At 39.3% G+C, this 71963-nt stretch overlaps 1 protein-coding gene across 1 annotated transcript; it reads right to left on the bottom strand.

The window, feature by feature from the left end:
- Nucleotides 1-1519: 1519 nt before the first annotated feature.
- Nucleotides 1520-28464, bottom strand: LOC128643968 (ras-related protein Rab-25-like). Its single transcript, XM_053696734.1, has 2 exons — nt 28214-28464; nt 1520-1740 (listed from the first exon to the last, which is right to left on the bottom strand). Exons 1-2 carry the CDS (start codon nt 28251-28253, stop codon nt 1541-1543), a joined length of 240 nt encoding a protein of 79 aa, XP_053552709.1. The 5' UTR covers nt 28254-28464; the 3' UTR covers nt 1520-1540.
- Between the last annotated feature and the right edge of the window lie 43499 nt (nt 28465-71963).

The following is a 71963-nucleotide window of genomic DNA, read 5'->3' on the forward strand; positions in this document are numbered from 1 at the left end:
ACTTGTTACAAAAAAGTCTGTTCTAGGCCACTGCATCTTGATCATTTGAATGCACGTATATTACTGGAATTAGCTTTTTATTTATAGATGCAAAGTTTAAATGTTTGTTCTTTGTTTATTTGCTTTTTCACTTATGTTTTTCTCATCTTTGTTTCAACCATAACCCCCTGGACTTGCTCTCGTACAACCTTACAGGTCCAAGAGTGACCTAATATTCTGTAATAAGGGGGATAAGAAAGTAAAAAAAAAAAAGAGGACTACAACTTCTTTAGAGTATATAATTATTTGATCCATTGTTTATCATTTGAAAAGTGAGTATGTATACTGTTTATTTCTACTTTGTCCTCAATAAAAATTAAAAAACTCTAAAAAAAAAAAAAAAAAAAAAAAAAGAGAAGGGATTGTGGGCTTCTCTATCCAATTTATCACTTAATGAAAAAAATGTTCTCTTTAATGCTTTAAATTACTGAAAACTATACACTTCTAAAATATAAGAAAGTTAGAAAACAAACTTTCAGCCCAATTAAAAGTCAGGGACAAATTGTTTTTCAGCTCTGAGCAAAATCCTAACAGTTGTAATTTTTACCGAGATATACAGTGTTCTCCCCAGGGCCTATTTAATGGGCACACCAACTGGTTGATTTTACTGACCACCCAGGTAAAAATTTAAGGCGATATTAAGATAATATTAAGGGTCAGATTACAAGTGGTGCGCTATTTAGCTCTTGTGCAAACACTGCCAGAATTAAACTTTTAAAGCTAGTGAAAGACGGAATTTACTAACTTCAGGACTCTGGATATTGTGACCATGTTAACTTCTCCCCATAGACTTCAATGGAGCGCGCTAACTAAAAAAAAAAAAAAAAACCTATTGCTCACATTAACCCGTCATTAGACCAACTGCACTAATCCGAAGGTAGTTGTAAATATTTTACATTCCAAGGTTCTTCGCATAGAAGAAAATGTTCTATTTATTTTTTAAATAGATATATATATATATATATATATATATATATATATATATATATATATATATATATATATATAGATATATATAATTTTCATTAGATAGTGTACAAAGTACACTTCGTTTTTATTTTAATGTATTTATTTTGTGTTTGGTGCAACTTTTAATTTAGCCCTAACCCTTTACGCTAGGTCTTCAGTAGCGCTAACACGGCAAATGCAAATTTAGTTTGCGCTCCTGCAGTTGCATTTACTTTCAACTTATAATATGAGCGCAAGTTAGCGCAGGCGCAATATTTCAATATCGCGTGATAACATCAGAGCGCCACTTGTAATCTAGTCCTAAATTATTTAAATGTGTGTTGCTCAAATTATCATTAAATCAATTTATGTTAAATTATGCAAGTAATTTGTGCTTTGGATAGTTTAACTAACGTTTAGAAATAACAGAATTTTCTGTGGAGAGCACTATTATATGTTGGGTATTAGTTGAGCAAATATGATGGAAAAACATGTCTTACTTATCATTTTCCATATGATAAAAGAGTAGCAGAAAATAGTGGCCCCTATTTACTTACGCAGATGTGATGGCTCTATAACGTTCTAGTCCAGCTGTGTCCCATATCTGTGCTTTGACCAGATGCCCATCTACAGTCAAGGTGCGGGTAGAGAATTCCACTCCAATTGTAGTACGACTGTCATGGTTAAACTCATTCCGAGTAAACCTTGAAAGAAGGTTGGTCTTGCCCACTCCAGATTCTCCAATTAGGACCACTTGGGAAATAATTAAGCGATAATGATTAATGTAGAAACAATAACATGAGTAAACAGAGCTGATAAACATTTTACATAACTATAATCGAACTGATGATCAAGGAGTCGATTTATTAAGCAGCGAATGCTGCTTATTCTGTGCTCGCCTTCTGGCTCGCCAAAAACAGGAGTTAAGAAGCAGCCAAGGCCGGATTGGCCTACCAGGATACCAGGAGATTTCCCGGTGGGCTGCAGCAGCTGGGGCTGGAAAGCAATAATTTAAAGGGGGGATTAATGGATGTAATTGGGTTGCAGGTTGCCTATAAAACAATAATCTGGCACTTTTTTTTAATACCAAATAATGTAATTTAATTCTAAAAATAAATATTGGGGGAAGGAGTATCCCAGTAATCTCCTTTGAGAAAAATGGGGAGGGCACATTATACTGAGTCAATGGAAAATAGGGCTGGTCCCCAAATTTTCCAGGGCTGCTTTTAATTCCCAATCCGGCCCTGGAAGCAGCACCTCTGAGGTGGCGAACTGCAATCATCCCGATCAGATACATTCCGGATGATTGACACCCCCTGCTAGCAGCCGATTGGCCGTGAATGTGCAGGGGGCGGCATTGCACAAGCAATTCACCAGAAATGCTTGTGCAATGATAAATGACGACAGCGTATGTTGTCGGCATTTAGCGATGTTGGGCGGACATGATTCGCTACAGTGAATCATGTCCGCCCAACATTTGATAAATTGGCCCCAAATAATGAAGAATATCAATATGGGTTCTATTTATCAAGCACTGGAGCCCTTGCAGACAGACTTGATGATGTCATGCTGCTGTCAAGCCTTAAAATGTATCATTAAAACATCATCTGGAAAACCAGTTTGTTTTTAGCATTTGTTACTATCAAAATATATGTGCAGTAGCAAGTGGTATTAAAAACATGTCATATAGTTATACCATCAGAATACACTGTTTACAAACATATTAACAACTATTGATGTCTTTTTGTAACTTTCGGACAGTATTATCTTCACCTAATATATCCAGCAATGTTTAACATGTCTAACTCGTTCTGTGCCTATTCCAGTCTTGTAAATCATTTTTATTTAGTTTAGTGCGGCCTGATAAACCTTTACAATCCATATGATAAACTTTAGAATCAGCAAATGCACTGTGTAAAAAGTGCAAGCAGTTATGGCTAAATTTAAATATTTTGAATGAAAACAATTTTTAAAACTTTATTTTTATGTTTTATATTCAGCCCCTGCAAGTTTCTTTATTCCATATACCTCAGTGCTGCTTTTTTCTTTCTTTTTTTAAATATATATCAGTGCACTTTTGAACTGCTGCTATTAAAGGGCGATTATTGTGATGCTGCAACTATGTGTTTATAACCTTCAATAGGGTTAAACACATAGTTAAAGTAGCAGTTGGGACCTGCAGAGTCATGTAGTCAATAACAAGCGTGACTCACTCCCTATTAAAATGTATAACAGTGCAGTCTTGCATACTGCTTTTAAAGGGCCATTATAGTGAAAAAAATTCCATGCTCTAAATTGTTATGTTAAACACATAGTTGAAGTACCACATAACACCCACAGAGCACTGCTGGTCCGCAGTGGAAACTGCCCCTGATTCAATCAGCAGTGGTAGTAAGTTGCACAGCTCCGGGGGTTATATAGCATGGCATTGTCGCTAATGATAAAATTACATGTTCTATAATAGCCCTTTAAGCTCAAGTGCAGTTTACAGTCAAAGCCCTTGAGCTGAATAGAAGCAGCGCAACAGCACACTGATATAGGCCTCCATTTAACAATGGTCGGATGGACTCAAAGGTGCTGCAAAGCAGTATTTGCAACTTCTTAAATGGAGCCCATAGACTTCAATAGGACATGCAGTACACTTTTCTTTAGCTGATTCACCTCTTTATCAAAAAGCTACACTATGTGCAGTGTATTTACTATAATACTAAAATTCAATTTAAGCTCAACTACCAGCTCATCGTCCCTATTACAGTGCATCCATAAAGATTAAATGGAATATTTTATGTGTCCACAACCTACATTCTTGGGCCGCGAATCGATATAAATCGTCGCCCGCAAAGCCAAATTTTGCACATGGTTTGGTATCATATATACGGCGTAACATAGAAGTTACGCTCGTATATTTCTGCCTTCGGCCGTAGTTTTTGGGCCCATAGACAGGTATACCAAACCCGCGTAGTTTGGTATCCAATATACAGCGTAAGGACTTACGTGGCGAAAATGGAGAAATCTTACTCCATTTTCACCTCGCCACAAATTGCAGGCGTAGTAAGCCTTACGCTGAGTATTGGAGCCCCGTAACTCCCTAAACTGCCTGCAAAACAAAACCTAACACCTAACGCATGCGCAATGTCTATCTACCTGTCAACCGTGATCCCCCGCCGCAATCCCTAATAAAGTGTTTAACCCCTAAACCGCCACTCCCGGACCCCGCCGCCACCTACATCGGACCCCGACGCGACCTACATTAAATGTCTAACCTCCTAATGTGATCCCCCTACACCACCGCCACCTACATTAAAATTATTAACCCCTAATGTAATCCCCCTACACCGCCGCCATCTATATTAAAATTATTACCCCCTAATGTGAGCCCCCTACCCCACCGCCACCTATTTTAACTATATTACCCCCTAATCTAATCCCCCTACACCGCCGCAACCTATATTAAATGTATTAACCCCTAATCTAATCCCCCTACACCGCCGCGGTTATATTAAATGTATTAACCCTTAAACTAGTCCCCCTACACCGCCGCCACCTATAATAAATGTATTACCCCCTAAAATACTAAAATGTCCCTACCCTAAACTAAATTACAAATAGCCCTGAAAAGGGCTTTTTGCGTGGCATTGCCCCAAAGTAACCAGCTCTATTACCAGCCCTTAAAAGGGCCTTTTGCGGGGCATTGCCCCAAAGTAATTAGCTCTATTACCTGTAATCGGATCCCCCTACACCGCCGCCACCTATAATAAATGTATTACCCCCTAATCTAATCCCCCTACACCGCCGCCACCTATATTAAATTTATTAACCCCTAAAATACCAACATTTCCCTACCACTAAACCTAAGTCTAACCCTACAAATAGCCCTGAAAAGGGCCTTTTGCGTGGCATGATTTGAATAGCCAATAGAATAAGAGCTACTGTAATTCTATTGGCTGATTAGAATAGCCAAGAAGGCGAAGAAGAGGTCGCCGCCTGGAAGAAGACTTCTCCGCCTGGAACAGGACCTTCTCCGCCGGTCTTCATGACAGGTAAGGAGTTTTTTAAGGGGGGATTGGGTGGGTTAGAGTAGGGGTATGTGGGTGGTGGGTTGTAATGGGGGGGGGGTTGTTCTTTTTTTTTTACCGGTAAAAGAGCGGGGTCCGGGAGCGGCGGTTTAGGGGTTAATATATTTATTATTAGGAGTGAGAGGGGGGATTGTGGATAGAGGGGCACGTGTCGGGCTATGTTTGGGAGGCGTGTTAGACAGTTACGGGTGATTTTATAACTTAGTCAGTTTTTTTATGCGGCGGCAGTTTCTAAAGTGCCGTAAGTCACTGGCGACTCCAGAAATTTATACTTACGCAGGTTTCTGGACATCGCTAGTTTGTCAGACTTACGGCACTTTAGCATCTGACGGTGCCGTATATAAGATAGCTCGAGTTGCCCCAGATCAATATCAATTTAAAGGCATGTATTGTTTTAATCAAAATTATCAAACATATTATCGATATGTTTGATTGTTTACCACATTTGGTTTTTCCACTTTGATGTTTTGAATGGCCATTTTGAAAATGAATTGGTTAAATATTACAACTTATTGTTATGTGCTGTAAACATCAATATGTAAGTCTATAGCACAACTTTAAAACAAGGTAGTGAAATGGGGATAAACGCTGTTTAAAATGGTGATAGCATTTCACTAAGCTATCTTTTTATTGATAATTGTACAAAACATGTACATTGCTGAAAACAAGCACAAAAAAAGTTATTCCTGATCCTTTAATGCCCTTATTCCATATTAGAAACAGAAATATTACTATACTTATAAATGAATTGTATCACTGGGAAGAGTTCTGTAAGGATTAGTACACTGGGCAATCACAGACGATCAGGAAAAACATTTTTCAATTTAGTTTAGAGACAAGAATGGGATTACAAAAATCTTCTTAATGAATGAATGATGAAATGGATACAAATGTATCTTTAATCAGTTGGTGCTTTAAATTCTTTATAAAGGATTACATTTATAATGCTTCAGTACTATGCCATTACATCTCATATCCTCCTGTTAAAGGGACATAAATAAAAAAGAATCTAATGGGTCAGAGCAAGCTATTACTATATTGCTTACCTATGTGTTTAACCACAGCAAAGGGATCAAATGTGTAGTTAAAGTCAGCTCCAGTGCTTCACTACTGAGACCTAGCTGACTACATCTGGTTGGCCAAGTAGAAGTGGCATATGTGTGTAGCCACCAAGTGTCGGCTTACACCAAGTAGTGCATTGCTGCTGCTGAACCTACCTACATATGCTGTTCAACAAAGAATACTAATAGAATACAAAGTAAATCTAATAACAGAAGTAAACTGGAAAGTCTCTGTCTAAACCATAGAAGTTTCATGTCCCTATAAGCCACTTTCATACATAGCAATATATAAACAATAATCAAAACTGTTGCAGGGTGAGAGTTTTACTTTTCTATGTTACATTCACTAAGCACCTACTATCTTCAACCTCACATCTTTGCCACCTAACATTTTAAAACCACATTTTGTTTTCACGATAGCTTGTTGTCTATATAATGACCTGCTTTTTCCTATCTTGCAGTCTAAATACCAATAACAGTTTTTATTATGAACTCATTGCAGTAACATAAATCAGTAATCCGCTTATAAAGCAAGGCAGGAATTAAACTATATATATAACACATTACTTATCTTCAGGTTTTGAATAAGGCATTAAAGGACCAGTAAACACAGCAGATTTGCATAATCAACAAATGCAAGATAACAAGACAATACAAAAGCATTTACTCTGAATTTCAAATGAGTAATAGATTATTTTCTAACACATTTTAAAGTTATGTATATTTCCACTCCCCCTGTACCATGTGATAGCAATCAGCCAATCACAAATGCATATACGTATAGTCTGAGTTCTTGCACATGCTCAGTAGGAACTGGTGACTCAAAAAAAGTGTAAATATAAAAGACTGTGCACATTTTTTTTAATGGAAGTAAATTGGAAAGTTGTTTAAAATTACATGCTGTATCTGAATAATGAAAATTTAATAAAACCTGAGTGTCCCTTTAATATCAGCATACAAGGGTGGACAGGAACATCACAGCTACATGCAGCGTCATCACAAAACCACACTGCAGATTTCACAGGTGCCCACTAGTGATGTCCCGAACTGTTCGCCCGCGAACGGTTCACAGCGAACATAGCTTGTTCACGTTCGCGTTTGTGGGCGAACACATGGCGATGTTCGATCCGCCCCTATGTGTCATCATTGTGGAAACTTTGACCCTTTATGTCACAGCCGCCTGACACATTAGAGCCAATCAACATCAGACACTCCCTCACAGACACTCCCAGCTACTCGGAATCCACCATTTTAGACTCATAACGACCTTGCTTTTTTAATGATAGGACGTGTTATGTTTTTGCTCCTGACATTAATAGGAAAAACATAGCTAGGCTAGTGTATTTACAGTCCAGAAGGACTCCACTCATCTCTGCTGCAAGCACAGCACCCCAAAAAGCTCTTTTTAGGGCTATATTTCGTGCCGTTTTTTTTTTTTTTTATTAGCATTTGCCTGGCTTTCAGCTGTGTGTTTAAGGCTCACAGCATATGCTGTGACTACTGCCACCACTGATATCTCCCTAACAACATTAGTTTAAATTTAACTAACCCAAAAATATAATTATTTTTCTAGTGTAATTTTTTTTCATTTTCTATCAGGCCAGTGTCACACAGCATATACTCTGGTTCATTGCTCTGTGCCAGCCAGCAGCCAGCAGTGTTAATATCCGTTTATAACATTATTTTTAATTTAAAAAAAAACACACAAAAATATTTTTCTAGTGTAATCTAATTACATTTACTATCATGCCTGTGTCTGTCAGGCTCACTCAGCATTAATATACCTCTTTTTTTTTCAGTCTTTTGGTTAATTGGTCTGTGCCAGGCAGCCACCCAGCACTCATATCTATTTTTCTTTCACCTTAATTTTAATATAAAAAAAAACCAGTTTAAATTTGTTTGCTAGTGTAATCAAATCTAATTTTCTATCCGGCCTGTGTGTTTTGCTGACATAGAGAGCCTACTGTGTTTACTTGCTGCCCTCCCTAGTCTATGAGCCACGACTCATATGTGTTTAACCTTTTTTTAATTCCCCCCCCCAAAAAATAATTTCAATCATTTTTCTAGTGTAATCTAATAGTATTTTCTATCAGGCGTGTGTGTATCCGACATACATAGCCTACTGTTTTTAATAGCTGCCCTTCCAAGGCTATCAGCCACGACTCATATGTATGTGCTTAACCTTTTTCTTAAAATTTCCAAAAAAAAGTCTTTAAATCATTATGCTAGTGTAATCTAATTGTATTTTCTATCAGGCCTGTGTCTAACTGTCTATCTGACTTACACAGCATACTGTTGTTATAATTGCTGCCCTACGTAGCAGCCAGCCAGTGCGACCACTCATAGAGTCATATGTGCATTGCACTTCTTAACATAATTTTAATATTAAAATCTAAAATTTTAAAATATTTTGCTAGTGTAATGTAACTTAATTTTCTATCAGTCCTGTGTTTTTGTCACTTACACAGCATACTGTGTTAAATTACTGCCCTACCTACCATCCACGACTCATATCTGCCAGCCTGTCTGCCAGGCCCAAGTAGCCAATTAGTGGCACCAATCACAATTCTTGTAACAGTAATAAAAAAAAAAAAACATAATTTTTTGGACTGCAAATATTCAGTCTCCTAGGGCCATTGAATTTCATTTACCTCCTGCCTGCCACTGCCAGACTTTTGTGCCAGGCCGTCTAGCCAACTATTTACACCAATCATAATTGTTGTCACAGTCAGACAGTATTAATTTAAATAAAAAAAATTTTTAGTGTTGATCTTAACCCTCAGTTTGCTCGTGCCTTTGAATTGCACTTTTCTACAGCCTTCCAAGCCTGTATGCCAGGCCTACTTCAAAAATATTTACACCAATCATATTTGTTGTGACAGTATTCTAATAACTAAAAATTAAAATTTTTGGTAATAGTTGCTGTGATTTGAATCGTCAGTTTGCTGGTGCCATTGAAACGCACTTTCCTCCTGCCTTGCAGCCTGCTGTGAGCCAGGCCCCTACCTAGCCAATTGTTGTCAGCAATCATATTTCTGTTAACAGTATTGCAAAAATTGTCAGTCATCACTGTTTAGACTGTCAGTAATCAGTCTCCTAGTGTCCTTGAATTGCATCTCCCTCCTGCCTGCCATCCTTTTGTGCCAGGCCGTCTTGCCAACTATTTACACCAATCCTAATTTTTTGTCACAGTATAGTTACTAATTAAAATTAAAAAAATCTTTATTGTTGATGATCTTAACCCTCAGTTTGCTCGTGCCTTTGAATTGCACTTTCTACAGCCTTCCAAGCCTGTGTGCCAGGCCTACTTAAAAAATATTTACACCAATCATATTTGTTGTGACAGTATTCTAATAATTAAAAATTAAAATGTTCCTTTCCTGTAATCTTTTATTCAAAAGGATGACATATCTCCTCTTTCATGCTGTTGTTTCGGTTGAGGCTCCGGGACCCTCGTATTAAAAAGGCCTGAGCATAAATAAGTGTGACGGGTGTGTAATCAATTTTTTTTTCTAAATTCACGGTTCCAAATAATGATCTGTGGCTTTCTAAAATCAATGCCTTTCCTGTACTCTTTTATTCAAAAGGATGACATATCTCCTCTTTCATGCTGTTGTTTCGGTTGAGGCTCCGGGACCCTCGTATTAAAAAGGCCTGAGCATAAATAAGTGTCACGGCTGTGTAATCAATTTTTTTTTCTAAATTCACGGTTGCAAATAATGATCTGTGGGTTTCTAAAATCAATGCCTTTCCTGTAATCTTTTATTCAAAAGGATGACATATCTCCTCTTTCATGCTGTTGTTTCGGTTGAGGCTCCGGGACCCTCGTATTAAAAAGGCCTGAGCATAAATAAGTGTCACGGTGTAAGGGTTACTGCCTGCTATGGTTACTGATACTATACCTTTAAGCTACACCATATAAAAGGCACCTCCTACTAACACACCTTGCTGGTTAATTGAGTGTTACCTAGCCTCAAGCACCTCAAAGCTAATTGCTCCTACCAAGGAATAGTGAATTTCATATTTCCTCTACAACTGAGTTCCAGAGAATCCTAGTAATCCAAGCAGCTTCTTGTATGCTTACATCTACCTCTTAATGCAGACCTCCTTCCACAGCAACCTCCAAGAGGATATCACTTTGCTGACTACCATCCGCTCTCAGTCCGGTCTCACCTCTCCTCCAGCTTTCCTGCAGCCAGCAGCGTGTGTATCACAACACAGAGATTTCCTGCACACAGCCTGAGAGTGAAGCGCTGACGTCATCAGCTACAGCCAGGACCGCTCTCACTCTCAGAGACACAGCAGCACTCAGCGTGTGAATGAAATCTTTCCTCTGCTCTCTGGATTTCAGGTCAGACTACCGTTTACATACTTTACTGTACATTCTTACAGAGGGGTTAAAGTTGCAACTAACTTATTACGCTGCTCATTGCTACCTTATATTAACTGCTGTAAAACTAAACTTTCTAACTGCCATTAATTGTGAATAGCAAACTAAGACTCTGATTGCTAATTATTCCACAAAGTTTTCTTGGCAAAGATAAATCTTCATTTATGAAACATTCAGCTTTACATCCTCACTGGTTTCATAAATGATACATACATATCTAGGTTAAGAGGTATACGAACTGAGATTGTTTAACAGTCCTTGACAGAATTAACCAGCCAGAAAAAACCAATAGGATATTTGTGTTTGTGTACACTGCATAATCCTTTTCATTCATACAATGGAACAAGACCAGCTAAGTGATAAGGTTCAGGTACTCTCAGACAGACTAGAAGCTCTATCTAGCTCATTTCATGAACTACAGGTGGAGAATCAAGCATTGAAAGCCTGCTTAAGAGAGACTCTCACACCCAAACCTACCACTGCAGAAACAACACCAGAACCTATGGTCTCCCCCCCAGAGAAGTTCTCTGGAGACAGATCTAAATTCAGAGAGTTTAGGAATTCATGTTTGCTACTCTTTGAAATGAAGCCTCGCACCTATCCAACTGAAAGGTCTAGAGTGCTCACAGTCATATCCTATCTGAGGGGGGAACCAAGGGCCTGGGCAGACACCTTTTTTGAGAATGAGGATTCCATACTTGGGTCTTTATCTGCTTTCCTGAATCAGATGTCTATGCTCTACGGCGACCCCTTTAAGCAGGTTTCAGCAGAGAATACTCTCAGGTCTCTCAAACAGAGGAAAAATCCTGTAGAGAACTATATAACACAATTTAAGATCTCAGCACACGATTCCAAATGGAATGAGGTCTCACTTAAAACTCAGTATCGGTTAGGTTTGTCAGAGGAAATAAAAGATGAACTCTCTCGCACAGGAATACCAGATTCCTTAGAGGATTTGTTAACCCTCACTATAAATATTGACAGACGTCTCAGGGAACGCCGATCAGAGAAAGCAAACAGTACTAAGAGTTTATTATCTACTGCAGCCTACACTAGTAAAGAACTACCCCACTGCACCTGCCACTGTCATTCCAAAGGATTGCATCTTAGGGGTTCTAACCGATTTATCGTCTGTTCTGAAGGATGCAACCGCCAAGGATTCCTCAGCACCACTAGCAGATCTCATCTGCAACTCTGGCGGATACCTATGTAAAGATGGGAAGTTATATATACCTCCTACTTTGCGTCTACCTGTTCTTAAATCAGTTCATGAATCCCCCCTTGCGGGACATATGGGTAGGGATAAAACTGCTGAACTACTCAAGAGATCTTTCTGGTGGCCAACTTTACGTCAGGATCTGAAACAACATCTCTCTCAATGTTCAGTTTGTGCTACAACCAAGCCTTCGCGACAACTTCCTGTCGGGCTTCTTCAACCCTTACCGGTTCCACAGATTCCCTGGGAGGCAGTTTCCATGGATTTTATTGTTGATTTACCCCCATCATGTAACTACACAACCATACTAGTTGTAACAGACCTTTTCTCGAAGATGGCACACTTCGTGCCAATTGCCTCTTTACCCACCGCAAAAACTACATGTGATCTTTTTATTAGCAACATTGTGCGACTTCATGGGATACCTAAAACCGTTCTTAGTGACAGAGGTTCTCAATTTACCTCTAGGTTTTGGAAGAACATGTGCACCGCTCTACATATCGAACAGAGGCTTTCTACTGCTTACCATCCGCAAACGAACGGTCAGACGGAGAGGGTGAATCAGTGGCTTGAGCAGTACCTACGCTGTTTTTGCTCCCATCAACAGGATACTTGGGCCACTTACCTACCTCTGGCCGAGTTTGCGTATAATAACACCCAAAGCTCAACTACTAGCACATCACCTTTTTATGTGAATTATGGTTTACATCCTAATTTTACCCTCCTACCAAGAGTTGAAACACCTTGCCCACAAGTAAATGATCTTGTCAACGATATAGCTGCCAACTTCTCTTTGATTCGAGACCATATCCATCATGCACAAGCCTCACAACGCAGGTATTATGATCTTCGGCATCGTCCCTCTCCTCAATACGTCGTGGGACAACGAGTTTGGCTTTCTACTAATCATCTTAGGATACCGTATCCCTGTAGGAAATTAGGTAAACTCTTCATAGGTCCTTATTCCATAACCCGTGTTAATAGTCCTACAACAGTGACATTACAACTCCCATCCTCTTTCAAGATACACCCTACATTCCATGTGTCCCTGGTTAAACCTTGTGACATTCCTGTTTCACTCACTGGAAACGGAGATCGAAACCTTACGGTTACCCCTGACACAGAGTATGAAATTCACAGTATCCTGGATTCCAGACTTCGTTCCGGAGTTCTCTTCTACTTGATTCATTGGAAGGGTTTCGGTCATGAGGAAGATTCCTGGGAACCAGCCAGCAATGTTTCAGCTGCTAGGCTGGTTTCCCTTTTCCACAGACGTAACCCGGATCGCCCCAGACCTTGACCCTCGCTGTGGGTTCTTTGGGAGGGGGCTATGTAAGGGTTACTGCCTGCTATGGTTACTGATACTATACCTTTAAGCTACACCATATAAAAGGCACCTCCTACTAACACACCTTGCTGGTTAATTGAGTGTTACCTAGCCTCAAGCACCTCAAAGCTAATTGCTCCTACCAAGGAATAGTGAATTTCATATTTCCTCTACAACTGAGTTCCAGAGAATCCTAGTAATCCAAGCAGCTTCTTGTATGCTTACATCTACCTCTTAATGCAGACCTCCTTCCACAGCAACCTCCAAGAGGATATCACTTTGCTGACTACCATCCGCTCTCAGTCCGGTCTCACCTCTCCTCCAGCTTTCCTGCAGCCAGCAGCGTGTGTATCACAACACAGAGATTTCCTGCACACAGCCTGAGAGTGAAGCGCTGACGTCATCAGCTACAGCCAGGACCGCTCTCACTCTCAGAGACACAGCAGCACTCAGCGTGTGAATGAAATCTTTCCTCTGCTCTCTGGATTTCAGGTCAGACTACCGTTTACATACTTTACTGTACATTCTTACAGAGGGGTTAAAGTTGCAACTAACTTATTACGCTGCTCATTGCTACCTTATATTAACTGCTGTAAAACTAAACTTTCTAACTGCCATTAATTGTGAAAAGCAAACTAAGACTCTGATTGCTAATTATTCCACAAAGTTTTCTTGGCAAAGATAAATCTTCATTTATGAAACATTCAGCTTTACATCCTCACTGGTTTCATAAATGATACATACATATCTAGGTTAAGAGGTATACGAACTGAGATTGTTTAACAGTCCTTGACACACGGCTGTCTAATCAATGTTTTTGTCTAATTTCACGGTTGCAAATAATGATCTGTGGGTTTCTAAAATCAATGCCTTTCCTGTAATCTTTTATTCAAAAGGATGACATATCTCCTCTTTCATGCTGTTGTTTCGGTTGAGGCTCCGGGACCCTCGTATTAAAAAGGCCTGAGCATAAATAAGTGTCACGGCTGTGTAATCAATTTTTTTTTCTAAATTCACGGTTGCAAATAATGATCTGTGGGTTTCTAAAATCAATGCCTTTACTGTAATCTTTTATTCAAAAGGAAGACAGTACTACCAAAATACAGCCAATGAAGGGCCTTAGGAAGACTGAGCCAAGGTTGGATTGTAGTATTTGGTTAGGCTAATCATGATGGCCATGTAGACCACCACTACCGAGAGTCCTGGAAGTAACAGGGATGATGAGATGAAAGAGCTAAGAATAGTAGAACTTGAAACAACAGAGTTAGCCATGGGTGTTAGTGCAAAACCGCTTGGCTTTTTTTTGGCTTTGGGTGCGGCTATTCATGCAGGCCATATAGAGCTGACAACATTCGGTGTCGTATCAGCTATTAAACTAATAAGAACAGTACTACCAAAATACAGCCAATGAAGGGCCTTAGGAAGACTGGGCCAAGGTTGGATTGTAGTATTTGGTTAGGCTAATCATGATGGCCATGTAGACCACCACCACCGAGAGTCCTGGAAGTAACAGGGATGATGAGATGAAAGAGCTAAGAATAGTAGAACTTGAAGCAACAGAGTTAGCCATGGGTGTTAGTGCAAAACCGCTTGGCTTTTTTTTGGCTTTGGGTGCGGCTATTCATGCAGGCCATATAGAGCTGACAACATTCGGTGTCGTATCAGCTATTAAACTAATAAGAACAGTACTACCAAAATACAGCCAATGAAGGGCCTTAGGAAGACTGAGCCAAGGTTGGATTGTAGTATTTGGTTAGGCTAATCATGATGGCCATGTAGACCACCACCACCGAGAGTCCTGGAAGTAACAGGGATGATGAGATGAAAGAGCTAAGAATAGTAGAACTTGAAACAACAGAGTTAGCCATGGGTGTTAGTGCAAAACCGCTTGGCTTTTTTTTGGCTTTGGGTGCGGCTATTCATGCAGGCCATATAGAGCTGACAACATTCGGTGTCGTATCAGCTATTAAACTAATAAGAACAGTACTACCAAAATACAGCCAATGAAGGGCCTTAGGAAGACTGATCCAAGGTTGGATTGTAGTATTTGGTTAGGCTAATCATGATGACCATGTAGACCACCACCACCGAGAGTCCTGGAAGTAACAGGGATGATGAGATGAAAGAGCTAAGAATAGTAGAACTTGAAACAACAGAGTTAGCCATGGGTGTTAGTGCAAAACCGCTTGGCTTTTTTTGGGCTTTGGGTGCGGCTATTCATGCACGCCATATAGAGCTGACAACATTCGGTGTCGTATCAGCTATTAAACTAATAAGAACAGTACTACCAAAATACAGCCAATGAAGGGCCTTAGGAAGACTGGGCCAAGGTTGGATTGTAGTATTTGGTTAGGCTAATCATGATGGCCATGTAGACCACCACCACCGAGAGTCCTGGAAGTAACAGGGATGATGAGATGAAAGAGCTAAGAATAGTAGAACTTGAAACAACAGAGTTAGCCATGGGTGTTAGTGCAAAACCGCTTGGCTTTTTTTGGGCTTTGGGTGCGGCTATTCATGCAGGCCATATAGAGCTGACAACATTCGGTGTCGTATCAGCTATTAAACTAATAAGAACAGTACTACCAAAATACAGCCAATGAAGGGCCTTAGGAAGACTGGGCCAAGGTTGGATTGTAGTATTTGGTTAGGCTAATCATGATGGCCATGTAGACCACCACCACCGAGAGTCCTGGAAGTAACAGGGATGATGAGATGAAAGTGCTAAGAATAGTACTACTTGAAACAACAGAGTTAGCCATGGGTGTTAATCCAAGACCGCTTGGATTTATTTTTGTATTGGGTGCAGCTAATCATGCAGGCCATATAGAGCTGACAACATTCAGTGTTGTATCAGCTATAAAAATAATAAGAACTGTACTATCAAAATACAGACAATGAAGGGCCTATGAAGACTGAGCAAAGGTTGGATTGTAGTATTTTGTTCGGCTAATCATGATGGCCATGTAGACCGCCCGTAACAGGGATGAAAGTGCTAAGAATAGTACTAATTGAAACAACAGAGTTAGCCATGGGTGTTAGTCTAAGAACACTCAGCTTTTTTTTGGGTTTGGGTGCAGCTAATCATGAAGGACAGATAGACCTGCCACCATTTGGTGTTGTAACAGGTATGAAAATGCAAAGAACAGTACTACATAACACAACCTACTTACCATGGGTCCCAGAACATATGTTTGGTTGTTATATTTTGTAAGGGTAATCATGCAGGCCATATAGACCTCCGCCGATAGGGTGAGTATGAGTAACAGCTATTAAAATGCGAAGGACATTACTAATTAACACAACATAGTTACCATGGGTCGCAGACCAAGAGCAGATGTCTTATTATTATATTTTGTATGGGTAATCATCCAGGCCGTATAGACCTCACCAAATAGGGGGAGTTACAGAGATTAAAGTGCTAAGAATGGTAGTACTTAAAACACAACCTCGTTAAAATAGGTAGCAGACCACATGTCTTATTATTATAATTTTTCAGGGTAATCTGGCAGGCCATATAGAACTCCCACGATAGGGGGGGGGGGAACAGGGATTAAAGTGCTAAGAAAAGTACTAATTGACACAAGCTAGTTGGGTCCAAGAACGCATGTTTGATTATTAGAATTTATTAGGGTAATTATATATCTAACAAATATATCTATTTCTCTTCTATCGATTCTATCTAACTATCAATCTATGTATATCTATCTATCCTATCTATCACTATCAATCTATCTTCTGTCCGGGATGTTTTGAGACAGCCACTTTGGGAATGTTAGTTGATTTAGACCCATTATGGCTTAAAAGCAGACTCTGCATCAACTATGTAATTTTCCATGGGAGTTTTGCCAGGGATCCCCCTCCAGCATGCAACAGTCCAGGTGTTAGGACCCTGGAAACAACTTTTCCATCACTATTGTGGCCAGAAAGAGTCCTTGTAGGTTTTAAAGTTCGCCTGCCTATTGAATTCAATGGCGGTTCGCGCGGTTCGCGCGTTCGTGAACAATATCGGAAGTTCGAGTCCGCGGTTCGCGAACCGAAAATTTTAGGTTCGCGACATCACTAGTGCCCACAAACTCCTGCCCCCCTTTAAGCAATTCTAGTGATTAAAGTACATTTTAGCAGGCTTGTCTAATGGTATGTCAATCATTTTATTACAAGTAGCACGCATTAAGCAAAATAAGAATGTTCTCAAAACAATGAATATTCTCACAGCACAGCATAACACTATCTTTCTTGGAATGTGACATCCCACTCGTTCTAGATAAGAGTTGCCCCTATTAGAACAGTTAGGCATAGTGAAAGAGTAACTTATTTCTTAAAAACATATATGTGTTTTTATGTGATAGATATGTACTATATATGCAAATAACACAAAAAACAGAAGCACCACATGGCCCAATATTGTATGGAACAGAATTTTGTATAGATGTTAATGATTACACTCACATATGGTCAGACACCCCTAGTGGTGTAGATGAGGCAGTCTGGGATCAGTGTCAGTCACCCAGAAGACTGGACTATAGAATGTATCCGGATCTCTGCAGAGGATTATATAGAAAAACACAAAGAAGCCTATATGGCCTAGTATTGTTGAGACAAGCAATGGGAGGAAGAGAGATAGATATACACTCACACTCACATTTAGTAGAGCACCTCCCTTAGTGCTATAGATGCAAGCTGGGGTCAATATAGTCACCCCGTAGACTTATCCCACAGGGGTCAGGAACTTCCAGTGTCCAATCTCAGGTTGATGGTGTTTTGGAATAAAAACACACAGAGTATGGCAGCAAGTGATAAGTTTAAATAAAACTTACTTTATTAAAATAAGTATAAAATAATTGCAACGCGTTTCTCAGCCCACCAGTGGCTGTTTCATCAGGCATAATAAAAATAATCAGAAAACACTTTCTATATACCATACTGACAAAGTTGTTTAATAAGCAACACCTGAAGTGGGTGTTATCCTTATACAACCAATTAGTAAATCACATCCAATCAAAAATAAACAAAACACTATGACATCATTAACTGGACTGTGTAAATAATAATACTTGAAACAAAGTTATATTCACATTGCAATACAAATGTAATATTCATATTGCAGTACAAATACATCCTTTTTATCTAAAGCAGTGTGAAATACCAAAGGGTATCTGTAACAATCACATATGTGTCATATTTAACAACACAAATAAATAACACTAATGGATACCTACAAGTGGCAACTGGTGAAGTCATCGTTATATTGTATTCATGAACATACAAATGGTAATAAAAAAAATGTCTGTTAACCATGATAATAATCAGTGCCTAGGGGACATATATAGTCACTCCCCTCACACTAGATCACATCACACTGATACCCACAGACAACGCTGTCAGGTGGTCTCTGAACATATCTTCCTTTACCGTATATTATTAATATTTTTTACGACTTTATTAGTATTATATATTACACTTGACGTAGCAATTATAGTCCATAACATTGTCATACACTTTTCCTGTCTATTGAGGGACAATTAGGAATATAGGTACTTTTCACATTTACACCCATATTGACCTATTAGGTCCATATATGATTGTATTTATAGAAGTTTTAGTAATATTTATCACTACATCAGTGCTTTCCAAACTGTGTGTCGGGACACATTAGTGTGTCGGCAGCAGTGTGTAGGTGTGTCCCTGCTTCAGCACAAATTTTTTTTGAATTTATTTATTTTTGGTTTCTGACTTTTCGCCTGCCTGCTACGCATATATGGTTGACACATAATTGATACCTAGTGGGTCACAGATCATCTTAACCTATTGGCGCAGCTCAGCGGGAACTGAAACTATTCCCATTGGTGGCTTTGATGGCACATTGGCTCCTGACTGCATGTGTAGTCTCCTCAAATGGCTTGTGACTGCATGTGTAGCCAGTGAGTGGGACAGCTGCTTTATGATGAAATGCGAGTGTCTTTATCTAATATTTCACCAAATATTAGGAAACTGTGTTCATCCCATCAACTTCATACACCTCATTAAAATAGTAAGTAGCTATTGGTGTTATTAAAAAAAAAGTTTAATTCTCGCACATACTGTTACGTAAATTAATTTTGTTATTATATAATTTATGCATGTGTCCGTAGCTCTTAAAACAAGTTAGTTTAAACTCCTGTTTGATAGTACAACTGAATTACTGTGTCACGAAATGATGTAGGATTAAAAAGTGTGTCACCAACATAAAAAGTTTGGAAAGCTCTGCACTACATTATACCTATCACATTAGGTATCATTTAGTTCTTTCACAAGTTAGTCACAACTGTCACTATAAGAACACAATTACATTTAGTGCTTAAGATGAACTGACCACCAACAAGGGTTGTCTCCATCGATATTGGCTGCTATGAACTTCCATTTAATTATATTTCTTCTCATACAAGACTTTTGGATTAATCCCATTCACATTTAAGATTCTACTTACGAGAAGATATACACACACACATAGATAATAGTATTAGTGTCATAGAATTGTTGATATCTAATGTTGAATGCTCGAGCAGACCCTGCCCCTCACATTGACGTTTTTGACTAGACTGACCAATGCAATATCTTGACAGAATATATTGTTGTATACACCCCCTCTACACACGTTAAATAACGCTACCACCTTAGATGTCTTGTGAATCGGTTTGCTTGTCATAACGGAAAAAGTCTTTATAACAACAAAGTTTTGATACACCAATAACTTTTTTTGTAAACATCACTAGTGATGTTACTATATATAAAGAAGGGCCGTAAAAACGAATACACCAACTTGAGAAGATCCCGCCCCTGATCCTGACGCCTAGCTCCTATTTAGTGTTCACATCTTGACAGTCGCATACCCTTATCAGTACACGCCACGTAATAACATGAGGGTTGTTCTTCATATGGAATCAGCCGTTATGAATGGAAAAAGTCCCTCTACCACTATTGTTTTAAACAACTCGCCTTCAATTATACAAGCACTAATAGGGACGAGATCTAAGTGAAAGTAAGTCCGTTCAGTTTGACACACCTTGTCTTTTTTTGGTAGAAACATAAACACTTATCATATGGAGGCCCATTTATCAAGCTCCGTATGGAGCTTAAGGGCCTGTGTTTCTGGCAAGTCTTCAGACTCGCCAGAAACAGCAGTTATGAAGCAGCGGTCTAAAGACCGCTGCTCCATAACCCTGTCCGCCTGCTCTGATGAGGCGGACAGGAATCGCCACAATATAACCCGATCGAGTACTATCGGGTTGATTGACACCTCCCTGCTGGTGGCCCATTGGCCGCAAGTCTGCAGGGGGCGGCGTTGCACCAGCAGCTCTTGTGAGCTGCTGGTGCAATGCTGAATACGAAGAGCGTATTGCTCTCCGCATTCAGCGATGTCTGTCGGACCTGATCCGCACTGTCGGATCAGGTCCGACAAACATATGATAATTCGGCCTCATGGACTCCTCCTTTGGTTGAGATTCACGGGGTATAAATACTGATATAAAGGAATCCAGGTCCCCTAGGCACTGATTTTTAGCATGGTACACAGACATTTTTTTATTACCAATTGTATGTTATAAGTCAACAATGACTTCGCCAGTTGCCACTTCTAGGTACCCTTTAGTTTTATTTATTTGTTTTGTTAAATATGAAACATATGTATCTAAATGTGATTGTTACAGATACCCTTTGGTATTTCACAATGCTTTAGATAAAAAGGATGTATTTGTAATGCAATATGAATATTACATTTGTACCGCAATGTGGATATAACTTTGTTTCAAGTATTATTATTTACATAGTCCAGTTAATGATGTCATAGTGTTTTGTTTATTTTTGATTGGATGTGATTTACTAATTGGTTGTAAAAGGATAACACCCACTTCAGGTGTTGCTTATTTATCAACTCTGTCAGTATGGTATATAGCAAGTGTTTTCTGATTATTTTTATTATGCCTGATGAAACAGCCACTGGTGGGCTGAGAAACGCGTTGCAATTATTTTATACTTATTTTAATAAAGTAAGTTTTATTTAAACTTACCACTTGCTGCCATGTTTTTATTCCAAAACACCATCAACCTGAAATTGGACACTGGAAGTTCCTGACCCCTGTGGGATAAGTCTTCTGGGTGACTATATTGACCCCAGCTATAGCACTAAGGGAGGTGCTCTACTAAATGTGAGTGTATATTAATCTCTCTACCTCCCATTGCTTGTCTCAACAATACTAGGCCATATAGGCTTCTTTGTGTTTTTCTATATAATCCTCTGCAGAGATCCGGATACATTCTATAGTCCAGTCTTCTGGGTGACTGACACTGATCCCAGACTGCCTCGTCTACACCACTGGGGGTTTTTGACCATATGTGAGTGTAATCATTAACATCTATCAAAAATTCTGTTCCATACAATATTGGGCCATGCGGCGCTTCTGGTTTTTTGTGTTATTTGCAGAATACTGATCTTGGATCTTGGCCGTGATCCTTAACATTCAGCTGCCTTGACCAGCCCAAATACCACATTTCTCCACAATTTGAAGATACTGTTTCATAGTGAGTCCACTTATAAGCATTTATTATTAACAATTATCTTTATATACACTTTTGTATAACATCTGACTTATTACCTCATCTTATATTTTGTATTGTGTGATTTGATTAATCTCTTTGTTTATTACTGTATATGCGTACCATACACCAGTGATCACATAATATAATTCTAATACTAGAAAATACTCCTATCACTCTAGTGATATATATTAGAATAGCCACATTTAGCGGTATATAACACTGTTGGTGATACAAGGGCGCCCCCTATACATTCTATCAATGTACTATATATTTACTACAGTATATATGTCTGCATACTGTGTATTTGTGTTGTTTAAAAAGCAAAGTTTTAATATAAGCTGCTAATACATAAACTGTTTGATTAATTATTTGTGCATGGAATCATGAACTGATTCCAATTCCTTACACTGTCCCTCATGAACGTTCCCTTAGTGGACTCTCTCTCTCTCTCTCTCTCTCTCTCTCTCTGGCTGATATCACTCTCTCTTACAAAGAACTGTATATTAGATGTTATTCTCTTATTCATGTGGTGCATGAGTGTTTTCATGACACACCCAATCCTTTCTCAAGCTAAAAGGGAAAGATAGACACAAGTTTAATATTAAGGTTAACATTGTCTATTATTTCCAATATGTCATACAGCACTCCCTACTTACTCACCTCGCTTACTGTGGAAATTTGTCTTTGATCAGCAGTACTTTTACAAGACCTGTGCTTTGGGACTATGTTTTCTTGTAGTACCTGTTATTTGTCTCTTTTTTGTCTTAAAGCTTTATTTAACTCTGGGATGCACAAACCATTTTATATTCAGGAGGACCAATCACTGGTTACTTTTTTTTTTAATATAAAAAGCTGGTCAATATTGGCAGGATTGGGGGCAGGTCACATTTCAAAATTCAATCATTCATACTTATGTTAAAGATAACACCTCAAAATAATACAACAGCATTCCCAACAGTGCCGTACAGCTAGCACGGCTATTGGTTAAGAGGTGGAAACATCACCTCAATGAAAAGAAATGAGCTGCGCCGTGGACTGCTGGAGGCACTAAGTTTAGCAGTAAAGCCGCAGCAAAGTAAACATACCTTTTACACAGTTTTTTTAAACTCATGAATGAAGGGCACCTTTATTTTTAGTGCTGGTAAATCCTAATGTTTTTAAAACACTAGGATTTACCACTACTTTAAATGTTCTGTAATTTTGTGAAGATTTTCCTGGATAACCTGCTAAAATACTGGACTCTACCTCGGTTGAATACTGCACACTTGGCAACCCTACACATAAATCCGTCTGTCCTAAACAGAGGCCTAGCTGGACTTTGCCAGAATATGTCCCTGGAATTTATATAGGTCGCTTAGCACATAAAAATCAGTGTTAGGTTCGATCCCCGTACAGGCCACCAAAAAAAATAAAAATCAGTGTTAATAGAATTTATCTTTATGAAAACAAGTGCTCTGCTACAAAACCCACTGCCTCTGTCACTTTTCATCTCTCTCTAGTCGCACACTCCCATGAAATACACTAACGTGTAATTTCCATTGTAGTGTGCTTTAGCCTAGGTTCCTTTGCAAAATGGGACATCTTTGTATTATCTTTTACACAGTTTTGGCACTATAAAAAGTTGGGTTCATTATCGAAACCAATAAATGTTACTTAAAGTGGCAGTAGCAGTAAACATTTATAAATATGGTACCATATAAACATAACTTTCAAATAATTAATATAGTGATGCACATATATATATATATATATATATATATATATATATATATATATATATAATATTATTCATATGGCTGGCACTCTACAACATTCATAGAAGCATCTTCCGGGGTGCTCTTAGCATATACACAATAATTTCTCCAAGTTAAAGGCACTCTAATAATTTTGCTATTAACCAGAGAGTGCGTTAACTTGGAGAAATAATTGTGTGTATATATATATATATATATATATATTATTTACAAACTTCCTCGTTTTAGAGCGTTTATGATCTTGCACACTTTGAACTCACACTAAGGGGCCGACTTATCATTGTGCGGATCATGTCCGCTGCACATCGATAAATGCAGACAGCATACGCTCTTGGCATTTATCATTGCACCAGCAGTTCTTGTGAACTGCTGGTGCAATACCGCCCCCTTCAGATTTGTTAGCAGGGGGTTTCAATCAACCCGATCGTATGCGATCAGGTTGATTTCTGTCGATTTCTGTCCGCCGCCTCAGCGCAGGACAGACTTTAGACCGCTGCTTCATAACTTCTGTTTCCGGTGAGCCTGAAGGCTCGCCAGACACACGTGGGCATCAAGCTCCGTACGGAGCTTGATAAATATGCCCCTATGTAAACTATGTATAGCGATGCTGTGCTCATCACAATCACTATCAGAAGCACTGAGCATGTGCAAGAATTCACTGTGTATATGTATACTCATTTTGTGGTTGGCTGATGGTTGATATAATGAAGGATATAGGAAAACTGAACTAACTTTGAAATTTGTCAGAAAAGAATCTACTACCCATTTGAAATTCAGACTAAGTGATTTTACATTGTCTTTGTATTATGCATTTGTTGATTATGCAATTCTGTATTTAATGGCCCTTTAAATTGTTTACAAATAGCTACTTTACTCTTATTTTGTCATTTCAAATAGCTGATTTTCCTGTTGACACCTCCACCTATACTACAAGTTTCAGAATTGCAGTAATGGCTAGATAAATGCTATGTATAAAAAATACATTAGAAAGAAATGTACCTTCCAGTGGGGTGTGGGAGAGAGAGCCCAGCCCTTTTGAAAGTGTATGTACTCTCTATCTCTTCTTATCTGCTCCTTATAAAATATGTCAACTGCTGTATTGAAAAGATCTTTCTCAACAATGTGTTTTCAACACAATGTTTGTAAAAAATAAAAAAATTGTATACTCCACCTTCTTATAAGTGTAATAGTAGTGACTATCTGTGCTTATACTACAGCAAATCAGTCATCCTACAACATTTCTGTTGATATTAAACACGGTGGTTAATTTAGAAAAATGTATATTTCTAAACAAAATTTTTTGCTGGAACGGTTTATAGATCCAGAAAAACCTGAACTGCGTTTATGAGTAAACATGTTGTCTGATTATAATCTCTTTCGTTTACTGGATTCTGGAGGAGGAAAGTCAGGGCAGGGTGGCTAGTGGGATATGATGATTGAAAATGTCTGTTACCTTATGTTAATATAAGAGATGTATTTAAAGGGAGAGAAAAATCACAAATCACTAAGTGCTGAATTTATCATAAGCAAACCTACAGTCACGATTTATCAAGCAGCGGTCATCAGACCGCTGCTTCTCTGCCCTGTTCTCCAATCTCCACCTCTTATGTGGAGAATTTGAGTCTCCCCGGTTTCTTGCATCCGGGAAGATTGACGGCTTCTGCTTTTTGCGTGATTGGCTGTGCACGGGCAGGGGGCAGGGTTGCACGCAAGTGCAAAGGAGCGCTTGTGTTCAATGGTAAATGTGTGTGGTGGATTGCTGCCTGCCAAGGAGAAGCCAGGCGGACAGGAGCGAATATGCACACCCCTGTCTGCCCGTGTTTGATAAATTGAGCTCTATGTGTGCACTAAACTGTAAATGTTGTTTCCAACTTGAAAAAATGTTTCACAGAATAGGATGAATTAAGGAGTTTATTGTACTGGAAGAACAGTTTTTGGCCATGGGACTTATGGAACATGTTTGTTGTGCATAGAATCATAGGAGGCCTTTCAAAAGTGTAGCAGCTACTCAGGGGACTTTAAAGGGACATAAAATCTGATTTTTTTTTCTTTTTTTTATGATTCAGAAAAAGCATTCAACTTTCCAATTGATTTCTGTGATTGAATTTGGTTTATTCTCTTGGCATCCTTTGTTAAAGGAGCAGCAATGCACTACTGGGAGCTGAATAAGAGGCATATTTACATACCTTCCAACATTTGTGTCTGAGTATGAGGGACACAGGAGGTTGATAGTAGCCTGTCACCATTTTGTGGGTTAGGCAGCAACCAATCAGCAGCTAGCTACCAGTAAAGCATTGCTGCTACTGTACCTACCTAAGTATACTTTTCAGCAAAGGATACCAAGAGAATGAAGCAAATTAGACCATAGAAGTAAATTGGAAAGTTGTTTAAAATTAAGTGCTCAATTTGAATCATGAAAAAACTAGACATTTAAGTGTCCAGAATATTTTAATGGACAGCCTGCTGAAATATTGGGCTGTCCAGTTGAATTTTTGACACATGGCAGCAACCCTAATCAGACCTCAGTTCAGGCCCTATGACCCTGCAGTCCCTGTCAACTATGTGCTCACATGAGGCCTGCCTCAGATGATACCTGTGGCCTTAAAATGCATGCCCACTACAGATCTCAGGACAGATATAATTCCCTGCAGTCCCTGAATGTTGCATTCACATAGCATATTGCAGATCAAACCCAAAACCCTGAAGCCCCTGTCAAATGTATGTATACCAGACTTCAGATCACAACAAATCAGAAAGTGTTCAGTTGTATACAAAAAGTCAGTCACTGTCAGACCCAGACAACTCCAGTCCTCTGTTTCCTTGCAGGCTCCCATCAACAGAACCTCATGATTATGCACAAAGACACAGAGACAGTCACGGGAGACATTCAATGTGGGAAAAGTTTATCTCTTTCCTAACTTCTTAATAAGGTCAGAGGCCAGGCTAGGCCAGGCTAGTAGGATGATATGGTAATCAGTAATGTTACTACTGGGGAGGGTGCTATTTTATTCTCTTACCCAGGTAGCACAATATCTTGAGCCGGTCCTGATTGCAATATTTAGTTGAAATGCCTTTCACCTCACAACCCTAAATCAAGGAAGTAATTTGTGATGTCATATATACACACACTTAGAGGAATGTCTGTATTTTTGTTTGGCATTGTTGGGAAATTCTGAAAAATAGTTAATAACCTGTACACACACATATGGGTGTAATCACAAACTTTAGGCCCCGGAGTTAAAGGGATAGGAAAGTCAAAATTAAACTTGCACGATTCAGATAGAGCATGTTATTTTAAGACACGTTTAAATTCACTTCTATTTTCAAATGTGCTTTGTTCTCTTGGTATCCCTTTTTGAAAAAGAATACGGACATATCCTACACTAGTGGACTAGTGATTGGTGCCTGTGCACATTTATCTCTTGTGTTCAGCTAGTTACCAGTAGTGCAATATCGTTCCTTCCACAAATAACAAGAGAATTAAGCAAATTTGAAAATAGAAGTAAATTGGAAAGTTTTTTTTTTTAATTTTGTATGTTCTATACAAATCAGGAAATACATTTTCGAGGTTTCCTGTCCGTTTAAATATTAGACAGGCACAATTCCCTATGTATGTATATATATATATATATATATATATATATATATATATATATACACACACACATAGCAGGCAAGACCTCTAGCGCAGTAAAACTGGTAGCAACCAAACCCCCTGCAACCTTACCCTACCACTCATACTTAGGTAGGCATTAATACTGGTACAGTATTATGAGGTATTTAAAGGGACAGTCTAGGCCAAAATAAACTTTCATGATTCAGATAGAGCATGTCATTTTAAACAATTTTCCAATTTACTTTTATCACCAATTTTGCTTTGTTCTCTTGGTATTCTTAGTTGACAGCTTAACCTAGGAGGTTCATATGCTAATTTCTTAGACCTTGAAGCCCACCTCTTTTCAGATTGCATTTTAACAGTTTTTCACCACTAGAGGGTGTTAGTTCACGTATTTCATATAGATAACACTGTGCTTGTGCACGTGAAGTTATCTGGGAGCAGGCACTGATTGGCTGAACTGCAAGTCTGTCAAAAGAACTGAAAAAAGGGGCAGTTTGCAGAGGCTTAGATACAAGATAATCACAGAGGTTAAAATTATATTATTATAACTGTGTTGGTTATGCAAAACTGGGGAATGGGTAATAAAGGGATTATCTATCTTTTAAAACAATAACAATTCTGGTGTAGACTGTCCCTTTAAGAAAGAAAATTCTTTCCATTTGTTCTTTTACCCCTACAGCACTGTTTAATTCACAGCACAGGTATGCAGACAACATTCATACTGCCAGACAGATTTGCCATCTCTCCTTAGAGGTTATGATGTAATGAGGTGGCACATACAGATAAGGTGTGGCATAGCAGAGAACAAAACACAAGTGTGTAAATGAACATCTCCAGTAAATCCTGTGTGACAATAAACCGTCAGGACTGGCAAATTCTTCAGCATTTACTTTTAACACCTACATGTATATAATACATGCACAGTTTTTTATTTCTTACTACAATAATGCAGTCCTTTTAACAGGAATGATCAGTTATACACTAGCACACTGTATTTAATTAAAATAACAATAACTAACTGTGTTATGTTTTAGCTCATTGAAAGAGAGGGTGGCATAGCAACAAGTTAAAGCTCCCTAACACCTAAGGAGTTAAATAATTGCTTTTAGAGCCAGTGTGGCTGTAGACAGATATATGATTAGAACTTAAAACAAAAGGTTAACCAAACTTTTCTCCAAAATATATAACTTGCAAACAGACACAATTTACCTTTGAACACAAAGTTATAGTCATCTTCCTCTGTAGCCATGGCTTCCTCTGAACATTGATCCCTTCCTTATCTCTCTGTCGTCACTGTATTCCACCAGGGACAGAAGAAGAGGCCCCAGAATACCTTGGCTGTCTTCCCAACTTTACGTCCCTTTGCTCAGAATACACAGTTCAGGGTCCCTTACAGGTACTGGAGAGGATTCCTTGCATAGCTTGAGCACTTGTTGCAGAGGGGATAGGTGACTAGCTAACAGGTGGAGAGGTGCAGTGAAGTGACTCAGTGGGCGTTCCTCTCGCAATCTCCTTCCTGGGCTGCTCTGCTTGGATAAGTGTCGATTTTCAGGTTGAGCAGGTAACCGATAGAAACACAGTGCCTATAATTACATGGGTGTTGAAATTACCCAGCTAACTAGCTTGCCCTATTAACTAGCTTACCAATGCTGTCACAGTGACCTACAGCCTGCCGAAGGCCATATTTAAAGGGATAGAAAGGTCACAATTAAAATGTGCATGGGTGCTTTTCAATTTGAAATAAGCATTTTTGCATTATACTTCCATCAGCAAAAAAGCTTCTAGTTTAAATGTATACTATTTTTCAGTGGCATACGCACATATCCTGTGAAAGCCCATGAACCAGTATTCAAACACCATGCATGCTCAGTTTGTATTGCTTTTGAAGACATATCTTGTGTCATACAGGCAGGGGACCCTTAGCATTTGCGGGGCCCTTGGCAATACAAATTTGTGAGGCCCCCAGTCCAGCTGTACCTTACTCAGGGCAAGATTAAAGTCGCACGGCAAATCAGTTACGAAAACACTGCGCGCGTTATGGCTTTTTAACATTTGGGGTTGCGCAGCTATTACAAGTTGAAATATATTTGTTTTGCGCTCCTGTTAAGCCGTTCACGTATTCCCCATAGAAGTCAATGGAAAAGACAATTAGAAAAAAAACAAAACTCAAAAACACTAATATGCACTTGACATATTCTCCTCGAAAAGTGTACATGAAAATGCAAATTTTTAATATTGCGAGAATGTTTTTGTAATGGAATAAATAAATATTTCTCTATATATGTGATGATTTTTGTACTGATATATCTATTTATAGCAAAATAAATATATGAATATTTATATATGTCTATATATCTTGAGATCTATATGCAAATATTTCTTTGAAAATCACTCTGACATATTGTTTAATGTGCATAAGATTGTAATGTAAAATATTTTCATTATCTCCATAGTTAAACATCTCTATACATATAAATCCATGTTTCTCTATGTATGTGTATTATGTATGTGTATTTATGTCAATGTAAAATCCCTGCGTCGTCTATTTTTTCTAACACCCAAGATCTCCCATCTTTAAACCCTTATAACTTTTGTGTGCAATATTTTTTTTAAAATAATTTTTATTAGACAGTGTTAATAAGAGTGTAACTGTACTTTGTAATGCATTTTGGAAGAGTTTCGTAAAACTTTTACAGCTCTTCAAAAGCGGAAAGTATTGTTGCATAAAAGGCGAAAGTGTACGCGCAATAATGTTTTTTCAAAACTTGTAATAGCTGCGCAATGGCAATTGATTACAAAAAGACCATATCGCGCATGAACAAGTCGTAACGTGCGACTTGTAATCTTGCCCTTAGTAGGCAGAAGAGGGCTCCCCAAGTGCCTGGAAGCTGATTCTGGAGGAGAAGGTATAAGTGACTGGGGACAAGAGTGGACACGTAAAAGTGCGACAGTATGATGTTGAATTGCTCAAGCACGGACCATCTCATTGTGAGGGCACAGCCCTTCCCTTCCTCCTGTACCACATTTATCTCTTATCTCCGCCCCCATTAAAAGCAGCAGTCGGCGCTGAGCTGGAGTTGCAATTAGCACTATTTTACTCAGTATCCCCTTGGCTGCTGGAGTTTGCAGCAAGCAATCTGTGACTGGCATATTTGCAGGCACTAGCCTGACTGTGTGGGACTCCCCAAAGCATTGGACCCAGGGCCGATACCCCACTCTCCCAGCCCAAAGGGCAGGTCTGCATTATAGCCACTGCTGACTCTGTGAGAAGGTGTGATGTTTGAATCCTGGTGCACGTTAACAAGAAGTATGCGTATGCCGCAGAAAAATAGCCATAACTTTTACTAGAAGAATTTTTGCTAATGGAAGTATACTGCAAATATGCTTATATTTCAAACTGAAATGTACTCATGCACATTTAATTTTTGACCTTGCTATCCCTTTAACTACATGATTGCCAATATGTTTAAACCTTTGCTGGTAGCCAATAGGTTAAATGTTATTTATGTACTAAGACTTGTGTGGTCTCCTCATGTTAGCTTGGCGATTCCTCCCCCCAAAATATTGCTTCTCTTGCCCTTTTTATGTCTCTTGGTTCAAAATGCCTTTTCACCTGATAATGCTCTGTTATAATACTTTTGTTCCAAATCCTTTGTATTTTCTGTTTTTCCACTAGTATAGATTTATAAGTAGCATCTCCTCATGAAATAATGCCTGTAATTCACATATAAATCAGATAATACCCTGTATGCATTTCTTCATAAGTTAATGTGTAACATGCACCTCTCTGTCTGTCTCTGTTGTATTAATCTAGAATTATATTTTTTTCAATATCTCTGATAATATGGATAGCTCGCTCTACCAAGTACATAACTCTTTACTTCATAATAAATACCATTCACCTCAATCTTTCCACTAATGTGCAACCCTCTACACCCAGAATGCATCATCATGTGCCTCAACATTAAATAAGTGAAAATACCAAGGGCATAACTCTCCTTCCAGTAATATCCAGAATGCATTTATGCATCATTTAACACATGGATGCACCTCTCAGTAAAAAATCCCACCCTGCATTTCTATATTAAATGATAAACATAATTCCCCTCTGAATCAATTATCTATATTGCATCTCTACTTAGAATTTACATGCAGGTCTTCTTTTGGTAGTGCTTGTAAAATAATAGCCACTATTCATCTTATTATAGCATAATACCAAAAATGTACCTCTCAGTCAAATAACAGACAACACATACACCTCCTTAACCTTATGCAGATAATTATTTGCAGGTGCAGACCCCGAGAAGCTACAGTAGGATCAGCATCTGCCTGGTTTGGTCCCTCGTTGGAGTAGACGTGGGCAAGAAGTTGTAAGACTTTTACACCACTATAAATCATCTACCTTATTGAATGTATATAAGCAGGGCAAATGTAGTGTTAGAAAATTGACTTTACTTTGTAGTCTTTTGTGTTCTGTGTTTGTTTTCCAGGCTCCATTATGGGGAGGACATAATATACTTTTGGACTCTTTGGACTTAATGATGAAGTCTTGAGCTTACACATGTTTGTATGTAAAATTGGTTTTATGACTTTTACTTTCTAATACATTTTATTCGTATAATTTTTTTTTTTATTAACAGTTTGCTCTTTAACCATTTCTGCATTGCCAGATGTTTAGGAAATTAAAAGAGAGGTTTTTTTATTATTATTATTTATACCTTTATATATTAAATCTCTTTTGTGTAAACAAATTTGTTTGTTTAAATTTATCGTATCTTTTTCAGGTTTTAGAAGGGACATGTATTGTTTGCTTTTTTTTTTTTTTTTTTTTTTTATTTTTTTTTTTAAATAATTTTTATTGAGGTTCACAAATGAGCAAACAGACAATTGCCAACAATAAAATATAGGACTTAACACAATGGTAATATGCTTCATGTATCTAAAGTAAACACACTCTCTAATTGACTCTACTCCAATGGAGTCACTGGGATCTAAATCAGAAATACATCAAACGTCCTAATAAATGATTACAATCTCGTCTGACGCTATACACAAAAATTCTAGTATAGTTGAATAAAGAACCTCATATTTTCAAATTTCTTACTTGAGATATTGCCCTTAATGAACATTCAAACCATCTTGTATTTAAATATCCGTATATGAATTGGATAGAAAGATATAACGAGATAGATGTCAAATGTGAACCAAATAGACTTATAAGCCAGCTTAGGAAGATAGATACCAAGGTAAATATCAAATGTAAACTAAATAATTGTGTAGGCGTTGCTTAGGGAAGTATAACAACAAGGTGATTATCAAATAGGCTAGATAAATGCAAAGGAGCTGCTCAGAGAGATGTAACAATAAGGTAAATCTCGATTGTAAGCTCAGTATTGGTGAAATAATTGCTTAGGGAAATAAAACAGTGAAGTGAATATCAAATATAAACTAAATATATAGTTTGCGAGGAAAAAAGATAGTACGAAACAATCTTGCACAGCTTGGGAGGAAAAGTAGTGCCAATATAATTTTGTAGTGCAAGATATAGTTGTAAAAAGGGGGGAAATAAGGTGTGGTATTAACAAGAGAAACCACATAATTCACCCTCCTAGACTAGGAGGTATATTAAGGGGGGTGGGGAGGAGGTGGTAAGTTACATACGGTGGACAAATTGTATAAGTGAAGTGCCATATCAGGACTAGTAGATGCACAAGCCCCATACTACGTGAAAAATTTCGTGGGTACATTGAGTTCTTTTCAACCAGTGTACTGTCCTCCACTACCATAAATGGTTAATTATTAAACTAGTAGAGTGTAAATACTGTAGGGAAGGAATGTTTTCTTATATATGAGTAATGTGATGAACTATATTGATACGTTGCAGTGATTTGCAAGAAAACTAAGATTTTAACATGGGAGGGAAAAGATGATAGGTTATCATGCAAAGCCAAAGAGGGGAAAACAAAGTCAATAACAAGGTATACTGCCAGATCTACCAATAGAAAGTATGAACAGGGTGCGGCATAGGCTAGATGAGCTGCATATTTAGTCCTCCTTACATAGGAGGTATATTATGTGTGTGTGGGGGGGGGGGGAGGAGGAGATAATGTAAATGAAATAGTGTCCACAAGTTTCAATACAATCAGGTAGTAGGTCTATGTGGGTGGTTTTACAGGCATATGGGTTACTAATGCGTACATGGAATTGGGTCAGTTATGCGTAAAATCTTTATTATACCTGGGTTAGAAAGATTGAAAACTCTAAGATAAAAGATCTATCACGGACCATGAGGCCCAGCTGTGGTATTGTGAGGAGAGAGGATATATGTGGTGTCAATAGTGCAGGTCCAGCCCGCCCTAGAATACCACACTAAATACTGACAGGAAGTGCAGCGCATCATAAGATAGGAATGGTCAGAATTACAAGTAGGGAGTTCAACACATAGTAAATATAATAATAGAGAAACCTGCATATGCTCAAATATATGTAAACGTGCTGTTTGACCTGCAACTACATTTATATAGTTTCCAAGGTGTCATGTTTAGCACTAATCCTAGTTTGCCATGAGGTCCCCCGGCAGCATACAAGTTAAAAGTGTGGAAGGCTCAGACATCTCGGCCGCAGATATCCAAGCTTCTAGTAGCATTTAAACTAGTAGGGAACACCATAGCAGAGATCTCCTTAGGAGGGTATGCATAGCAGGCTAACACATGTAGAGGGAGGGAAACAGGACACTGGTTGGTAATTTAGTTGAGCCATAAATAATACTGCAGTACACATCCCATTCAGTGCAAAAAAAAAGAAAAAAAACCTTCAGGGGGAGCATTTATAGTTATTTAACATAATAAGCTTGTCTAGTTGGAAGCAAGGTATAATAGACATCTAAAATTATGGTGTTAGGGAGAGCTATATGAATATATTTTAAGTGTCGAACTCCAGTCATATAATATGCAGGGAATAGGCATAGTTAGAGAACAGTTGGGCCACACAGTGCAGCGATAAATATACAATAACCCAAGTCAAATAACCTTTTTAGGAAGCATTAGGTTCAATAAGCTACCGCTCAGATAAAGGTACGTTGGTTAGTAAATTTTAGCAGCTAACATTTAACTACGTTCTATACACACCTACATATTTAGTATCTAATAAAACAATAAGCAGCACACCATGTTAACTAACATGTAACCACAAATTAACTGAGCAAGGCTGTATAATGAAGGGAGATACATAGCGAACAGGCCCTTAGTAACATCTCTCAAATCCGGCTGATAGCTTTCATACTAATAAGAGAAATGTGGGGCAAGATAAAGTCAGCAGTACAAATTGCACCTAGCCTGCCCGGCAAACTTCGGCAGTCAATTCCACTGTGTATAGAGCAGTTAACCTTCTCCTCTTCTGCTAGTACCCAGGGCAGGAGGAGTGCAAAAAAGAAGCGGGTCATGTAGAGTAAAAGAGAGAGACTCACTGCAGACCTGAAGGCGTTGGAGGGAGAGTTCCAAGATCCTTGCCCCTGTGTATAAAGTAAGTGGGTAACGGAGCTTCACAGAGCTGCTGATGTATTTGAGCTCACCCGGTAAGTCACAAGCAGAGGACGGCTCGGGAGAAGGATATGAGTATAAGTCCTGTCGGGTTACCGCTCTCCCCCTTTGCACAAGGCTATGCTGAGTTGGCTTTGCGTCTTGCAGCTTTACCGATGCCTCAGTGACAGACTTGTCTGCGGGTATGCCTAGTGAGTATCTGTCTTCTAGGTGTGTTCCGCCTTGTTGCCTGACATGGTTAGAAGGCATACTTTTGCAAGTTTTCTCCCTTGCTGTGCTCTCAACCCGACCTTCATTAGATATTCTGCAGGGAGGGAGTAGGCGCCGGGACCCCATAGCACTACCCCCATCCTGGTCACTTGAGATATGCTCAGCTAGGTCGGGCTGCCGGGTCTGATGGCCGCCATTTCTATTTGGAGCTGCGTACAGTCTGTCAGCCAAACGAGCATGATGGCTCTCAAGTAAGTGCCTCATCTCCTCTAGAAAGTGAGACGAAATCTTCATATTGCAGGTTGAATCAAGGACCTTGAGGGATAGTAGGTTTTCAGCTGCCTTTAAGTGAAGGAGATAGCTAGGGGCCTGCATATAAAACAGAGCGTCTCCAAGATGGCGTCTTTCTTATCCGGCTCAGTAGTATAAGTCAATGAAGACGGGCTGATGCAGTCTCCCTGGATCCCTATAAGTTCATCAGAATACACTGCTAGATCTTAGGTCTATCCACATGAGTTCTGGTTTCAAAAAGGTTGCTATAGAATGTGGAAAGACCCCTAACTTAGGATCTTGGGCCCGGGAGCTGCATCAGAACACGTCCTACCAGCTCTGCAGTTGGCTCCGCCCCCCATTGTTTGCTTTTTTGATCCTCAGTATATCTGCGTTCCCTCATTACAGGGAGTGCAGAATTATTAGGCAAATTAGTATTTTGACCACATCATCCTCTTTATGCATGTTGTCTTACTCCAAGCTGTATAGGCTCGAAAGCCTACTACCAATTAAGCATATTAGGTGATGTGCATCTCTGTAATGAGAAGGGGTGTGGTCTAATGACATCAACACCCTATATCAGGTGTGCATAATTATTAGGGAACTTCCTTTCCTTTGGCAAAATGGGTCAAAAGAAGGACTTGACAGGCTCAGAAAAGTCAAAAATAGTGAGATATCTTGCAGAGGGATGCAGCACTCTTAAAATTGCAAAGCTTCTGAAGCGTGATCATCGAACAATCAAGCGTTTCATTCAAAATAGTCAACAGGGTCGCAAGAAGCGTGTGGAAAAACCAAGGCAAAAAATAACTGCCCATGAACTGAGAAAAGTCAAGCGTGCAGCTGCCAAGATGCCACTTGCCACCAGTTTGGCCATATTTCAGAGCTGCAACATCACTGGAGTGCCCAAAAGCACAAGGTGTGCAATACTCAGAGACATGGCCAAGGTAAGAAAGGCTGAAAGACGACCACCACTGAACAAGACACACAAGCTGAAACGTCAAGACTGGGCCAAGAAATATCTCAAGACTGATTTTTCTAAGGTTTTATGGACTGATGAAATGAGAGTGAGTCTTGATGGGCCAGATGGATGGGCCCGTGGCTGGATTGGTAAAGGGCAGAGAGCTCCAGTCCGACTCAGACGCCAGCAAGGTGGAGGTGGAGTACTGGTTTGGGCTGGTATCATCAAAGATGAGCTTGTGGGGCCTTTTCGGGTTGAGGATGGAGTCAAGCTCAACTCCCAGTCCTACTGCCAGTTTCTGGAAGACACCTTCTTCAAGCAGTGGTACAGGAAGAAGTCTGCATCCTTCAAGAAAAACATGATTTTCATGCAGGACAATGCTCCATCACACGCGTCCAAGTACTCCACAGCGTGGCTGGCAAGAAAGGGTATAAAAGAAGAAAATCTAATGACATGGCCTCCTTGTTCACCTGATCTGAACCCCATTGAGAACCTGTGGTCCATCATCAAATGTGAGATTTACAAAGAGGGAAAACAGTACACCTCTCTGAACAGTGTCTGGGAGGCTGTGGTTGCTGCTGCGAGGCTGTGGTTGCTGCTGCACGCAATGTTGATGGTGAACAGATCAAAACACTGACAGAATCCATGGATGGCAGGCTTTTGAGTGTCCTTGCAAAGAAAGGTGGCTATATTGGTCACTGATTTGTTTTTGTTTTGTTTTTGAATGTCAGAAATGTATATTTGTGAATGTTGAGATGTTATATTGGTTTCACTGGTAAAAATAAATAATTGAAATGGGTATATATTTGTTTTTTGTTAAGTTGCCTAATAATTATGCACAGTAATAGTCACCTGCACACACATATATCCCCCTAAAATAGCTATAACTAAAAACAAACTAAAAACTACTTCCAAAACTATTCAGCTTTGATATTAATGAGTTTTTTGGGTTCATTGAGAACATGGTTGTTGTTCAATAATAAAATTAATCCTCAAAAATACAACTTACCTAATAATTCTGCACTCCCTGTATTTAATTTATTGGCACAATATAATACCCAGAATGGTTCTCTCTATCAAGTAGCACTAACTAAAAATGACCAGCATACATTTCATCCATCCTGAAACACCTGCATCCATCTAGATAGTTCCCAACCAGCATACAATACCAGTGGCTGCAATGTATCTCTTAATTTAATTAATTTTGCTTCCAGCAATCACAGAGAATATTAAAAGAGGGAAGCCTCCTCTTTACAATGTGGGGCCTCATACCTCTGTAATTAGTACATAATTGCCATGGCAAACACCTACCTAATGTATTTACTGTGTGGAGGATGGTAGCTCCAAATGAGCCCATAACTCCTAAAGACTTTATGCAAAACTCACACACAGTATGCCTCACATCAAATGAGGGTTCTCATGTCACTTTTATAGTGCTCTGGGCTTTCATAGGGACTCTAGCACCACAAAATATAGTTTACAACAGCGCTCTTCTTTCAAGGAGGGGCCACACACCCAAGTGGCTATTAACTGATTACTATGCCAACGCCCATACCCTGACTGAACCATAGTGATATGGAACAAAATCAGGGGGATATGATTCCCCCTATGTTTCCCCCACAATACATAGACAAACTTCAGACCCCTTATTTGAAAAAAATCAATCCTCACATTTAGAGTAATTGGTCTTGTGTCTGTCCAGCTGCCAGACGAATGTCATAACAATGACAAATACCTCGCATTATTGTTTTTATTTTGGGAGATCTGGCAATTTTTAAGAGACCCTTTTTAAAGGACAATTAAGGGGATTTGAAACCCATTTTTTTTTTATTTTATGATTCAGATTGAGCATGCAATTTTAAGCAACTTTCTATTTTACTCCTAATATCAATTTTACTTTGTTCTCTTGGTAACTTTATTTTAAAAAGCATGAATGTAAACCTAGCCGGGCATTTTTGGTTCAGAACACTGGGTAGTACTTACTCATTGTTGTCTACATTTAGCCACCAATCAGCAAATGCTACCAAGGTTCTGAACTAAAAATGGCCAGGTTCCTAAGCTTACATTCCTGCTTTTCAAATAAAGATACCAAGAGAACAAAGAAAATTTGAGAATAGGAGTAAATTTAGAAAGTTGCTTAAAATTGCATGCTCTATTTGAATCATGAAAGAAAACATTTGGGTTTCATATCCCTTTAAACTTTACATTTCATTGTTGCAAGTGAAACATTATTGCAATATACAATCATTTATTTAATTTTGCTACTTTTTTGCTGTAAAATGCATCTAAGAAATGTGCTTGTTTTACTTTCTCCAAGGGAGGTTTGGGTTAATACTTTTAGGCAATTTATGCAAGCTTTTGTTTACTTCCCCCTTCCCACTAAGATTCTCCACAGTAACATGTTTGTAAACGGTGGATTATCAGATTTGCATCAACAATCATGATAGGAGAATCATTCTTTGCAATAGTAACTAAGTTGAATGAATACTAAACCACCTTAAGGGAAGAGATAAGGGCAGGCTTCCCCACTCTCTCTCAACTGCACATGTGCAAACAGAGTTTGTGCTATATCTGAATATTAGTTTGTGATTGGTTAGCAATGATTTGTTTGTTATGGGGACAGGAAAATAAGTTAAATAAATAAACATAAAACAATGAACTCATTTGACAAAATAAAGCTGCAGTTTTCATTGCAAAATTATCTCAGATAGAAGGTTCATGTAGTTTACTCATTTGTGAGGTTCCATAATTATTATTATTATTATCATTTATTTGTATAGCGTCACCAAATTCCGTAGTGCTGGGTTCAATGATAGGGGTATACAATGACAAGGATTTGTTATAAAATACAAAACATAACAAAACTAAACAAATCTAGTACAGGAGGAAGAGGGCCCTGCTCCGGAGAGCTCAAAGTCGACAGGTTTAGGGTGCAGAGACATAAGGTTGGGGTAGCTTGTCACATCGGTTGTAGTTGCAGCAGTGAGTCAGGCAGTTTATGTATTAGTTTGGTTCGGATGAGGGATGGAGGAGAGATGGTAAGCCTCTCGTAATAGGTGGGTTTTCAAGAAGCGTCTGAAGCTATACAAGGTTGGAGACAGTCTTATGGAGCAGGGTAGAGAGTTCCAGAGGACAGGAGCAGCACGTGCAAAGTCTTGAAGGTGGGAGTGGGACGTAGAGATAACAGGAGTGGAGAGACGTAGGTCAGAGGTTGATCGAAGAGGACGGGGTGGGAATATTTCACAATGAGAGAGGAAATATAGTTGGGAGTTAGACTGTTGAGTGCTCTGTAAGTTAGGGTTAATACTTTAAATTGTATTCTGGAGTGTATGGGGAGTCAGTGTAGAGACTGGCAGAGCGGAGCAGCTGATGTAGATCGGCAACTTAGGTGGATGAGTCTAGCAGAAGCATTCATAATAGATTAGAGGGAGGAGAGGCAATGTTTTGGAAGGCCATTTAGGACTAGATTGTAATAATCAATGCGTGACAAAATGAAGAAATGAATAAGTATTTTTGTAGTTTTTTGAGTAAGGAAGGGACGAATTCTGGAAATGCGTAGGTGTGAACGGCAGGATTTGGTAAGTGCTTGTATATGTGGGTTGAATGTAAGTTCTGAGTCTAGTGTGACCACAAGACATTGGACCTGGGGTGAGGTGTTGAGAATAGAGTCTCCAACCGTCAGAGAAATGTCAGGTGTTTGATATCTCAAAGAGGGGGGAATAAGAAACAGCTCAGTTTTGGACAGATTGAGTTGGAGGTAGTGTGAAGACATCCAAGAGTAAATTCAAGAGAGGCAGTTGGAAATCTGGTTGAGTAAAGAGGGAGAGATAACAGGAGAGGAAAGATAGATTTGGGTATCATCAGCATATAAGTGGTACTGGAACCAAAGGAGGCTATAAGTTTTCCAAGGGAGGATGTATAGAGAGAGAAAAGCAAGGGGCCCAAGACAGAGCCTTGCGGTACTCCAACTAAGAGAGGCATAGGATCACAAGATATGTTGTTAAAGGAAACTGAAAACGAGCAGTTTGAGAGATATGAGGCAAACCAGGAGAGGGCTGTGTCTTGGATGCCAAATGAATGTAGTATTTTTAGGAGGAGAGGATGGTCGACTGTGTCAAAAGCAGCGGATAGGTCAAGAAGAATTATTAAGGAGTAGTGGCCTTTTGCTTTATTTGATAACAGGTCATTTGTTACTTTAGTAAGAGCGGTTTCTGTTGAGTGTTTAGGGCAGAAACCAGATTGTAGTGGATCAAGAATGGAGTTAGTTGTGATAAATTGAGTTAGCCGATTATAGAATAGTTGTTCCAATAATTTTGAAGCAAAGGGAAGTAAGGAGACCGGTCGATAGTTAGAAGGCATGGAGGGTATGATTGACGCATGCTTGAATGTATCAGGAAATGTGCCAGCGGTGAGAGATTGGTTAAAGAGATGAGTTAGGGTAGGGGTTAGTAAAGCAGAGAGAGAGGGAAGAAGTTGTGAAGGAATAGGGTCAAGTGGGCAGGTTGTGAGATGAGCCAAGGATAGGAGTACAGAGACTTCTTCCTCTGTTACAGGAGGGAAGTAGCATAGAATTTTGTTAATAGAAGGGGTGGGTAGGATTGCTGGGTTTGAGGGGTGTGAGGTGCAGATATCTTTTCTAATAGTCTCAATTTTATTTTTGAAGTGATCAGCAATAATCTGAGCAGTAGGATTGGTAGTGGGCGGGGGTGCAGGCGGACGTAGAAGGTTGGATGCATGAGATGACACAAGGGAGGTTAAATAGACCTGTTTGGCCAGGCTGAGTGCAGAGTTGTAGGACTTAAAGGGACAGTATACTGTAAAATAGTTTTTCCCTTAATGTGTTTACAATTGCTTTTTTTACCAACTGCAGAGTAAAAAATTTATGAAAATTAGCTTTTTAAACTTTATTTCTGTATATTAAAGCTCTGATTTTGTGTTTTGAAGTCACAGCCTAATAAAATAGGTTGAGCTTGTAGGTATAATGAGATCTCATTACTGTATCACATTGTGCACATATACCTGCTTCTTTATCTTATATCTGTCCTTAAAACAATCACCAATACTTTGAGAGAACAATGGAAAATCAACATTGTATTACCTTATCTCTGCTTTATCACACTGGGAGTGTAATTTCTTCTGCTGGCTGTGTTTACAAAGCTTATCTATAGCTGGTACGCGCGGCCACAAACTTTCAGAATAGGTGCTAAATTAACAATTTCAAATGCCAATATAAGGGTAAAGGAGCTACTTGTAAACAATTTAATACACTCCAGCAGGTAAAGTGGATCATTGGGAACAAATTAAAGGGGAGAAAATTTTTGAGTAAACTGTCCCTTTAAGGATGAATTTATAATGCCGGAAATCAGCACAGGTGCGTGATTTCCTCCACTGCTGTTCAGAAGCCGTGAACATCGCTGAAGATATCTGGTCTGTTTGGTGTGCCACGGTTGCCGTCGAGTGATTGATGTACGGCGAACAGTGGAGGGTGCAGCTTTGTCAAGTAAGAGGTTTCATATCTGTAAAGTGATTGTAATATTAAAGGACCTGTTCACTCATAATAACAGCAACATAGTAATAAAACTTTAATTAGAGTAATACCCCAAAAATAGTATTTGTAAAAGTAATTTTTTTTACCTTTTAGAATTATTTAGCAGGCGCTGTCCTTAACAATCCTGGAATGCCCAGATAAAAGGGCTAGGCAACAGCGCTGTGTTATCCCGGCCCCTGAACAATCGTAATGGCGCAATTAATTTATGCAGGAATATATTTTCATCACTTAATATATCGCTTGCAGTATTATATTATATTATTATGTACTGTATATAATACATTATAAACCAATGCACAAAAGCATTATGCACTTAAAGGGACATAATACTCATATGCTAAATCACTTGAAAGTGATGCAGTATAACTGTAAAAAGCTGACAGGAGAACATCACCTGAGCATCTCTATGTAAAAAAGGAAGATATTTTACCTCACAATCTCCTCAGCTCAGCAGAGTTAGTTCTGTGTAAAAAGTTATAATTCAACTGCTGCCCAGCTGCAGGTAAAAAATAAATAAATGAATAAATGAACTGCAGCCAATCAGCATCAACAGTGCTGAGGTCATGAACTCTTTTACTGTGATCTCATGAGATTTGACTTAACTCTCATGAGATTTCATAGTAAACTTCCTTAAACTGAATAGGGAAATAACATGAGAGTGCACGAGGCTCAATCCCTTAGCTGTCCCGGGACAGACATACTGATTTGCTGCTTAGAAGTCCTTTACAATGGGATGTGGCTACTGAGGAATTTTTGAGGTAAAATATCTTTCTTTTTTACATAGAGATATTCAGGTGATATTTTCCTGTCAGTTTTTTACAGCTATGCTGCATCACTTTCAAGTGTTCCAACATTTGGGTATCATGGCCCTTTAATTATGTACTCCCCTCAGTAGTAGTAAGCATGCTCTTGCCGCTGCCGGTCACAGCACACTGAGCTGTCATTCAGTGAGCACAGATAGCAGCGATGTCTATGCTGTAATCAGATCGCTCTTTTGAAACTCATTGTTACTACCTAAAGCAGCCTTTGTGGAAAATAGAGGTCATTGTATATACACAGTGTAGTAAGCTGTGCTGCAGAAGGTGAGCTATGGTCAGCACTACGATACAAGTTAAAACTAATTACTGCTGAACACGGATGCGCATTTATTGAGCACTGGTCCGTGTTCACAATAGCAGTTCTGGCACATGCGTACCACGCTACAGGGAGTGCAACTGAAGTGGTCGCACGTCCAAATAGCACTAACACATTTAACTATGTCTGCAAAGTCTATGAAAATTCATTCTTGTTTTGGGTAAACTCTACATTTAATAATAATCACCTGGCAGCAACTGGTTGTTGATGTTATGGATTATAGATCCATGTTTCTCTGAACTAAAAAAAAAAAAATACAGGTATCAATGGTATTTGATACCTAGAAGTCTAAAAAGTATTTACCAACACACTTTTAAAAATGCTGAAAAGGGTGTGAAGACTAAGGATCAATGCTTAACATATGGTGGACATGAACATCTCTGTCTGCGCTCTTGTCATGTGTGGAGCTTTTTGACAAGAAACTTTTGTTCACATAATTTATAGTAGGTTCCCCTATGGCTATCTTAAATAAACCACTGTAAGCTATGTCTTCATCTGTACCAGATAGGGTTAAATAGTGCAAAGTCTCTGATTGGTAGGCAATGGAAACAATCACCTCCTCCCACAACACAAGACTGGTTAGATAGGCTGTCAGAGCTTTTATACTTAAAGTGATGATAAACTTTAAATAATCAAATGCCATAAATGTAATCTTTGCCATTAAAAAAATATAAGTGTAATTTTGTTTTTGTTTTTAATCTATCTGTGAAAGGGTAAAATTAGTTCATATAATAATACTTCTATTACAATGTTATGCCGGCCCACTTGGAAGATGTCTTTTTTTTATTTAATGATAAATCCAGTGAACATCCAATCAACATGTGTGTCATTTGACAATCTTGAAGTCCAGCCACTTTAAAACCCTTAGAAGCCTATGAGAGGGTGGGACTGCTCTATACATCACAGCCCAGCCAAAAGAGGAAATGAAGGGGGGGCGGAGGAACAGACAATACCAATTGGGATTATAAATCTTTTATTGTAAAATATAGATATATATACACTTTAAAAATATATAATTATGTGGTTTTACTTGCAAACTACTGGGAGTGCAGAATTATTAGGCAAGTTGTATTTTTGAGGATTAATTTTATTATTGAACAACAACCATGTTCTCAATAAACCCAAAAAACTCATTAATATCAAAGCTGAATAGTTTTGGAAGTAGTTTTTAGTTTGTTTTTAGTTATAGCTATTTTAGGGGGATATCTGTGTGTGCAGGTGACTATTACTGTGCATAATTATTAGGCAACTTAACAAAAAACAAATATATACCCATTTCAATTATTTATTTTTACCAGTGAAACCAATATAACATTTTTTTCTTATAGGGGTATATTTATTAATGTGGGAACGGACATGATACGATGTAGCGTAACATGTCTGCCACTACGCTGTTGGCATTTATCATTGCACCAGCAGTTCTTGTGAACTGCTGGTGCAATGCTGCCCCTTGCAGATTCGCGGCCAATTGGCCGCTAGCAAGGGGTGTCAATCAACCCGATCGTATTCGATCGGGTTGATTTCTGTCCGTGGCCTCGGAGCAGGCGGACAAGTTATGGAGCATACGGAGCTTGATAAATCGGCCCCATAGTCTGAAGTTTACCATCACATTACCATGGGAAATGAAACCCAAAATGATTTAGAGAGAGCATACAATTAAACAACTTTCCATTTTACTTCTATTATCAAATGTGCTTCCTTCTCTTGGTATTCTTTATTGAAGGAGTAACAAAGCACTACTAGAAACTAGGTGAACACATCAGAGGTTTATGATATGAGGTATATTTATGCAACCACCAATCAGCTGCTAGCTCCCAGCCCCTGAGCCTACCTACGTATGCTTTTCAACAAAGAATACCTAAGGAACGAAGCAATTTTAATTATAGAAATCAATTGGAAAGTTGAATTGGAAATATAGTTTTATGAAACGGATCAAGCTTCCCTATCCCATTCAATAAAAATAAAAAAACTAGAAGGAATATGTTAGAGAAATGTAGAGCTTCCACTTGTTTCCCTCTGAGGGCACGCTTCCATTGAGACAGTAAATATGGAGCCGTAAGCTACCAAAGCTGCAGACAGCTAAAAGTAGCTTACAACTCCATTTTAATACCAGAGTTCCATTACAATATTTTCCACAATGCGTGCAGTCGATCTTTCTGCATTTGTGTTACTCTTCCTTACCACTAGGAGAAGGCAAAGATTCCCGAACCCCAAGAGCGCTATAAAGCCCCTCCCACCTCACACATACCTCAGTCTAATGTATAGCCATTGCATAATGAGGTAACAAAAAGGAATAAGAGCCATAAAAGGAGCAGGGGAAAAAGATGTGCTAAAGAAAATACTAAACCCAAAACAAAAAAGGGTGGGGTCTTGTGGACTCTCAACAACATGAAGAAATTAATTTATTAGGTAAGCATAAATTATGTTTTCTTTCATACAGGTGGTGAGAATCCACAATCCGTTACTCGTGGGAACTAATACCCAAGCCGTGTAGTCCACAAGTAATAACATAAAGGGAGGGATTTAAAAAACATCCTTTTTTTTACTGAGAAATTAAATCCACAACCCCATTATATATTTTTTTTTATGAATGCACTTAAACAATAAACCAATCAGGAAATACAAATTTAAGCTAAGACAACTGATGATTTCTCCAGGCTTATCTTGAAGATCAATCTGGGTAGAAGTACCAGAGGAGGAAACAGATAAGCAAGCTGAAATCACCAAGGAGCTACTAGAGCATCCACAAACTCTGCTTAACGATCCATGGACCACTTAAAGTACCTGGGAAGTTTGTTGTTCAAAAGGGAAACCATCAGATCTATCTCTGGGAGACCCCAAAGATCCACAATCTGATTGAATACATCCTGGTGAAGCGACCACTTCCCTGGATGTAGAGATTGACGACTGAGATAGTCTGCTTCCCAGTTGCTCAACCCTGGGATATGAATCACAGAGACTAGACAGGAATTGGTTTCTGCCCATAAGAGAATTTGAGACACTTCCCTAGTGGCTAGGGAACTGTGAGTCCCCCCTGGTGGTTAACATAAGTTACTGCTGTGACACTGTCTGTCTGGAAATGGAGATGATATTCTCTTTTCAACAGAGGCCAAGCTTAAAGAGCCCTGAAAATAGCACAGAGTTCTATAACATATATTGGTAACCTAACCTCCCGAGGATGCCAAACTCCCTGTGCCCTTACAGACCCCAAAACAGCTGTCAAACCTGAGAGACATGCATCTGTAGTGATCACAGCCCTGGTAGGATGAGCAAAACAAGGTCCCTGAATGATAAACTGATGATCCAGCCACCAAGAGACTGACTTGTATTGGGATCCAAAAATATCTTTTGAGACAGCTGACTATAATCTCTGCACCATTGACTAAGCATAAAAAGCTGAAGAGGTCTCACGTGAAAACAAGCAAACAGAATTGCACCCAAAGCTGCAATAATAAGCCCTAGAACTTCCATACAAAGAGCAACAGAGGGGAAAGAAAGAGGCCTCTATTTATCAAGGTCTGGCGGACCTGATCCGACATTGTGGATCAGGTCCGCCAGACCTCGCTGAATACGGCGAGCAATACGCTTGCCGTATTCAGCATTGCACTAGCAGCTCACAAGAGCTGCTGGTGCAACGCCGCCCCCTGCAGACTCGCAGCCAATCGGCCACCAGCAGGGGGGTGTCAATCAACCCGATCGTACTCGATCGGGTTGATTTCCGGCGAAGTCTGTCCGCCTGCTCAGAGCAGGCGGACAGGTTATGGAGCAGCGGTCTTTGTGACCACTGCTTCATAACTGCTGTTTCTGGCGAGTCTGAAGACTCGCCAGAAACACGGCCCTTCAAGCTCCGTACGGAGCTTGATAAATATGGGCCTGAGACTGAAGGTTCAGACAAGCTGACACCAATTTTAACAGCCTTCTCTGTTCTGTTAGAGAAAGACTCATGAAGACTAAATCTATTTATTACCCAAAAAAAGTTACCTTTGTTTAAGAAATCAAAGAACAACAAGAGTCGGTTGGTGTGAGATTCTGCTAAAGGAAAAGAAGGATCTTGAACAAAAATATTGTCCAGGTAAGGAAACACTGCAATACCATGAGTTCTGATTGCAGATAAAAGGGCACCCAGAACCTTTGTGAATATTCTTGGAACTGTGGCCAGACCAAAGGGTAGAGGAAGAAACTGAAAATGTTGGTCTAGAAAGGCAAACCTCAGAAACTGGTAATGTTCTCTGTGAATTGGAACGTGAAGGTAAGCATCCTTTATATCTACTGTGGACATAGACTGACCTTGCTGAAAAAAGGGCAGAATAATCTGAATAATTTCCATTTTGAAAGATGGAATCCTTACAAACTTGTTTAGAGCTTTCAAATCCAGAACTGGTCTGAAAGTGCCTTCCTTCTTTGGAACAATGAAGATATTCCTGCAAAGGAACTAGTACAATCACTCCCATAGATTCAAGATCTGAGAACATTGGAAAGAAATAAAGCTCTCTGAGGCCTCGTTCTGAATCCTATTCAATATCCCTGGGAGACTATATTTAGAACCCAGGGATTTGGAACAGACTGAAACCAAGCCTTATGAAAGAGGCTTCACCTGCCCCCTACCAGAATTTCAAAATTGGGGGTCTCACCTTCATGCAGATTTGGTTGTATAGATACATTTTTTAGCCTGCTTTGACTTGTTCCAGTTAGCACTAGGCCTCCAGACTGGACCAGAGGTGCATTGCTTCTGAGCAGTGAAGTCAACCTTTTGTTTCTTATTCTGACGAAAGGAACTAAAGCGTTTTGAAGCTTTAGATTTCCCTCTCAACTTCTTGTCTTGAGGAAGAAAAGCCCCTTTACCTCCAGTAACAGCAGAAATAATAGAATCTAAACCAGAAAGGAAAGAGATAATAATCTGGATTTTGACACCATGTCAGCAGACCAAGATTTAAACTGATTGTCAAGCCTAGCGTTTGTGAAATGCTAGGATTGACCATTGGAAATAATAAAGGGGACTTTCATTCATTAAGTATAAAATACTTCATGCTGTAAGCTCCTTTATTTGTTTCAAGCGTTCGCCGCACTGAGCTGCTCAGGCCGACCCAGGGCAGAACGCTGTTTTGCTAAGAGGTGACGTTTCCACCTCTTTCACCACCCTGCCATTTTCGGAATCTGCCGGGATGCTGGAGCAGGTACCTCAGTTTTTAACATTAAGCCCACCTAATAAAGGTGTTAAGGGAACTCGGCTTCTAGGGTAGATTTAGGGACAGAATCACACAGCTCCATTATAGCATTTGACAAAGCAATAAACACTATGAGGCCTATGTATCATAGGTCTTGCGGACCTGATCCGACAGTGCAGATCAGGTCCGCAAGACCTCGCTGAATGCGGAGAGCAATATGCTCTCCATATTCAGCATTGCACCAGCAGCTCACTCTTTGCCTCCTCCTAGTGGTAAGGAAGAGTAATTCTCAGGAGTAATGGATTATGGACTCTCACCACTTGTATGAATGAAATAAATGTTAAAGCCTGCGCTCCTTTCCTGTGATCGCCTAGAGAGAGAAAGACATGGTAGGTAATTGCAGTGTTATAAAAGGTTGGTGGTTTTTAAGCTAGGTAGAGGGATTTGGTCACCTAAGAAATAATCAAATAATTTTAAGAATTAATTTTAAATTAAGAACAGGCCTTTTTTTTTAAATGTATTTTTATAAGTAATCTTTAGTGCTGCCCCAGGCTTGGGCCTAGTTGAAGTTATATGCTTGGTTATATTAAGTATACAATGAAACATAACTAAGAACATAACTCCTACTATACAGGGAGTGCAGAATTATTAGGCAAATGAGTATTTTGACCACATCATCCTCTTTATGCATGTTGTCTTACTCCAAGCTGTATAGGCTCGAAAGCCTACTACCAATTAAGCATATTAGGTGATGTGCATCTCTGTAATGAGAAGGGGTGTGGTCTAATGACATCAACACCCTATATCAGGTGTGCATAATTATTAGGCAACTTCCTTTCCTTTGGCAAAATGGGTCAAAAGAAGGACTTGACAGGCTCAGAAAAGTCAAAAATAGTGAGATATCTTGCAGAGGGATGCAGCACTCTTAAAATTGCAAAGCTTCTGAAGCGTTATCATCGAACAATCAAGCGTTTCATTCAAAATAGTCAACAGGGTCACAAGAAGCGTGTGGAAAAACCAAGGCGCAAAATAACTGCCCATGAACTGAGAAAAGTCAAGCGTGCAGCTGCCAAGATGCCACTTGCCACCAGTTTGGCCATATTTCAGAGCTGCAACATCACTGGAGTGCCCAAAAGCACAAGGTGTGCAATACTCAGAGACATGGCCAAGGTAAGAAAGGCTGAAAGACGACCACCACTGAACAAGACACACAAGCTGAAACGTCAAGACTGGGCCAAGAAATATCTCAAGACTGATTTTTCTAAGGTTTTATGGACTGATGAAATGAGAGTGAGTCTTGATGGGCCAGATGGATGGGCCCGTGGCTGGATTGGTAAAGGGCAGAGAGCTCCAGTCCGACTCAGACGCCAGCAAGGTGGAGGTGGAGTACTGGTTTGGGCTGGTATCATCAAAGATGAGCTTGTGGGGCCTTTTCGGGTTGAGGATGGATTCAAGCTCAACTCCCAGTCCTACTGCCAGTTTCTGGAAGACACCTTCTTCAAGCAGTGGTACAGGAAGAAGTCTGCATCCTTCAAGAAAAACATGATTTTCATGCAGGACAGTGCTCCATCACACGCGTCCAAGTACTCCACAGCGTGGCTGGCAAGAAAGGGTATAAAAGAAGAAAATCTAATGACATGGCCTCCTTGTTCACCTGATCTGAACCCCATTGAGAACCTGTGGTCCATCATCAAATGTGAGATTTACAAGGAGGGAAAACAGTACACCTCTCAGCACTACGATACAAGTTAAAACTAATTACTGCTGAACACGGATGCGCATTTATTGAGCACTGGTCCGTGTTCACAATAGCAGTTCTGGCACATGCGTACCACGCTACAGGGAGTGCAACTGAAGTGGTCGCACGTCCAAATAGCACTAACACATTTAACTATGTCTGCAAAGTCTATGAAAATTCATTCTTGTTTTGGGTAAACTCTACATTTAATAATAATCACCTGGCAGCAACTGGTTGTTGATGTTATGGATTATAGATCCATGTTTCTCTGAACTAAAAAAAAAAAAATACAGGTATCAATGGTATTTGATACCTAGAAGTCTAAAAAGTATTTACCAACACACTTTTAAAAATGCTGAAAAGGGTGTGAAGACTAAGGATCAATGCTTAACATATGGTGGACATGAACATCTCTGTCTGCGCTCTTGTCATGTGTGGAGCTTTTTGACAAGAAACTTTTGTTCACATAATTTATAGTAGGTTCCCCTATGGCTATCTTAAATAAACCACTGTAAGCTATGTCTTCATCTGTACCAGATAGGGTTAAATAGTGCAAAGTCTCTGATTGGTAGGCAATGGAAACAATCACCTCCTCCCACAACACAAGACTGGTTAGATAGGCTGTCAGAGCTTTTATACTTAAAGTGATGATAAACTTTAAATAATCAAATGCCATAAATGTAATCTTTGCCATTAAAAAAATATAAGTGTAATTTTGTTTTTGTTTTTAATCTATCTGTGAAAGGGTAAAATTAGTTCATATAATAATACTTCTATTACAATGTTATGCCGGCCCACTTGGAAGATGTCTTTTTTTTATTTAATGATAAATCCAGTGAACATCCAATCAACATGTGTGTCATTTGACAATCTTGAAGTCCAGCCACTTTAAAACCCTTAGAAGCCTATGAGAGGGTGGGACTGCTCTATACATCACAGCCCAGCCAAAAGAGGAAATGAAGGGGGGGCGGAGGAACAGACAATACCAATTGGGATTATAAATCTTTTATTGTAAAATATAGATATATATACACTTTAAAAATATATAATTATGTGGTTTTACTTGCAAACTACTGGGAGTGCAGAATTATTAGGCAAGTTGTATTTTTGAGGATTAATTTTATTATTGAACAACAACCATGTTCTCAATAAACCCAAAAAACTCATTAATATCAAAGCTGAATAGTTTTGGAAGTAGTTTTTAGTTTGTTTTTAGTTATAGCTATTTTAGGGGGATATCTGTGTGTGCAGGTGACTATTACTGTGCATAATTATTAGGCAACTTAACAAAAAACAAATATATACCCATTTCAATTATTTATTTTTACCAGTGAAACCAATATAACATTTTTTTCTTATAGGGGTATATTTATTAATGTGGGAACGGACATGATACGATGTAGCGTAACATGTCTGCCACTACGCTGTTGGCATTTATCATTGCACCAGCAGTTCTTGTGAACTGCTGGTGCAATGCTGCCCCTTGCAGATTCGCGGCCAATTGGCCGCTAGCAAGGGGTGTCAATCAACCCGATCGTATTCGATCGGGTTGATTTCTGTCCGTGGCCTCGGAGCAGGCGGACAAGTTATGGAGCATACGGAGCTTGATAAATCGGCCCCATAGTCTGAAGTTTACCATCACATTACCATGGGAAATGAAACCCAAAATGATTTAGAGAGAGCATACAATTAAACAACTTTCCATTTTACTTCTATTATCAAATGTGCTTCCTTCTCTTGGTATTCTTTATTGAAGGAGTAACAAAGCACTACTAGAAACTAGGTGAACACATCAGAGGTTTATGATATGAGGTATATTTATGCAACCACCAATCAGCTGCTAGCTCCCAGCCCCTGAGCCTACCTACGTATGCTTTTCAACAAAGAATACCTAAGGAACGAAGCAATTTTAATTATAGAAATCAATTGGAAAGTTGAATTGGAAATATAGTTTTATGAAACGGATCAAGCTTCCCTATCCCATTCAATAAAAATAAAAAAACTAGAAGGAATATGTTAGAGAAATGTAGAGCTTCCACTTGTTTCCCTCTGAGGGCACGCTTCCATTGAGACAGTAAATATGGAGCCGTAAGCTACCAAAGCTGCAGACAGCTAAAAGTAGCTTACAACTCCATTTTAATACCAGAGTTCCATTACAATATTTTCCACAATGCGTGCAGTCGATCTTTCTGCATTTGTGTTACTCTTCCTTACCACTAGGAGAAGGCAAAGATTCCCGAACCCCAAGAGCGCTATAAAGCCCCTCCCACCTCACACATACCTCAGTCTAATGTATAGCCATTGCATAATGAGGTAACAAAAAGGAATAAGAGCCATAAAAGGAGCAGGGGAAAAAGATGTGCTAAAGAAAATACTAAACCCAAAACAAAAAAGGGTGGGGTCTTGTGGACTCTCAACAACATGAAGAAATTAATTTATTAGGTAAGCATAAATTATGTTTTCTTTCATACAGGTGGTGAGAATCCACAATCCGTTACTCGTGGGAACTAATACCCAAGCCGTGTAGTCCACAAGTAATAACATAAAGGGAGGGATTTAAAAAACATCCTTTTTTTTACTGAGAAATTAAATCCACAACCCCATTATATATTTTTTTTTATGAATGCACTTAAACAATAAACCAATCAGGAAATACAAATTTAAGCTAAGACAACTGATGATTTCTCCAGGCTTATCTTGAAGATCAATCTGGGTAGAAGTACCAGAGGAGGAAACAGATAAGCAAGCTGAAATCACCAAGGAGCTACTAGAGCATCCACAAACTCTGCTTAACGATCCATGGACCACTTAAAGTACCTGGGAAGTTTGTTGTTCAAAAGGGAAACCATCAGATCTATCTCTGGGAGACCCCAAAGATCCACAATCTGATTGAATACATCCTGGTGAAGCGACCACTTCCCTGGATGTAGAGATTGACGACTGAGATAGTCTGCTTCCCAGTTGCTCAACCCTGGGATATGAATCACAGAGACTAGACAGGAATTGGTTTCTGCCCATAAGAGAATTTGAGACACTTCCCTAGTGGCTAGGGAACTGTGAGTCCCCCCTGGTGGTTAACATAAGTTACTGCTGTGACACTGTCTGTCTGGAAATGGAGATGATATTCTCTTTTCAACAGAGGCCAAGCTTAAAGAGCCCTGAAAATAGCACAGAGTTCTATAACATATATTGGTAACCTAACCTCCCGAGGATGCCAAACTCCCTGTGCCCTTACAGACCCCAAAACAGCTGTCAAACCTGAGAGACATGCATCTGTAGTGATCACAGCCCTGGTAGGATGAGCAAAACAAGGTCCCTGAATGATAAACTGATGATCCAGCCACCAAGAGACTGACTTGTATTGGGATCCAAAAATATCTTTTGAGACAGCTGACTATAATCTCTGCACCATTGACTAAGCATAAAAAGCTGAAGAGGTCTCACGTGAAAACAAGCAAACAGAATTGCACCCAAAGCTGCAATAATAAGCCCTAGAACTTCCATACAAAGAGCAACAGAGGGGAAAGAAAGAGGCCTCTATTTATCAAGGTCTGGCGGACCTGATCCGACATTGTGGATCAGGTCCGCCAGACCTCGCTGAATACGGCGAGCAATACGCTTGCCGTATTCAGCATTGCACTAGCAGCTCACAAGAGCTGCTGGTGCAACGCCGCCCCCTGCAGACTCGCAGCCAATCGGCCACCAGCAGGGGGGTGTCAATCAACCCGATCGTACTCGATCGGGTTGATTTCCGGCGAAGTCTGTCCGCCTGCTCAGAGCAGGCGGACAGGTTATGGAGCAGCGGTCTTTGTGACCACTGCTTCATAACTGCTGTTTCTGGCGAGTCTGAAGACTCGCCAGAAACACGGCCCTTCAAGCTCCGTACGGAGCTTGATAAATATGGGCCTGAGACTGAAGGTTCAGACAAGCTGACACCAATTTTAACAGCCTTCTCTGTTCTGTTAGAGAAAGACTCATGAAGACTAAATCTATTTATTACCCAAAAAAAGTTACCTTTGTTTAAGAAATCAAAGAACAACAAGAGTCGGTTGGTGTGAGATTCTGCTAAAGGAAAAGAAGGATCTTGAACAAAAATATTGTCCAGGTAAGGAAACACTGCAATACCATGAGTTCTGATTGCAGATAAAAGGGCACCCAGAACCTTTGTGAATATTCTTGGAACTGTGGCCAGACCAAAGGGTAGAGGAAGAAACTGAAAATGTTGGTCTAGAAAGGCAAACCTCAGAAACTGGTAATGTTCTCTGTGAATTGGAACGTGAAGGTAAGCATCCTTTATATCTACTGTGGACATAGACTGACCTTGCTGAAAAAAGGGCAGAATAATCTGAATAATTTCCATTTTGAAAGATGGAATCCTTACAAACTTGTTTAGAGCTTTCAAATCCAGAACTGGTCTGAAAGTGCCTTCCTTCTTTGGAACAATGAAGATATTCCTGCAAAGGAACTAGTACAATCACTCCCATAGATTCAAGATCTGAGAACATTGGAAAGAAATAAAGCTCTCTGAGGCCTCGTTCTGAATCCTATTCAATATCCCTGGGAGACTATATTTAGAACCCAGGGATTTGGAACAGACTGAAACCAAGCCTTATGAAAGAGGCTTCACCTGCCCCCTACCAGAATTTCAAAATTGGGGGTCTCACCTTCATGCAGATTTGGTTGTATAGATACATTTTTTAGCCTGCTTTGACTTGTTCCAGTTAGCACTAGGCCTCCAGACTGGACCAGAGGTGCATTGCTTCTGAGCAGTGAAGTCAACCTTTTGTTTCTTATTCTGACGAAAGGAACTAAAGCGTTTTGAAGCTTTAGATTTCCCTCTCAACTTCTTGTCTTGAGGAAGAAAAGCCCCTTTACCTCCAGTAACAGCAGAAATAATAGAATCTAAACCAGAAAGGAAAGAGATAATAATCTGGATTTTGACACCATGTCAGCAGACCAAGATTTAAACTGATTGTCAAGCCTAGCGTTTGTGAAATGCTAGGATTGACCATTGGAAATAATAAAGGGGACTTTCATTCATTAAGTATAAAATACTTCATGCTGTAAGCTCCTTTATTTGTTTCAAGCGTTCGCCGCACTGAGCTGCTCAGGCCGACCCAGGGCAGAACGCTGTTTTGCTAAGAGGTGACGTTTCCACCTCTTTCACCACCCTGCCATTTTCGGAATCTGCCGGGATGCTGGAGCAGGTACCTCAGTTTTTAACATTAAGCCCACCTAATAAAGGTGTTAAGGGAACTCGGCTTCTAGGGTAGATTTAGGGACAGAATCACACAGCTCCATTATAGCATTTGACAAAGCAATAAACACTATGAGGCCTATGTATCATAGGTCTTGCGGACCTGATCCGACAGTGCAGATCAGGTCCGCAAGACCTCGCTGAATGCGGAGAGCAATATGCTCTCCATATTCAGCATTGCACCAGCAGCTCACAAGAGCTGCTGGTACAACGCCGCCCCCTGCAGACTCACGGCCAATCGGCCGCCAGCAGGGGGTGTCAATCAACCCGATCGTACTCGATCGGGTTGAATTGCGGCGATTCCTGTCCGCCTCATCAGAGTAGGCAGACAGGGTTATGGAGCAGCGGTCTTTAGACCGCTGCTACATAACTGCTGTTTCTGGCGAGCCTGCAGGCTCGCCAGAAACACAGGGCGTCAAGCTCCATTCGGAGCTTGATAGATAGGACCCTATATCTCTTTAAAAAAGCTCTTAAGGAATGGAAAAAACATACCCCCTCCTAAGTAGCTTTTAAAATAAACTTACAGGTACAATGCACAATAAGCCAAACTGCAAACCAAAGCAGGCGACATTAACAACACATCTGAAGGACAGATAACGCTCTAGAAACGCGTGCAAAAAAAATGACAACTACTGTATTGAAACATATCAGCAGAGTTTTATGAAATAGAATATTTATAGATATATTGTAGATCCATAGAGGGAGGCGAAAGACAAGTCCCTGCGACCAATTATGGAAGGTTTATGATAAATTTCCCATGAGGTGAAAAAAGAATCACAAACCATACCCTAAATACATCCCTCTGACAAGCAAAGGCAAAGTAAATACTGAAGTATGTGTGAGATGGGAGGGGTTTTATAGGGCTCTTGGGGTTTGGGAATCTTTGCCTCCTCCTAGTGGTAAGGAAGAGTAATTCTCAGGAGTAATGGATTATGGACTCTCACCACTTGTATGAATGAAATAAATGTTAAAGCCTGCGCTCCTTTCCTGTGATCGCCTAGAGAGAGAAAGACATGGTAGGTAATTGCAGTGTTATAAAAGGTTGGTGGTTTTTAAGCTAGGTAGAGGGATTTGGTCACCTAAGAAATAATCAAATAATTTTAAGAATTAATTTTAAATTAAGAACAGGCCTTTTTTTTTAAATGTATTTTTATAAGTAATCTTTAGTGCTGCCCCAGGCTTGGGCCTAGTTGAAGTTATATGCTTGGTTATATTAAGTATACAATGAAACATAACTAAGAACATAACTCCTACTATACAGGGAGTGCAGAATTATTAGGCAAATGAGTATTTTGACCACATCATCCTCTTTATGCATGTTGTCTTACTCCAAGCTGTATAGGCTCGAAAGCCTACTACCAATTAAGCATATTAGGTGATGTGCATCTCTGTAATGAGAAGGGGTGTGGTCTAATGACATCAACACCCTATATCAGGTGTGCATAATTATTAGGCAACTTCCTTTCCTTTGGCAAAATGGGTCAAAAGAAGGACTTGACAGGCTCAGAAAAGTCAAAAATAGTGAGATATCTTGCAGAGGGATGCAGCACTCTTAAAATTGCAAAGCTTCTGAAGCGTTATCATCGAACAATCAAGCGTTTCATTCAAAATAGTCAACAGGGTCACAAGAAGCGTGTGGAAAAACCAAGGCGCAAAATAACTGCCCATGAACTGAGAAAAGTCAAGCGTGCAGCTGCCAAGATGCCACTTGCCACCAGTTTGGCCATATTTCAGAGCTGCAACATCACTGGAGTGCCCAAAAGCACAAGGTGTGCAATACTCAGAGACATGGCCAAGGTAAGAAAGGCTGAAAGACGACCACCACTGAACAAGACACACAAGCTGAAACGTCAAGACTGGGCCAAGAAATATCTCAAGACTGATTTTTCTAAGGTTTTATGGACTGATGAAATGAGAGTGAGTCTTGATGGGCCAGATGGATGGGCCCGTGGCTGGATTGGTAAAGGGCAGAGAGCTCCAGTCCGACTCAGACGCCAGCAAGGTGGAGGTGGAGTACTGGTTTGGGCTGGTATCATCAAAGATGAGCTTGTGGGGCCTTTTAGGGTTGAGGATGGATTCAAGCTCAACTCCCAGTCCTACTGCCAGTTTCTGGAAGACACCTTCTTCAAGCAGTGGTACAGGAAGAAGTCTGCATCCTTCAAGAAAAACATGATTTTCATGCAGGACAGTGCTCCATCACACGCGTCCAAGTACTCCACAGCGTGGCTGGCAAGAAAGGGTATAAAAGAAGAAAATCTAATGACATGGCCTCCTTGTTCACCTGATCTGAACCCCATTGAGAACCTGTGGTCCATCATCAAATGTGAGATTTACAAGGAGGGAAAACAGTACACCTCTCTGAACAGTGTCTGGGAGGCTGTGGTTGCTGCTGCACGCAATGTTGATGGTGAACAGATCAAAACACTGACAGAATCCATGGATGGCAGGCTTTTGAGTGTCCTTGCAAAGAAAGGTGGCTATATTGGTCACTGATTTGTTTTTGTTTTGTTTTTGAATGTCAGAAATGTATATTTGTGAATGTTGAGATGTTATATTGGTTTCACTGGTAAAAATAAATAATTGAAATGGGTATATATTTGTTTTTTGTTAAGTTGCCTAATAATTATGCACAGTAATAGTCACCTGCACACACAGATATCCCCCTAAAATAGCTAAAACTAAAAACAAACTAAAAACTACTTCCAAAAATATTCAGCTTTGATATTAATGAGTTTTTTGGGTTCATTGAGAACATGGTTGTTGTTCAATAATAAAATTAATCCTCAAAAATACAACTTGCCTAATAATTCTGCACTCCCTGTACCTATACCTGGGGGAGCACTAAATATTACATATAAAAAGAAATTTAAAAAGAGAAAAGCTTGCATTTTTGCAAACAAGTTCTCAATGGAAAAGAGGCCTCAGAAAGCTTATTTTTACACCTAGTTAAGAATGCCTTAATCTTTGAGACTTTAACAACATCATCTGACAGTGTTTTACCTGTTTGTGTGTTTATACCATGTATGCTGTATAAAATGACACAAAATAAAATAGTTGGTCTGCTGAAATAAACAAGGTATGGTTTGAGTGGGTACGAGGGGAGGACTGACCACCCATGGGGCCCCCAGGAAAAAAAAGGTTAAGGACCCCCAGCACCCCACCTCCAGTCCCTCACCAGTCATGCTCTACCAACCCACTACTTGCATCAGATATGTGTCTCCGCATTATACCAAAGATGCACCAGGTAACACACACAGCCTATGCAGCCTCGTTATGTCAACTATATGTACATCTGAAGCCTCAGATGCCCTCTGCAGTTAGGCACTGCCCCCCCCCCCATTATACCAACTACCAACAGATGACACATGAGGCAAATATTTGAAGTTTAAAGAATGGATAAAATACGGATTCCTACATAATTCCTTAAAAGTGTTATATTGAAACAAAATAATTTGTTTAAATCTCCAAATCTATTTTAGTATTTTGCAGAGGCAAATAAAATATTACAAGAAACCTGCTGTTTGTAGGCAGTCTACCTGAGCACCATGGAGAATGAGGGCTGAATGCAGAGTAGCTACTGTCCACAAAGTATAAAATCCTGGCTGCTGCAGGTGGTTATCACACCCGGTGTGGCTGTCACTAAATAACTTCTCTAGCATCTCATGGCTCTGAAAGCTGGAGTGCTTAGTGGCACTATTCTATTACATACTTCCCCACCCACCTAGTGACGTCACACCCAGAAATGTCACCAGTAAATACAGTAGATTTACATAATCAAAACATGTATAACAAGACAATGCAAAAAAAATTGTCTGAACTTCAAATGAGTAGTGGATTTTTTTTGGACAAATTTCAAACTTATTTCTATCTCCACTCCTCCTGTACCATGTGACAGTCATCAGCCAATCACAAATGCATATATATGTATATTCTGTAAATTATTGCACATGCTCAGTAGGAGCTGGTGACTCAAAAAGTGTAACTATGAAAAGACTGTGCACATTTTGTTAATGGAAGTAAATTGGAAAGTTGTTTAAAATTGCCTGCTCTATCTAAATCATGAAAGTTTAATTTTGACTTGAGTGTCCCTTTAAAAGTGCAGTAAACACCTTGTAATTACAAGACATTCTGTTGTGTTGCTATAGAATAACATATCCGCTATGTTTTTTTACTGCTATTATTTTTCAATAGCCAAACCTTAACCACCATTTGCTTTATTTGGAGGAGCCAACCTGGGCTTTAGGGGTCAATTTATCAACCCCTTTGCCCCGCAAGAGAACCTACAGTCCGTATTTAACAAGCACCTCTTAGGTGGCGAATTTCAATCTCCCTGATCTCGTCCGACCGGGGAGATTGACAGCTCCTGCCCGCGTGTGAGGGGGCGGGATTGCAAGCGAGCGCAAAATAGCGCTCGTGTACAATGCTGAATTTCGGCAGCCGAATTTAGCCCGCCGGAGGCGAGATGCGGCGGACAGGGGTGCATATGTGCACCCCTGTCCGCGGCAGCTTTATAAATCGACCCCTTAGTCTGCAGACAACAATGCTAGCCACTGTCATAAAGTTAGTATAAAGTACATTGTTTTGCAGTTGCTATTTGATAAAGCCAACTAGGGACATATATGTAGCAGAGTTAACCTTGAGAAGTCAGCAGGGTGCATTTCAAGTTCTGAGAAATATAAATTGATTTATTTTCGGATCTAAGTCACATGAAAATGAGCAAAATAAACAATAAAAGTACAGTGGATTTAAAAAGTTTACACAACCTTATTAAATTGCAGTTTTTTTGAAATCTAAAGACAGAAATAACAATAATGTAAATGTCAGACTTTTTTCATCTGTAATGTGATCTTCTAACAAGCATAAATCCAGAAGAAAAAGAAAAGTTAATTATTAGGATTTTTTTTTTATTTTAAACACATAATGGAGACTCTAGCTGAGTTCACAGTTAAAGGGATAGTAAAGTCCAAACTAAACTTTCATGATTCAGATAGGGCATGTAATTTTAAACAACTTTCTAATGTACTTTTATCATCAAATTTGCTTTGTTCTCTTATTATTCTTGGTTGAAAGCTAAACCTAGGTAGGCTCATATGCTAATTTCTAAGCCCTTGAAGGCCGCCTCTCATCTGAATGCATTTGACAGTTTTTCACAGAGGGCATTAGTTCATGTGTTTCATATAGATAACACTGTGCTCACACACATGAAGTTATTTAAGAGTCAGCACTAATTGCCTGAAATGCAAGTCTGTTAAAAGATCTGAGATAAGGAGGCAGTCAGCAGAAGCTTAGATACGAGGTAATTACAGAAATAAAAAGGTTATTAATATAACAGTGTTGGTTATGCAAAACTGGGGAATGGTAAATAAAGGGATTATCTATCTTTTTAACCCCTTAACGCCCTTAGGACGTTCTATGCCATCCTAACCGCTCTAGGTTTTAACGCCCTTAGAACTTTGTTCCTATGTAGACATATAAGTCCAGCCGTTAAGGGGTTAAACAATAACATTTTTGGTGTTTGCTATCCCTTTAACTAATCACATTCTAAATCATTACTGTAGGTACATAGCATAACCTGCCATTAATGAAAGTGATTCTGATTAAACCAGATTAAAGTGTTGCTGCAGGATTTGTTTGAATGTTTGGGGCTGCATCCTACTGGGTGAGTCAAGGTCCACAAAGAGTTGCCAAAGAAAATGCGAGAGCTAATTGTTAAAAAGTGTGAGGGATATAAAGAGAATATTATAGGCACTTGATGTGTCCAAACCATCATCAATAAGTGGAGAAAATGCAACACAACAGACACAGTGCAAAGATCAGGAAAACCCTCTAAAGTTGATGAGAGGATGAGGAAAACACTTATTAAATAAGCTACCAAAAGGCCAATAGAAACTCTGAAGGAGCTACAGGAATTTCTGGAAGGTACTGGTCACTCCTTGCATGAGACCACCGTCTCTCTCATATTCTGCACATAACTGGGCTATGGTGTCAAGATGAAAGCCCTTTTGAACAAAAAGGAACATCCAGGTCTGTCTAAATTATGTGCAAAGAAGAATGGGATACAATTCCAAAGTCTAGAAATAATAAATGCAAAATATGCTTCCACCAAGTATTAGTTGACAGGGTGTGCAGACTTATTCAGAGTGTTTTATTATTATTATTTAAAATGTTCCTAATAACTATGTTTTGGAGGGGTTTTGCTGGAAGATCACATTACAGATTTACATTATTGTTATTTCTGTCTTTACATTTAAAAAAATCTGTACTTTCATAAGGATGTGTAGACTTTGTATTAACTGTATATTGCAAAGTTGTTTGTTTGCACATAACTAATCATTTTATATGAAAATGTGAAGGTATTTACTGTCCCTTTAACAAAGGCAGCACTGGAATTTTAAATCAGGTGCTCTCAGTCCTCAGTGTAACTGTGTGGATGGTGATAGTGAGATGACAGAAATGCATGCCCACCCTCCTCGATCTTGTTAAAATATATATGTAAATGCATAGAGTGCCAAACAACAAAAAACAACTCTAGCACAGGGGTGTGAAATGGCTTAGCACTGAAAGGGTTAAACACTACATTACAAGAGATCTGAATACAAAGTAAATGCTTTACACTGAAAGGGTTAAACACTACATTACAGTAGGTCTGCATACAAAGTAAGTATTTTACACTATCTCCTCCAGATATACAGTAATGCCCTACTATACTAATCAAGCAAACACTGTGTAGAATGCAGCAGTGCTTGGTTTGTGAATCCTAGAGTATGCCCCTCCAATTCTAGTGGGTGTTGAAAATATATAATATTTAGTATTTAAAAGACATGAAACCCAAAAAAAATCTTTCATGATTTAGACAGAGCATGCAATTATTTTTTTCTTCAATTTTCTTTTTCTTTATTTTAGAGCTAGCAGTGTGAAAAAATTAACATATAGCTTGCGCCTTACAAGGCCAACCAATAATACAATCATACCAAAAACAAACAAAAAACCCCAATTATAATATTAACATTATTTTAAAGGGACACTGAACCCATTTTTTTTCTTTTGTGATTCAGATAGAGCATGCAATTTTAAGCAACTTTCTAATTTACTCCTATTATAAAATTTTCTTCATTCTCTTGGTATCTTTATTTGAAATGCAAGAATGTAAGTTTAGATGCCGGCCCATTTTTGGTGAACAACCTGGGTTGTTCTTGCTGATTGGTGGATAAATTCATCCACCAATGAACAAGTGCTTTCCAGGGTCTGAACCAAAAAATAGATTAGATGCCTTATTTTTCAAATAAAGATAGCAAGAGAACGAAGAAAAATTGATAATAGGAGTAAATTAGAAAGTTGCTTAAAATTGCATGCTCTATCTGAATCACAAAAAAAATTGGGTTCTGTGTCCCTTTAAATCACAACTTGATTAAACCAATAACACTTGGCAGTGATGTCTTTGTACTTCTGCTTTACATTGCTGAGATCATTATATTTTCTGTTATACCCCTTTTCCCGCAAAACAAAACTGAAAACAGAACAAACAAACCAACAAACAAACAGTTTAAAAAAAAAAAAAAGAAAAAAAAAAAGAGAGGTGGGAAAAAGGAGGGGGGGGGGCAGATGGAATACATCCACTTCTCCCTTGCTATCCGACCATAATAGTGTATTACCAAATGCCTAGGAGTACTAGCTCTGAGTTCTTAAACAGAAATATCATATGATTAATCTCGGTAACCGGGAGCGATTTAATAAATGCTGTCCATTTATTGAAAAATTGTCTAATATCTGAACCAGTATCTATGTTTGTATCCCTCTGTTCCAATATACATTGCTTCTTTAGGTAGTTTTTAATCTCTGGGATACTTGGGGACGCTCTCGATTTCCATTTTTTGAAGATTAGGTGTCTAGCTGCCAAAACAGACAAAATTATTAATTTTTCACTGGGTTGATGTCCCTCAAAGTTTTTTAAACAAAATAAAACCTGCGTCAGTGTTAGTACCAGAGGGTAAATTTTAGTGAGTTGTTCAACCAGAACTCTAGCTTCCACCATAAATATCTGATCTTTGGACAGTTCCAAAGCATGTGTAGTAAATCTGCTGCGGGGAGAGAACATTTAGGGCATTTGTTGAAACTTAAGTTTCGGATTTTAAAGCCTTTTTCAGGACTAAAGTATGACTTATGTAGTAGTTTAACGTGCTTCCCTCCAAGTGGCTGACAGGGTGGCCTGCAATACTTTATAAATAGAAGCTTGTATAAATTTGGGATCAATATTAGTCTGAGGTAGCAACAGGTTCCATTCTAAGGCGATTTTCTCCAGAATAGGGGCTTCCCTTGCACAATCTGAGAAGATGGTAGCACGGGGTGATGGGCATGCGCCTGTTCTTGACCAATGTAAGCCAACTTTCCAAGTTACCCAAGGCCCAACACCAACCTGCCTCTTTCATTAATTTTGAAACAAAGTGTCTTATTTGCAGATATGCAAAGAACTCCTTATTAGTGATGTTGAATTCGTTCTTTAGTTCCACAAACGTTTTAACAATTTTTTTTTCCTTTATCTATCAGATGCACTATCCTATCCAACCCTGCCATATGCCATTTTTTAAATACTGCTGAGTTTAGACCTGCTTGGAATTTTGGGTTCCCCATCAGAGGTAGATATTGAGAGACCCTACAGTTTATTGATAGGAGATTACCTATTTTCCACCAGATCTTCAATGGATTAAAAAGGGTTTTAAGTCTCTTGATTTCCACTTGTAGCCCTTTTGGCTCACAGTGGATTAATGCTAGCGGGAGAAGTGGGTTACATTTGCTTTCCTCGAGTGCGTTATTAACGACATAGTTGTTGGAGAAAATCCAGTCTGCCACTATACGTGCTAGAAGCTAGAAAAACAGTTGTACATTCGGATGTCAGACAGTGCAAAGCCTCTGCACTCCTTTGGGAAGAAGAGTTTAATTAAGGAAATCATTGGTCTTTTCTCCTACCATATAAATCTTCTAACATAAAGCAGCTTTGGGAGAAGGGCCATCTTAAACAGGGCTATCAGCCCAGCTTCTAAGTTTCTCCCTAATGCCTGCTAGGACTGGAGGTATATTAAATTCGTAAATATCGCCTGGCTTAGATGGGATTAAAATCCCTAGATATTTAAATGAGTTTTTGACCACTCTAAAAGGAATATTGGAGGAAGAATCACTACTTTTTCTAAGTTCCGATTTTGCTGCGTTGACCTTATATCCTGAGAATGACCCAAATTAGTCAATAATCCGAAGGAGTTTAGGTATGCTGTTTTTAGTATTTGAGAGATACATGAGTATATCGTCAGCGTATAGCGCAATTTTCATCTCCTGTTTGCCTATTTTAATACCCTCCAGCCAGAGTCTGGCCATGATTGCTAGTGGTTCGATAGCGACATCAAAAAGAAGAGGGGAGAGAGGACATCCCTGGTGAGTTCCCCTCCCCAACGTGATCTGTGGGGACAGGATATTGTTGACTATCAATCTCGTATGGGGTGCATCGTACAGATTTTTAAGGAAGTTGAGGAACCCACCCTTAAAAACTAAACTTGACTAAGGAGGTGAATAAATGATCAAAATATACAGAGTCGAATGCTTTCTCTGCATCGATTTAAACAATGGCTAAATCAGGAACGTCCTCTCGCCCCCCTCCCCCAGACTCCCTCAGGTTCCCAAAGTACTCTGTAATTACCAGGGCTTCTCTAATTTTTGCATCTGCAAAAACCTAGCTTGATCTGTGTGAATAATGGTGGAGCGATAGCTGAAGCCTCTGAGCTATCTTGTAGTCTGAGTTTAAGAGGCTATGGGCCTATATGCAGCTATTGGTTCGCATTTAACATACATATCATTGTAGAGTTTACAAAGATATAAAGAGATCTCTGAGGACATTATTTTATAAAACTCATTGGGTAGCCCGTCGGGTCCTGGTGCTTTGTTCAGAGCGAGATCAGAAATAGATTTATCTATTTCTTTTTCGGTGACTGTGGCATTGAGAATTTCAGCAGATTCAGCTGTTATTGTGGGATAAGTGATTTTGCTCCAGAAGTAATCAGACTGAGCTAAATCCGAATTCTTAAGAGAGTAGAGTTCCTGATAATATTTTACAAAAGCATCCAAAATTTCTTCGGATTTAAAGAGGGTCTTCCCCGCTGTTCAGGTTTCTCGATTAGAGATGACTTCTTGTCCCTTTTGACCAAATTGCCCAAAAGTTTCCCGGGTTTATTTCCTAATCTGTAGAGTCTAGCTTGAAATTTTAAATCTTTTTGTGTTTCTTGGAAGACTGTCAAGGTGTCTCTTTCGTTCTTAGCTCTAATGTACTTTACCCAATTTCCTGGTGTCTTCTCTAGCAGGAAGCAATTGTAAGAATTGATTACTGATTTGGTTATTTATATCTCTCTTAAGTTTCCTGACTATCATGGATCTATATGCTATGATTTCACCCCTAAGCACTGCCTTTGCGGCTTCCCAAAATACTTCGGGACGATGTATATATTGAAAAAGATATAATCTTTAAATTTGTTTTTAAGCCAATATTTTAATTTTAGATCAGTTGCGAGAAAAGAAGGAAAATTAAAACGTGAGGGTTTAGATTTTGGATGATTAAGCTGGAATTCTAAGGAAATAGGTCCGTGGTCTGATAGAAAGATGGGCATTATTCCTGCCTTCACCTTCATTGTACATAGCCTTTTGTCAATCAAGAATAAGCCAATTCTAGATAGTGTTTTGTGGGCCTTGGATAAGCAAGTAAAGTCCCTCAGGTCAGGGTTCTGAATTCTCCAGACATCTTTTAATAGCTAAATTCTGCATGATTTTTTTTAAACATCTTTGTTTCTAGATTATCCCTTTTATGTTTTAACTGTTTGGTACTCTGTCTTAGTCTATCCAAGGGGCATTGTGGGCCATATTAAAATCTCCCCCGAGAACCAAGTAACCTTCAGAATAAGAGAACATTTTAGACTGTAGTGTATCCCAAAACTCTGGGTCAAAAACATTAGGTGCATAAATATTGCAGAGCGTGAAAACCACTTTGGCAATTTTAACTTTTAACATCACATATCTCCCCTCTGGATATATACTAGTGTGAATAACTTCTGTGTTAATCATTTTTCCTACCAATATAGCCACTCCTCTCTTCCTCCCAGACCTTGGTGCGGCAAAAACTTATTTCACCCAGGAGGTCTTAAGCTTCGTAGCTTCCTCTAAATTTAAATGTGTTTCCTGAAGGAATGCTATGTCAGTATTGACCTTCCTCAAATGAGTAAGAATTGATTTCCTTTTAATGGGGGTATTTTAAAATTAGCCATCATATTTATCATTCACACAGGAGAGAGGGGAGAGAGAAAAAAAGACAAAACTAAAATTCCCTGGTAGAACCTACGATCCATTATTAAGTACTGTATTATACAACAATGTGCTGATCTAATCAGCTATTAATCTGAGGGGTTTAATTCACTCAGAAATGTCTCTGCCTCTTGTGCCTTATCAAAAAAATTAACCTCCTCTCTAGCAAGGACTTTCAGCTTTGAGGGATAAATTATAGTAGCACGATAACCTTGTTGTATAAATTTGGTACAAACTGGGGCTAAACCCCTTCTCTTTGTTGCTGTTTCAGTTGAATAGTCCTGAAATAGAAGTATTTTAGCATCTCCAATGTTAATGGGCTGATTCTTGCGAAAGTACTGAAATAATGTAACCTTATCTTGAAAATGTAGCAGTCTTGCTATCACAGGTCTTGGCCTACTATTGCCTTTGTTATCTGCCAGGGGTTTTCCTAACCTGTGCGCTCTTTCGACTATTACCTGATGATATGTGTGGGGAATTTTGAGAAGCTGAACTAACGACTATGAAATGAAGGTGCTTAAATCTTCATATTGTTTCCCCTCTGGGACCCCAATGATCAGAATGTTGTTCCTTCTAGAGCGATTTTTAAGGTCCTCAATTCTAGACTGCATTTTAAAGATGTTTACATTGGTGGCTTCTAGATTGGAACTATGTAATTTGGTGAGATCTTCAAGATCTGACACCCTTTGCTCAATTTAATTTATTCTATTTGCGAAATGTCTGATTTCCTGAGTTAGTGATATAATATCTTGTTTGATCTCTGATTTGAGTGCACCAAATTTAGGGGTTAGGGTCTCCGAGATGTTGGCAACCAGAGATTGTACATTGGTTGCTTCATTTATGGATGTTATATTTGAGGAGGCCGAGTGAATATCTGCCGAGGTATCATGTTTTTGGCTCTCCTGTTCCTATGCTTGGCTGCCATAGCTGGTGAGGGAGTCTTGTTGTGAATGTGGGTGAAATAAGAAAGTTGATCAATAGAAGGGGAGGATCCTCCCAGTGCCAGTGGGGAGAGAAAAACAAAACAAAGAACAGAGCATGCAATTTTTAAACAAATTTCTAATTTACTTCTGGTTTAAAATTTTCTTTGTTCTGTAGGTATATTTTGTTGAAAAGCAGGGGCGTAAGCTCAGGAGCATGCACATGTCTAGAGCACTATTATGGCAGCAGTTTTGCAAGAATGTTATCCATTTGCAAGAGCACTAGATGGCAGCACTATTTCCTGCCATGTAGTGCTCCAGATGCCTACCTAGGTATCTATTCAACACAGAATATCATAGGAACGAAGCAAATTTATTATTATCTATACTATAATTTGGTTTGTAATTTCCGTCGCCGTCGGCAGTTGCGCACGCATCCTCAAAGGAATGTTGGATGCGCGCGCACCTCGCGGCGACGAGACAGCTTCAGGAGCTCCAACTCTCTTCTGAAGCTTCAGGCATCTGCTGCATATGGAGCCGGAGCCAATCGGTGCTCCACCTGCATATAAGGTCGGATGCCTGATCGTTACAGATGGTGACACTGTGTGTGTCACCGTCTGTAACGATCTTCTGCTGGTGCCGACGGGAGGTGTGGGCAGGTGGCCGGCTCAGCTGGGAAGGGGAGGCAGTGGGAGTGCCCTAATTTAAAAAAAAAAAATAAAAGACAGGGGGATAGAGAGAGAGAAAGGGAGGGGAGAAAGAGAGGGGGGAGAGAGAGCAAACAAGAGGGGAGAGAGAGAGAGAGAGAGAGAGCAAGAGAGAGAGAGCAAAAGAGAGAGAGCAAAAGAGAGAGAGCAAAAGAAAGGGGGGAAAGTGAGCAAAAGGGGTGATGAAAGAATCCACCTGGATGGATTTTTTCACCACCCTGCCTTTTTCGGAATCCACCTGGATAGCAGGGTGGTGAAAGAATCCACATGGATGCAGCGTAAGCTGCATCCAGGTGGATTCCAAAAATGGCAGGGTGGTGAAAGAATCCACCTGGATGCAGCATAAAAATGGCAGGGTGGTTCCCTCATCACAATAGACTGCCCTCTGGGCAGACTTTCCCACTAGTTATTAATAATAATAATAGAAGCAGAATTTTCATTTTTAATAAAACATTGTATGCTCTGTCTGAATCACAAAAGAAAATGTTTGAGTTTAATATTTCATATTACAAGCTCTAAATATTTATGCCAATCAAAACCTAAAAAAAAAAAGCATGACAAGAAACCTGAGGAAGGGGCGGGGCCCTGAAACTAGTAGTGGTAACGTATACACAGGGGTCGATCCGATATAAATCGTCGCCCGCAAAAGCCGGCGACGCCAATATTTGCGCGGATTTGGTATCACATATACGGCGTAACCTAGAAGTTACGCCCGTATATTTCTGCCGTCGCCCGCAGTTTTTTGGGCCATAGGCAAGTATACCAAACCCGCGCAGTTTGGTATCCAATATGCAGCGTAAGGACTTACGTGGCGAAAATGGAGAAAACTTACTCCATTTTCACCTCGCCACAAAAAGCAGCCGTAAGAAGCCTTACGCTGACTATTGGAGCCCCGTAACTCCCTAAACTAACTAGAAAATAAACCTAACACCTAACGCATGCGCAATGTCTATCTCCCTGTCAACCGCGATCTGCTAAAATAAACCTAACACCTAACGCATGCGCAATGTCTATCTCCCTGTCAACCGCGATCCCCCCCCCCCCCGAAATCCCTAATAAAGTTATTACCCCCTAAACCGCCGCTCCCGGACCCCGCCGCCATCTACATAAACTAACCCCCTACTGTGAGCCTCTAAAACCGCCGCCATCTACATTATCTATCCCCTAATCTGACCCCTTACACCGCCGCCACCTATATAAAAATTATTAACCCCTAATGTAAGCCCCTTACACCGCCGCCATCTCTATTAAAATGATTAACCCCTAATTTAATCTACCTACCCCGCCGCCAGCTATATTATCTATATTAACCCTAAGTATATTATAGTTAATATAGGTATTACATTATATATATTAACTATATTAACCCTAATTATATTAGGGTTAATATAGTTAATATAGTTACTATAGTATTTATATTAACTATATTAACTCTATCTAACCCTAACACCCCTAACTAAATTTATATTAAATTAATCTAATTCATTTATAAACTAAAATATTCCTATTTCAATCTAAATACTTACCTATAAAATAAACCCTAAGATAGCTACAATATAATTAATAATTACATTGTAGCTATGTTAGGGTTAATATTTATTTTACAGGTAAATTGTTAATTATTTTAACTAGGTATAATAGATATTAAATAGTTATTAACTATTTAATATCTACCTAGTTAAAATAATTACCCAATTACCTGTAAAATAAATCCTAACCTAAGTTACAAATACACCTACACTATCAATAAATTTAATAAACTACAAACATCTATCTAAAAATACAATTAAATTAACTAAACTAAATTACAAAAAAAACAAACACTAAATTACAAAAAATAAAAAAAGATTACAAGATATTTAAGCTAATTACACCTATTCTAAGCCCCCTAATAAAATAATAAACCCCCAAAATAAAAAAAATTCCCTGCCCTATTCTAAATTCAACAAATTTCAAAGCTCTTTACCTTACCAGCCCTTAAAAGGGCCTTTTGTGGGGGCATGCCCCAAAGAATTCAGCTCTTTTGCATACAACAAATACAATACCCCCCCCCCATTATAACCCACCACCCACATACCCCTATTCTAAACCCACCCAAACCCCCCTTAAAAAAGCCTAACACTACCCCCCTGAAGATCTCCCTACCTTGTCTTCACCACACCGGGCCGAACTCCTGATCCGATCCGGGCGATGTCTTCCTCCAAGCGGCAAAGAAGAATTCTTCCTCCGGCGACGTCTTCCTCCAAGCGGCAGCAAAGTCTTCATTCTTCCGGCGGCATCTTCAATCTTCTTTCTTCGCTCCGCCGCCGCGGAGCATCCATCACGGCCGACTGCTGAACTTGGAATGAGGTACCTTTAAATGACGTCATCCAAGATGGCGTCCGCCGAATTCCGATTGGCTGATAGGATTCTATCAGCCAATCGGAATTAAGTTAAAAAAATCTGATTGGCTGATTGAATCAGCCAATCAGATTCAAGTTCAATCCGATTGGCTGATCCAATCAGCCAATCAGATTGAGCTCGCATTCTATTGGCTGATCGGAACAGCCAATAGAATGCGAGCTCAATCTGATTGGCTGATTGGATCAGCCAATCGGATTGAACTTGAATCTGATTGGCTGATTCAATCAGCCAATCAGATTTTTTTAACTTAATTCCGATTGGCTGATAGAATCCTATCAGCCAATCGGAATTCGGCGGACGCCATCTTGGATGACGTCATTTAAAGGTACCTCATTCCAAGTTCAGCAGTCGGCCGGGATGGATGCTCCGCGGCGGCGGAGCGAAGAAAGAAGATTGAAGATGCCGCCGGAAGAATGAAGACTTTGCTGCCGCTTGGAGGAAGACGTCGCCGGAGGAAGAATTCTTCTTTGCCGCTTGGAGGAAGACATCGCCCGGATCGGATCAGGAGTTCGGCCCGGTGTGGTGAAGACAAGGTAGGGAGATCTTCAGGGGGGTAGTGTTAGGCTTTTTTAAGGGGGGTTTGGGTGGGTTTAGAATAGGGGTATGTGGGTGGTGGGTTGTAATGGGGGGGGGGGTATTGTATTTGTTGTATGCAAAAGAGCTGAATTCTTTGGGGCATGCCCCCACAAAAGGCCCTTTTAAGGGCTGGTAAGGTAAAGAGCTTTGAAATTTGTTGAATTTAGAATAGGGCAGGGAATTTTTTTTATTTTGGGGGTTTATTATTTTATTAGGGGGCTTAGAATAGGTGTAATTAGCTTAAATATCTTGTAATCTTTTTTTTATTTTTTGTAATTTAGTGTTTGTTTTTTTTTGTAATTTAGTTTAGTTAATTTAATTGTATTTTTAGATAGATGTTTGTAGTTTATTAAATTTATTGATAGTGTAGGTGTATTTGTAACTTAGGTTAGGATTTATTTTACAGGTAATTGGGTAATTATTTTAACTAGGTAGATATTAAATAGTTAATAACTATTTAATATCTATTATACCTAGTTAAAATAATTAACAATTTACCTGTAAAATAAATATTAACCCTAACATAGCTACAATGTAATTATTAATTATATTGTAGCTATCTTAGGGTTTATTTTATAGGTAAGTATTTAGATTTAAATAGGAATATTTTAGTTTATAATTGAATTAGATTAATTTAATATAAATTTAGTTAGGGGTGTTAGGGTTAGATAGAGTTAATATAGTTAATATAAATACTATAGTAACTATATTAACTATATTAACCCTAATATAATTAGGGTTAATATAGTTAATATATATAATGTAATACCTATATTAACTATAATATACTTAGGGTTAATATAGATAATATAGCTGGCGGCGGGGTAGGTAGATTAAATTAGGGGTTAATCATTTTAATAGAGATGGCGGCGGTGTAAGGGGCTTACATTAGGGGTTAATAATTTTTATATAGGTGGCGGCGGTGTAAGGGGTCAGATTAGGGGATAGATAATGTAGATGGCGGCGGTGTTAGGGGCTCACTTTAGGGGGTTATAGATATAATATAGCTGGCGGCGGGGTCCGGGAGCGGCGGTTTAGGGGTTAATAGCATTTTTATTGTTAGGCTAGTGAGGGGGGATAGCGGATAGAGGGTTAGACAGTGCGGGCTATGTTAGGGAGGCGTGTTAGACTTGTCGGGCTATGTTAGGGAGGCGTGTTAGACTTGTCGGGCTATGTTAGGGAGGCGTGTTAGACAGTGCGG

Source organism: Bombina bombina, unplaced genomic scaffold (assembly GCF_027579735.1).
Source record: "Bombina bombina isolate aBomBom1 unplaced genomic scaffold, aBomBom1.pri scaffold_476, whole genome shotgun sequence".
Lineage (NCBI taxonomy): Eukaryota > Metazoa > Chordata > Amphibia > Anura > Bombinatoridae > Bombina > Bombina bombina.

Coding starts and splice junctions, on each gene's coding strand:
- LOC128643968 (XM_053696734.1), bottom strand. CDS start 28,253: ATGGCTACAGAGGAAGATGACTATAACTTTGTGTTCAAAG. Junction 1,741..28,213: donor CTATAACTTTGTGTTCAAAG/GTAAATTGTGTC, acceptor TTATTTCCCAAG/TGGTCCTAATTGGAGAATCT.